We start from the raw sequence: 70699 nt of genomic DNA, 5'->3' as shown, positions 1-70699 counted from the left end.
ATACTCAAACATTTATTCGAACACATATTTCATTTCAATTTACTAACTATACTACATATTACAACATAGATAATCTACCCTGTTTGGACAGCCTTTTTACATCAATTTGGACAGCATTCATATACCAAACTAGACAGCATTTTCACACCAAAAATTGGACAGTATATATACAAAAATTTGGGCAGCATATATACATCAAATTGGACAGCATTTTAGCATAAAAATTTGACAGCATATGTGCAACAATTTGGGCAGCATATATATAGGGCCTGCGAGACCCGATACATACTCATGCAATTTAATGCTTCATTTCCATTTCATTCAATTCGCAATTTCTCATGCTCATAATTTAAATCATATCACTAGAAATTTCCATTTAATTCACGTACAATTCAATGACATCAAATTCAAAACTAATACGTATTTACCATTTAACTCAATGTTTATTGATTATACCATTCAATAACACATTTATGAAATTCTCAATTTAGCAATGAAAATATCACTTTAGTTTGAATAACAACATCGTCCTGATATAAATACACTACCGCTTATCCATTTACTTTAATTCTTTTGGGCAAATTGAGTAGCATTTTTACATCAAAATTAGACAGCATATATAAAACAATTTGGGCAGCATAAACACAACAAATTGGACAGCATTTAAGCATAAAGATTACATGAACATATACCACATTTTGGACCATTAAAGCATATGCATTAATACCGAATTCAAACCAAAAAGGATAAGCCATTTTCGCATGGCTTTTAAATACATATACACATTGGTTCCAAAATCAATATTTTAACTATGCTATACATGCCATAAATTTGAGAACGATTTAGCAAAATACCAAAAGAAATTATCGATAATGTGATGAACTTAACTGACGATCCCCGAACACGTAGCAATCACCAAAATCTATACATCAAAACAATAATCCAACACATTGTAAGCTAATTTAGCTTAGTAAGTTATAAGCAAATAAACTCTACTATTTAAACCAATATCTCAAATAATATTCAACCAATTCATACTACTAAATCATCTTACCTTTAACTTACCATAACATAAGATAATTATTCACTTATTACTATGATTTAACTAAAATCAATATAATTACACAACCATAAACATTTCTTCAAATTTAAACACAAGACCATATACATTATGCATTTCCTCATCATGTAATATAAAGAATCATATTATATATATATGATTCCAAATATAATCACCACATAGGTTTAATATCTACAAAGCTTAACCTTAAATACAACCATAATGGTTATTACTCAAGAATTCCAAGTATTTACTCATTTTAATAATCATGATTTCTCAATAAGACAAATACTCAATATTAATAGTTATTCGAAAATATTTAATAAGTTCGCACACTTAGTGCTCAATAATCAAACTCGCACACTTAGTGCTTTTCCATTAAACTCGCACACTTAGTGCTTTACAATTAAACTCGCACACTTAGTGCTTTACAATTAAATTCGCACACGTAGTGTCGAAAATCAACAACTCAATACATCATATTTCAATAATTTTATCACTACATGTATATATATATATATACCATTCAATTCAGCATATTTACTTAGATACTAAGCTGATTTTAAAACGATACAATTATATATATGCTTAATAACTTACCTCGGATGTCGTCGACTAATAGATCAGCTACTAAACTACTTTCGATTTCCCCCGATCTAAATCCGATTTCTTGGTTTCTTGATCTAAACATATTCAAATAAATCTCATTTAAATATATTTTCATTCAATTTAGTCTAAGAACATATAAATGGGAAAATTACAATTTTGCCCCTAACATTTCACACTTTTTACAATTTAATTCTTTTTGCTCAAAACACAAAATACACAAATTTTGACTACACTCCTTAAGGGCCGAATATTCCTAGTGTCTATACAAGCTCATGCATTTTATTTATTTCACATTATAGTTCTTAAAAAATTTATTTTCTCAATTGAGCCCTAATTACTCAAATTCACCAAAAATTCAAAGACAAAACATGTTAATCTAACACTTATATTTCATATTTCATCAACTAACATCATGAAACTCAAACATTCATCAATGGCACATTTCAAAATCATCAACAATTCACAAAATTAAGACATGGGTTTTGAAGTATTCAGAGCAACGATCTCAAAAACGTAAAAATTATCAAAAAAAAACCGAACAAAACACATACCGAAATCAAAGGACAAAATGGCCGAACCTAGCTTTCTTCTTTTCTTACTTTTTCTTTTGATGTTTCGGCTATGGATGAAAATAATGCATGATTCATTTATTTTATGTTTTGTTTTATTAGCATTATATTATAATAATATTATTTTACTTTTACATTTAATATATATAAAAACTATATATATATATAAACATCATGCCGTCCACTACATTTACTATTGGCTAAATTACAACATAAAACCTCCAAATTATAAAGACAACAAAAATTAGACACTTTCATATTTAACCATCAAATTTTTATTTTACGCGATTAAGCCATTTTCTCAAATTAAGCACACAAACTATAAAATTATTTCATGAAACTTTCACACATGTAAATTCACACATCATAAACACACAAAGTAATATAAAAATATTTTTTTATAGACTCGGATTTGTGGTCCCGAAACCACTATTCCGATTAGGGTCAAAATTGGGTTGTTACATATAATACATCCAAAATACTAAAAATATCAAAATAAATATTTCCCAACAAATTGAAAATAAATTTTCAAAAATATGTATACTTAAATAACACTAAGATAGATACAACTTAATAAGCAAATGTCTCTAAAACAATAACAAAATTAACAAATGTTTTTAAAATAATAACAAAATTCACAATAAAATAAGTTTTATACAATATCCAAAAATAACAACAAAATAATAGCAACATAATAGTAAAATGGCAGCAAAATATAGAGAAAATAATATTTAAAAAATCAAAAAAATTTGTCCTTTAGTGAATTTGGGTTGGGCCGGGTACAGGGCCAAAATGCCTTACCCAAGGCCTAGCCTATTTTTTCAACGGGCCTTATATTTTTTTGTCCAAACTTATTTTTTGGGCCTATATTTTTATCTAAACCTCTCACATTTTGCGCAGGCCTTCGGGCCGGGCCGAGTAGCCCGACTCATGCTCACCTCTACTCTGACCTCTAAAAATAGAATAATTATGTTTTAAAACATAAAAAGAAATTATAATTCAACTCCAAAATGATATTTAAATATTATAAAAATATATGCCAAACAAATTATATAACCCAAAAAAAAATCTTTTACTAGCTTCCTCTCCTTTCATTTTGTTCATTATGTTTCTTGTCCAAATGCTACCCAAATGATTCACTCCTCTTTGCTCCCTGCATTCAACTGTACACATCCCATATATTAGTGGGATTCTTGTCTTTTACATTTCCATGACACCTACCCACGTATCTTCACTTAAATCATATTTTGGACACAGGGTGAGTTTGTATGGGCGATTAAGTATAGTGCAGTGCAGTGCAGTGCAGTGCAGTGCATTTAGCTTACTTTTTGTCTCACGCTATAGTGTTACTATAGTATCTAATCTCACCGCCAACGCTATTTTTACACTAACCACAAGTAAACGCACCGCCCATCCAAACGTATCTTTACCCAACATCTATCTATTTATCGTTGAGTGTTTTTTTTTAGTCTTTTAGATGGTGATATTTATTTATTTATATTGTTCAGTGATCGAGTAGGAAGTTGGCAGGGGCTTTGGCCACCCTAAAATAGAAAACTTTTCATACAAACTTTTTATAATTTATAAAATTTTAAATTAGTAATGATAAAACTGTACTTTGATCCCAAAAATTTATAAAAATTTAATTTAATCATTTAAAAATTAAAAAGAAATAAACTATTAAAATAGTGAAATTTAATTTTTATTTTTGTAAAAATATACAATTCTGACCCCTCAGAAATAATTTTTTGGCTCCGCAATTGATACTATTCATTACTATGATATATTAGGTAGATTCCATACACAGACACGTATCATATTCTAAACATAAAACATGTTTATGCGGTCCCAATGCACGATCTCACATGTGACTTTGTAGGAAACTATATATATCTTTCTGTGAACATCTATCATCATGCAAGCTTGGTCCGTGAACTCATCTTGCAAGCTCAATATAATCCGACCTGAACCTATTTGAATTTTGGGCCGGTGATAACAACTATAATAACCACCTAAATAGTTTTTTTTACCACTAACAATAATCATCCCATCATTGGTTCCCTTCCACAAATCAACCATGAGGTTTAATTGTCATTCCTTCTTTAAAACAAATCCCTTAAACTAATAATACATTTGTACTTTAAATCTTTCTAAATTGATGCCCGAAGCAAAGTAGTAATTTTCAACTCGCCCTGCTCTAATTTCCATACAAGTCTTTGTACCATATGCAATTATTTGTTTGATAATTACCACATTAGTCCCTCAACTATGTCCATTAAATACTACATCCATTCAAGACACTCAATTTCTGCATATTATTTCGGACTTCACCAAACATCTCAAAATTTACTATCCATGCATCGGAATTGTACCATTACAGACAGACTTTGACGATACACTAAAACACTATATTTTCACAAAGATTTGTTTACATAACAATTCAATTACAGCCAAGTTTATGTAAAATTATCTGTGCACCATGCTGTGGACGAAGAGTTGCCATGTTGTAAGGAGAGTAAGCATAGGAAGGTGAAAGCTCGAACCAGAAGCGTTGGAGAATCATAGCCATCGCCATTTTGGCTTCCATCATGGCAAAGTTTTGGCCAATACAGATCCTAGGACCCCATCCGAATGGCAGAAACGTCTCTTGCTTTACTTTGCCAATCGGGATACCTTGCTAATAAAACCATAGTCCACACCAGCAAGACCGAAGTGATCTTTTAGTCAGCAAAGTAAAACAGCTTGCATTCCTCAATCACATCCTTAATGCTCATCCCCATATTCTTTGCTTCCATTTCTCTGATATTGGATTCCACAAGTATGTCCAACAAGTCCTCATTGCTCTCTTCCCCTGATTTAATTGCCTTCTCCCTTCTCTTTATCGTTTCCCTAAGCGACTCTTTTATGTCTCTGTGTTTCATCTTCATCTCCCTGGTTGTCTTTGTTGGCAAAAACCTTCAAGAAAACAAACACGAATTTAGCCAATTCCAACATTTGCAACCATTTTCAAGTAAGTTGAGGGTTACCTCCATCCTGGAATGTAAACAGTTTGTATTAATTTGATTGTGAGAACGAGTTGGTCCTCTAGTAATTGGAAAATTCGTTTGCCTTCTTCGAAGCTGCTTCCAAAAGCAGATTAGGAAATCACATCTCTTGTCAAATCTACGAGATAAGGCCACACATCTAACTCACTGTATCCTTCTGTACGCACCACCTTCTCCCATTTGCTTAACATGTCACTACAACTTTGATAAAATGCTGGCAACATATTCTGCATCCAATTATTTCTAAATTAGAAAAGCATAGATTTAAGTATGATGTTTTCTGTAAATTAAGTCTAAGTACCCATCACTATTCTATACCTTCAACTTATCTTGATGAAATGCAAGGGGTATGATTTTTCTATGCTTGCTCCATCGGTCTCCTTCGAGGTTAACAAGGCAGCTTACAAGCAAATTAAGCAGTGGATTGGTACGTACCTTCTGGAAGTCATTAAATTTGTTAAGTATTTCTCTTATTTTTCAGGGTCTGTAATGTTCACCCTTGATCTTGGACCAATCTACGTAAATGAATTCTTTCCAGCATTTCCTCCCAATAAATTCCTTACATAAATAACAAAGAATTATCATAAATTGCAGATTAAATAAAAAAACATACCATACTGGTTGACGGTTTGATGTTGAAAAGGAGCAACATAAGGCCCAATATCATCACTAAGAGGCATAGGTTTGGCTCTTGTTTGTATGCTTATAGTGAAGAGCTCTTTTATGTCGCCAGAAACGAACCTGTAAGAATTCCCTGCAAAACCCTGTTGTCTCAAGTAGAGGTGATCATTGGTTGGGCTACCCAGTCCGGCCCGACGGCTCACCCAAAAAATAGTAAGGTTCGGGTAAAAATATAGGCCTAAAATATATATTTTGGCAAAAAAACGAAGTCTGTTTAGAAAACGGACCAGCCCCGAGTAAAACTTTTTTGACCTGAGCTCGGTCCGGCCCGAATTATATATTAAATATATTTTTTTATTTTTAATTAAATATACTTTTTAATCAAATATATATATTAAATATATAACTTTTTTGGTGTTATAAAATTTAATATCGGCTGGGTCTGGGCTTAACAATTTTCTTTCGGATCGAACTTAGACAAATTTTTAAACCCATATTTCGAGCCGGGCCGAGTCCAGGCCTAAAAATTGGGCCCAAAATTTTGTCTGGACCCGGCCTAACCCGGCCCTTGATCACCTTTAGTCTCAAGCACCTTTCGAGCCTCTTTGGGGCCAGCCATACCCAGTTTAAAGCTCTCCATCCCCGTATCATTAATAACCCAACAATGAGCCCAAATCTCTAATTACAAGGTAAACGTCCATGTCGTTTTTAGTATGAGAGAACTGTGTCTTCAAATTAAGGTGTTTGTGGAATGTTGAAGCTCAAGTTTACTCACTAACGTCCAAAGAATTGAAGGAGCTTGTCCAAAGAATTGAAGGAGCTTGAGAAAGTAAAGTTTAATCTTATTATCATTTACCAACAAAATAATGATAAAAACATTTGTTACAAATTTATCATAAACAATAACTCACTGGAAAAGAGGGGATAGTGATGTTATGATATTCATTATTATCTATCCGTTATTTAATTACTCAATTGGGTCTATTGTTCGTACTTTGTGTTCGCACGATATGTGTTTGTATATTTCATGAGACCGCATGATGGATTCATACTATTATATAGGTGAATCCATATCTAAAAAATACATATTAACCCTAGAGTAGGATACATATTGACATGCATAAAAACTTATCTACAATATTATGTTTATAAACAATAATCATATTATATAAATATATAATTTAACCCTTTTAAAGACGACACACTCTAAAACCCTAACAATATATTCCATGCATCCCACTTAAAAATTTTGTAATTGTAACAAGGGGCCTGCACCATCACCATCACCACCATCTTTAAAACATGGTTGTTTAAAAATATTAAAATATTAATAATAAATATTATAACATAATATTATTAAACATACATATTTAATTATTTATGATATGTTTGTTTCACTAAAAATAATTCTAAGAAAATTATTTAAATTTTTTTTTCAAACAACAAATAAAATTTTAACACAATAAAATGTCATCTATTTTGAAAATTCAATCCATTTTTCAAGATTAACTTTTTGAAAGTTTGTTCTGAGTGAAACAAACAAAACCTTAGTTTTGAAGTTCACAGCAAATTAAACATAAGATAAAAAGTAAGTTTGGCAGCTTGATTTACCCAAACTAGTTTCTGTATTTTCTTCGATCAAAGGTTCATTTGGTGTCCTTGGAGCTGAATTTTTTATTGTATCTAGTAGACTCGAAAAATTTAATGTTTATGGTTTGATTTCGTTTGAGATATTATAACTTCGGGTTTTCAATACTTTATGTTGTAATCTTGTAGCAATGGTTTTTTTTTTTAGTGAAACTTTTGGTAGACTTTTAAGTCCAATGATTTTTTTTTTTCACGTAAAGCATAGAGTATAAAGTTCATGAAACTTGAAAATCCACCTAAAGTTCCACTACGTAAAAAAAAGCATATAACTCCAACAAAAGCTATCACCAAGTTGCATTATTTCTTTCCGTGCATTCATTGAGTGACTTTGCAGTTTGCCCAAGACTCAAAAATTTAATATTCAGGTCCAATTTTATTATATTAAATTAAGATAAATTTTAATTTAAATCTTGATTTGTTGTTGGTATCATTAACTAAAATTAGAATTTTATTCAGCTCGGGTTTAAAATTAATTTTTTATTATATTAAAAAAAATATTTTTTATATTTCAAGATTTGTGATAATGTTTTTAGTAACGTGGTTTTTAAAGTTTAAACATGTTTTCTCTTCTTGAAAATATAATAGTATATGATGATTACATTTAATGCTTGTTGATACTAGAGGTGCTCATGGGCCGGGATGAATTCGGGAAAAAATTTTGGCCCGCGTCCTAGGCTCGGGCTCGGCCTGAAATATGGGCTTGAAATTTTGTCCAGGTCTGGCCCGAGAAAAAAATTTCTCCTATTTTTTTAATAAACACCAAAAATTTATTTTGAAAATAAAAAATTAAAAAGTATTTTAAAATTAAAAAAATAAAATATATATTTATTATATTCGGGCCGGGCCAGGCCCGTGCCAAAAAAGTAGTGCCCGAGGCTCGGCCCGTTTTCTAAACGGGCCTCATTTTTTACCCAAACCCATATTTCGGGCCTATATTTTTACCCGAACCCTCTCATATTTCGGGCGGGCCGTCGGGCCAGGCCGGGCCGCCCGACCATGAGCACCTCTAGTTGATACTATATTAATAAAAAAATTATTTTAATATTAGAATTACATTTAAATAATTATGCAAACCTTGATTGATAGCTTAGCTTGCTTCACCAAATCTTTCTACTCAACCCTCAATTGAGTGGGCAATCAACAGTAGATAAGGCTGAATCTCAAATAAATGCAAAACGAGGATAGCTCTGACATAAAGGTAATCATGGGCCAGGCTGGGTTTAGGCCGGGCCCATATAAAATTTTAGGTCCATTTTCTAGGCTAGGACTCAATTCAAAATATGGGCTTAAAAATTTATCTAAGTCTGGCCCAAAAGAAAATTACTAGGCCTGAGCCCGGCCTGACCCAACCCATATTAATTTTTTTTAGCTTATTTCATTAAATAAAAAATTTTAAAACAAATATTAAAACAAAAAACAAATAAAAAATAAAAAAATGAGACTAAAACAATTCTTAAAATAATACACAAATTGAAAATATAATAAAAAGTGGTTATATTAAAATTGAAACAAATTAGAACTAAAATAATAACCAAATTAATAATAAAACAAAAGTATATTTGATTAAAAATAAAAAAACATATATATTTAATATATAATTCAGGTCAGGCCTGGGCCCAAAAAGTTTTACCCGATGCCCGGCCCATTTTCTAAACAGCCTCTTTTTTTGCTCAAATTCATATTCGAGCCTATATTTTCACTCAAACCCTCCTATTTTTCGGGTGGATCGTCAGGCCGTGCCGAATAGCCCAACCCATAATCACCTCTACTTTGACCATCTGAAAATAGAATAATTTTGTTTTAACTCCTTAAAATTTATAAAATTTTAAGATAATATATAAAAAAATTATAATTCAAGTACAAAATGATATTTAAAAATTATAAAAATATATGCCAAACAAATTATATGACCCAAAAAACTTCTTTTACTAACTTCCTCTCCTTCCATTTTGTTCATTATGTCTCTTGTCCAAATGTTACCAAAATGATTCACTCCTCTTTTTGCTCCCAACATTCAACTGTACACATCCCATACATTAGTGGGATTCTTGTCTTCACATTTCCGTGACACCTACCCCATGTATCTTCACTTAAATCATATTTTGGACACTTATCCAAAATCTATCTATTTATCCTTTGTTGAGTGTTTTTCTTTGAGTCTTTTAGATGGTGGTATTTATTTATATGATATGGGTATTGTTTAGTGGCTGAGCTGGAAATTAATAGGGGTTCTGGTCCCTCTAAAATAGAATTTTTTTTATTTAAATATTTTATTATGTAAATTTGGTCCGTGAACTCATCTTACAAGCTTGACATAATCTGACTTAAACCCATTCAAATTTTAAACCGATGATAACAAGTATAATAACCTCCAAAATAGTTTTTTTTACCACTAAGAATAATCATCCCATCATCGGTTCCCTTCCACAAATCAACCATGAGGTTTAATTGTCATTCCCTCTTTAAAACAAATCCCTTAACTAATAACACATTTGTACTTTAAATCTTTCTAAATTGAAGCCCAAAGCAGAGTAGTCATTTTCAACTCCCCCTGCTTTAATTTCCATATACGTCTTTGTACCGAATTATTTGATTGATAATTACCTCATTAGTCCCTCAACTATGTCCACCATAGACACTCAATTTCTGCATATTATTTCGGACTTCACCAAACATCTCAAAATTTACTATTCATGCATCGAATCTGTACCATTACAGTCAACGGACTTTGACGATACACTAAAACGCTATGTTTTCACAAAGATTTGTTTACATAACAATTCAATTACAGCCAAGTTTATGTAAAATTATCTGTGCACCATGCTGTGGACGAAGAGTTGCCCTGCTGTAAGGAGAGTGAGCATAGGAAGGGGAAAGCTCGAACCAGAAGCGTTGGAGAATCATAGCCATCGCCATTTTGGCTTCCATCATAGCAAAATTTTGGCCAACACAGATCCTAGGACCCCATCCGAATGGCAGAAACGTGACTTGACTCTTTGTCGCTTTGGAAACCCCTTCCGCGAACCGCTCTGGCTTAAATTCCCGTGCGTCGACACCCCAAAGATCCTTGTCATGGTGGATCTGCAGGATCGGAACCGAAACTTCTGTTCCTACTGGTAACAACAAATTCCCCAGTTTTATTTCTTTTGGAACGGAACGTCCTAGCTCAACCACCGGTGGGTACAGCCTTAGAACCTCGTACAATATCATTGTTACCTGTATAATTAGCGAAAAAAGAAACCAAGTTTTTGAGTTGTCGACCTCATTGATTGGACCTTCAAAAGACATGCTAGGGACTTACAACTTTGAGACGATTAAGGCCATCAGCATCAGGTTTACTGTCACCCAAAACATGCAAAACCTCCTCTCTTGCTTTACTTTGCCAATCGGGATACCTTGCTAATAAAACCATAGTCCACACCAGTAAGACCGAAGTGGTCTCTTGGCCAGCAAAGTAAAAAAGCTTGCATTCCTCAATCACATCCTCAATGCTCATCCCCATATTCTTTGCTTCCATTTCTCTGATATTGGATTCCACAAGTATGTCCAACAAGTCCTCATTGCTCTCTTCCCCTGCTTTAATTGCCTTCTCCCTTCTCTTTATCATTTCCCTAAGCGACTCTTTTATGTCTCTGTGTTTCATCTTCATCTCCCTGTTTGTCTTTGTTGGCAAAAACCTTCAAGAAAACAAACATGAATTTAGCCAATTCCAACATTTGTAACCTTTTTCAAGTAACTTAAGTTGATGGTTACCTCCATCCTGGAATGTAAACAGTTTGTATTAATTTGATTGTGAGAACGAGTTGGTCCTCTAGTAATTGGAAAATTCGTTTGCCTTCTTCGAAGCTGCTTCCAAAAGCAGATCGGGAAATCACATCTCTTGTCAAATCTACGAGATAAGGCCACACATCTAACTCACTGTATCCTTCTGTACACACCATCTTCTCCCATTTGCTTAACATGTCACTACAACTTTGATAAAATGCTGGCAACATATTCTGCATCCAATTATTTCTAAATCAGAAAAGCATAGGTTTAAGTATGATGTTTTCTGTAAAGTCTGATTACCCATCACTATTCTATACCTTCAACTTATCTTGATGAAATGCAGGGTTTATGATTTTTCTACGCCTGCTCCATCGGTCTCCTTCGAGGTTAACAAGGCCGCTTACAAGCAAATTAAGCAGTGGATTGGTACGTACCTTCTGGAAGTCATTAAATTTGTTAAGTATTTCTCTTATTTTTTCGGGGTCCGTAATGTTCACCCTTGGTCTTGGACCAAACCACGTAAATGAATTCTTTCCTGCATTTCCTCCCAATAAATTCCATACATAAATAACAAAGAATTATCATAAATTGCAGATTAAATAAAAAAAACATACCATACTGGTTAGCAGTTTGATGTTGAAAAGGAACAACATAAGGCCCAATATCATCACTAAGAGGCATAGGTTTCGCTCTTGTTTGTCTGCTCATAGTGAAGAGCTCTTTTATGTCACCAGAAAGGAACCTGTAAGGATTCCCTGCAAAGCCCTGTTGTCTCAAGCACCTTTCGAGCCTTTTTGGGGCCAGCCATACCCAGTTTAAAGTTCTCCATCCCCATATCATTAATAACCCAACAACAAGCAATGAAACCAAATCTCTAATTACAAGGTAAACTTCCATGTCTTTTTTAGTATGAGAGAACTGTGTCTTCAAATTAAGGTGTTTGTGGAAAGCTGAAGCTCAAGTTTACTCAGCTCTATCTCTTTTATAAGCACCATTCTAAAGGACAGATTCTGGTAAGAATAAAATTGAATCATTGATATTACTATTAACCAATTTATTTGTTTTTTTTTAGAAATAATAGTAAGTTGACTATCAATGAACTTAACCAGAGGAAGTTTGAAGATATATTTTTAGGCAGTTCTGGAATACAGTAAAAATAAAAATCTGAATCGATGATAAATACAGGCGATGAGAGTCTAGTTTGTGGTGTCGAAGCATGAGGCGTGGTGACCTCACCTTTTTTTCTCTATGATGATAAATAGCTAAAAATATTTTTTTTAAAAGTTAAAAATTTAATTTTTAGTAAGTTTGATGTTGGTGCTAATAAATATAATTAATAACAACATTGCTAATGAAAAATAGTTTAAATGTTAATTTAAATATAAAATATAATGAGGAAAATAATAAGTTTGAATTAACCATTTATAAATATAAATAAATTGAAGTAAAATTTGAATTTTATATTTTTAGTTATAAATTTTAAGCGACATAAATTATATTAATACCATACAATGACTCAACTATAATAAAAAATCACCAACGTCCAAAGAATTGGAGCTTAAGAAAGTAAAATTTAATCTTATTATCATTCACCAACAAAACAATGACAAAAACATTTGTTGCAAATTATCATAAAATAAAATAAAAGGGGGGGAACATATACATATTATTTGGGAACCTATACATCTCTCAGTCAAAAGAGGTGTGCTTTATCACCCACCAACTTTAATTGTTGCACTTAGAATAATTGTAATTGTAGCAAGAAGGGCCTGCACAAGCACCATCACCAACATCGTTAAAACATGGCTGTTTTAAAGCTTAACTAAAATTTTCCTTTTCCTAATGGTGTTTAACAGTAGGGGCGGCAATCGAGTAAGACAGGATAGCTGTTCTTTTTTCTTTTTTTTGGCTTGCCATCAATTGACTCGATTGCCATAGAAAGGACAAAGAATACAAGGGATATCTACGTCAGATAATGACTTAAAGTAGAGGGAAGAAAAAAAAAACAGAAGCGAGATTGATGGAAGGGAAAAGTTCTTAGAAAGGACAAAGAATACAAGGGATGTTCCAACTAGACTTTGTGGACAGTATCTAAGCAGGGTTTATAACCATTGAGTGATTCCGAATATTAACAAAAAAATGTGTAATCTTGATAAGGAAATTATAAATTGACACTTCAATAGTACATATCGTAACCCAATTGAACACGATTTCTAAACATGAAACATATAGACAAGACATCGACCCGATTGTGCATGTAGTAGATAACATATGCAAGCACTGGCCTTGGTTTTCTATCATTCTTACAAAATCAAAATTTTCAATTTTTTTTTAACATTTTAAACTTTTTTTAACAATCCAATCTTTGTAGTTTAACTTATATTTGCATTGAAGCTAAAGCATGGAACAAATACATAAGATATATATATATAATGGTTAAGTTGATGATCCATACAAGGCAGGAAGGATGGCTTTCATAAAATTGGAAAAGAAAAAATACTGATAGAAAAGATACTCACGGCAATTGTGCAAGCAATATATCCTGCTTTCTCTCTGTCGTCTATCCTTGCACAGAGTAAAACAAAGAATCCAATATACCAGGGAAGGCCCCCAATGAAGAAACCAATGATGAACCTTCAAAGCAGCATACTTATTAAACAAGAAAGTTCAAAATTCATAAAAATATATTAATGGAAGCTGCGAGTACAGAAAATAACGACCAATATAATAATAAAATATCATGCAAACTTGTAGAAAATCATGCATGGGAAAGTAGTATACATCCAAAACAATTTCCGTACTTTGGGGTTGTACCAGTCTTTACTTAACAATACCGTCATGGAAATGGGAACTTTAAGGTGACATGAAGACATAAACATTTCACCTGTGTATTACACGAGGCTGCTAAGTAGAATGGCACTAAATCCCAGCCATTTCACGTATGAATGTGAAAGTGGTATAGTTTAACAAGTAGCAACGTGAAATACCATCTAAGTATGACAGCCAGCTCAACAATCTAATTATGATATAAAGTAAACCCAATATGAACTCACAGGTTTCTTATAACATTTCATCCAATATGATTGGATATCTCCATCGAAATAGTGCATTATATTAACTTCCATTTGTCCAAACTGTAAACCACAAAACTCCCTCTTTTTCTTTTAAAGAAATGGAAATTAGAGATAAAGGAAAATGATTTGCTTAAGTTAAAGCATAATGACATATACATCAAGTTGCTACTTGTTTTACTTCATATGTAAAAAACTCTTTAAAAACAAAGAAAACTATGTACACTTACAAGAACCATCCGAATCCAATGCCACAGCACGGTAGCTTATCTCTTACAGGTGTTCCTTCAGCAACATCATAACCTTGACATCAAAGATATCACGGAAGAAACCTCAACATGAATTAAAAATTTTGATCAACATAATGCAGGCTTTGTTAAATTGGTTGAACATTCATTTTAACTCATGTAACATTGTTTCGATACAATTATATACAAGAAACCAAACTTGACACAATATACCACTCTTACACTGTTCTAGTTATTCAGATCCATGAAGCACACCATTCTAACTCTTCACATAAATTTTAGAAACCTAAGGTTTTCTTCAAGTTGGAGGTTACCGGATTGTCAAAACACCATGATTAACCCCTGACACTTTTACATATTTTATATATTTGGTTTATGAATTAATGACATATCGTATATATAAATGCTTTTAGTTCTCATCTTCCTTTGAAACCGACTTCCATTCTTCTTAAACCATTAAAATATATATATATCTGCTATAATAGAAAGAACTTTGAATCTTCCCACACTTTAAAAAATTCTTCAATACATTAGACAACCAAATCCAAATAATATTGCTAATGTATCTCTATGCATTTACTTATCTTCTTTCTCTGCTAAAAAACTCCTAATATTGAAACACCTTTTCTTCTAAAACATTAAAAAACTTGTATCTTTCATCTAAAAAATATCATTAACCATCCATCTAACAAAAACCCAAATCTCAAAATCCTTCATTTCGATAAGCTAATAAAAAGAGAAGAAGGTTTTTTCATATTTGTAGAATACCCGGCACGGTCTGGTAGGCTTGGGGGTAATACTGAGGAGGAGCGATAGAGGCAGGTGGAGGAAACCCAATAGTTGGCCCATGGTGCTGGTGCTGGTGCTGGTGCTGGTGCGGATGCGGGTTGTGGTGGTGGGGACGTGGAGGACGTGGAGGAGGGTAGTTGGCAACTCCTTGGAATGTTCCATATTGGTTATGCTGCAATTTATCTACAGCTACACCTCTGTTTCTATCTTCATTACTCATTTCTCCTCCCAGGGAGATTCTAGATTGGGAAATGGGATCTGGTTATAGTGATCAACTATAGAAAATTGAGCGTTAGGATCGGGTTCAGGAAGCTGCCTACTGCCTATCATACCCAGTTTGGCAATTTTAACTTATTATTACATATTAATTTGGGCTATAAATGACACATCTTGTGAATCTAAATTATTCCTTATTCGCTTCGGTGAATCGATCTAAATTATTCCTTATTCGCTTCGGTGAATCGAGTCAGTTTAAGTTAATGATTCTAATATAATATTTATTTTGAAAAAAGAATTCACGAGTTAATTTTTAATGAAATTTTTTAATATTAATTTGAATTCAAATTATAACATTGAAATTCAAATCAAAGTTAATCCAACAAGTTTGTACAATTCGTTATATATCTTGAAATCAAATTCAAATAATAGCTTATACCTACTAATAAGTTCTACTTGATCGAATTCAGAAATGTAAAGGATATGGCTGAATATGGTTGGTCCAATAATAAAGGATATATGATATATCATGGTGTTGTCTTGTTTAGATAGTTCGGTAACTTAGGAGGGTATGTATGAAGAACACAAGTTGATGCAGATAGAAGGACGACAATATTACATGATTACAATATGATATAGTATATATAATTTATGGATTCCTTGCAATCACGTGGCTTCTCTAGCCATTTTATTTAGCATATCCAGTGATATTAAGATCCAGAATTATAATACAACTAAAATCTGTGCACACTTATGGATGATCCAGCAAAGCCTCAGTTGGCTTTAGGTTCCAAATCTTGCAACCCACAAACCATATTTGCTGGCACTGCAACATCAATCATCTTAGGATATGCCAAGTTAAGATCTGTTGCACCAACAAAAACAGAGGAGAAATTAGAACCGGCAACCCGAAAAAACCCGAGGATGCTTTTTTTTTTTAATAATCTTTATAGACTGGATATATTGAGCATCAACTTACTTTCCATGATGTTTCTGAAAGTCTCCTGCAAAAAGGGTATTCAACAAATAATATAATCAGACATATTGATGGGACAAATTGAAACTAGTATTCAATGACCATAATAAAGAGTAATCTTCAACCAAATGCGTGAAGGTATTGAGATGTCATGCTTTTTCATGATTTCCTGTTTTACCATGGCGATGTTCATTGGAATAGTCCCGTCCAAGAGAATCAAACCAATGCTCAGCAAGAAATGTTCAATGCATATGTAATTTTAATTACAGAAGTTATATGCAGCTTATACAAGTTAGATCATAAAAGACTTCATGGACAAAAGGAAACCCTTTCTTATCACTGAAATGAAAACAGGCATTCTATTGTCAAAAGTAGCAAGCCATTTTCCAAAGAAAAATGAAGATGGATGGTTCCAGAAAGAATACCTCATCCTTTGTCAAGCGTGGATTATATAGCATTTCCTCTCCCACAGTGGTTACCTATAATCAATGAGGTTTATAAAATCAAGCAATCATTTATATATGTAAGAAATGATAGGAATAAAGTTTTATATCTTACTGAGAATCCTTTGTAGTCATGAGCTGGATATAGCAATGTCTCTTTCAGTAATGTAAAAATCTGGATCCATGAAACAAATAAGTCCATAATTTTTATTCAAAATTTGACAATTAATAAAATTTTGAGAACTCAAAGAATGGGACCATAAAAAGTCCCCTGTCCTTACCTGTGAATGCACTGACTTGTAGAGTTGCTGTGAACTTCCACCCTGCAAAATGCGTTAATCAGTGCTAGTCAATGGCTACTGAATGTGGGAGCATTAGAGAAAATTATCTTAAAAACTTAAAGTATAACAAAAATCCTGGAAGACAAAGAAATATCCATGACAATGACATCCAGATGGAAAGAAATTGCCAGCATATAAGACCAGCATTTATGTACTCACGACTGAAAATCCGTTGCAAAAAGTATAGCCCTGATAGTTCAAACTTTTACTTCAAGGATGATTTAATTACTGATTAGTTTACCATGAGGCATGTGAATGACAAACACTTTATGTGCAACCACAGTAACAAGGTAAGCACCGATAAGTAGAAGACTACACAAATAGGTAACCAAGAGTTAGACACCTACGCATCGGTCCTATTGTTTGAAATACAAATAGGGCATGCAAATTAAATGCAAAAACAATCAATTATTGGTTCAAGAATCCCTTCCTGGGACAAATATCAGTGGATAAATATACATTCCTAATCCAAACATCACATGGGGACATACAAAAATTTTAAAATGCATAAGAAAAGCCAAGATTGGTTTACATGCTTAACATTTTAATTTAGACTGCTTCTTTAGTATTAATGACATTAATATTAATTCGTTCCATTTTTTTTGCGATTAGCTGCAATAACATTTTCAAGACATTATACCTGAAAATCTGTCCTCCCACATCCCCTTATCAACAGAGCATCTCCTGTGAAAGCCATCCTTGGCTGAGGTTGATCAGGTCCATCTCCCGTGACATAGGTAACACAACCCATTGTATGACCAGGAGTAGCACGAACCTGCAATTATTACCATATTGTAGAAGATAGTACTGCAGAAGACCTAATGGTCATCATTCAATAATGCCCGTTAAACCACATTGGAAGTTAGGGTGTAATCAAAACAACAAACCAAATTACCAATTAAATAACAAAACCATTAGAATGCTGGTCATGGTTACCTACACAGTATACTCACATCTCTAACTCTATTTTCTTTTTCATCTTTTAGAATTCATAACGAGCTTTTCTTCAAAAAAAAAGAAAAAAAACAAAGAATTCATAATGAGCCAGCAATACGTAAACCACCGCAACATCATAGCTATATTCTCCCGAATTGTTTAAAAAGATCCATACAACGAAACTGACAGAACAAGTAGTTTTGCGTACACGGGCCTACCTCAAGAAAGAGATCCCCAAAAGAGATCTTGTCACCAGGTTCAACAAAAACATCAGCCTTGGAACCACTGGCCTTTGAAATAACGGATTTGACACCAGGCACCTTGCCCTAAAAGGAACAATCACATTCATATACATCAATCTAAGAGCCAATAACATCCCCTGAATGATTAGAACCTGAATTATCCAGTTCAACAGTCTCAAGTCTTAAGTAACAAAATTGACTGATAGTAGACTTTATTTCTCTAATAACCCCAAAAATATAGAGAACAGGGTAGAGTAAAAGTGAGAAAGGGAAAACCTTGATGAGGCCAGTTCCAGTAACATGATCAGCATGTACATGAGTGTTCATAGCATAAATAAGCTTCAACCCCAATTCTTTAACCAAATTTAAATCTCTATCAACAGTCCTGTCTACAGGGTCAATCAACTGCACACACCCATTTTCACCATATATCAAATACTAATAAATAAAAAAAACCCAAAAGCAAACAAAACCCAGATTTTATTTTCATTAAGAAAAAAAAACACTTACAAGCGCTGGTTTATCAGGGTGGGAACAATCAGCAAGGAGGTAAGTATAAGTAGATGATTCTTTCTCGAACAACTGACGAAACAATAGCTTTGGAGGCGATTGAGATAACGTAGTAAAAGACGCCATTTGTGATGATTGTAGAGCAAAAGAGACGGTTTGCTTTGGAGAGAAACTGAAACAAAACGAAGAAGGAGAAGAATGGGTTATAATGAAAGGAGAAAATCGAGTAGCTGATCTTATGAAAGTACCCACGTTAAGCAGCATTGTCAATTCCGCTGAATGGGGTGGTTTGGGTTTGAGACTAATTTTAAAAATATAAAATGAGATCGAGGAAACGATCAAATCAAAGCTTTAATAAGCAAAATCTAGAAGATATCTTTCTAAGTGTTCATTTTTAATGTTATCCTTTGTTTGGTTTGCTGGTTTGGTGACTGGTGAGTGTATTGTCATTCTCTCGGCCGTTTGTCTATAAACATCACTCTCGCTATCTGCTCTTTCGCGGTTTGTTGAAGAAAAACGGTGGGCTCGTATCAGGCCCATGAACCGGTTTGGTTGAATTTAAATTCGGTTTATTTTATATTTAAAATTTAATAATATTTATATATAGTTATTTAAAACGGATTAATTAAAATTTAAAACCCCCACTAAGGAGACATATTTTTTATTATATTAATTATTTTAAATATTTTTTATAGGAAAATATTTTTGATCATATACTATAACATGTCATGTTGGTGGATTTTTAATAATTAACTAAATAATTCCTTTTATAACTATCAAAACTTTAAGATTTTTATTTTGAAATAACACACTTAAAATAATTATGTGACGGGATATATTTTTATTTGTTAGTTAATTGTTCATAGACCAAACTATTCGATTCAATCGATTCAATTTAAAATTAAAAAGTTAAACTAATTGTTTTTAACCTTTTTAAACTCGAGTAAATAAAATTTTTGTTCTTACAATGGAAATTTTGTGTTAAGTGAGCGAAGGAGATAGATTGGTGGAGTGTGATGCTCTTCAAGACTTATATGGGAAGGATCTCAGGGAAATGGTACATCATTGTTCAGTTTCACATTGTTTTTGATGGATTGGTGGATGGATTTGTTTATTAACACTTTAAATATTTAATGATAAAGGACTGGCATTTCTTTTTTGATTCCTCGTTGGTTAACCTTTTACTTGAGGAATTGGATAAACATAATTTGATGTTGAAAAGTAATGCTTATGGATTGGTGATGTTGAATATAAAAAAGACTGTACCCTGTAGCACAAAAGGTTTTTTTTTTTTGTTAATTATTAGAAGTTGGAGGTGCTCAAATATATTTCCGGATGTTCCAATAGTTTCTTGATATAATTTCAGTGAATTACTATAAAACAAATAAAACCCACTTCCACAAACATAAAATGTTACCCACAGAGAGGAGAGCTTCCAAGAGTTTGGGCATTGGGAAGTTGATCGGCAAAAGGTTCTCATTTTGACAAGGCCGACGGGAACCTGAAGGCTTTTTACCTACTATGACAAGGTCGTTTCACATGCTTGGGAAGAGACATTACAATCTTCTCTAGGAACTCATTATGGGGCACAGATGGGAGGAAAACCAATGTGTTCCTTGCCCATCACCAAATGGATTACTCGGTTGGAGCCGGAATTGTCAACCAAAGGAGTTAACCATTTCATCAACCAGTACAATGAAGAGCAAGGGATGAAGGAGAAAGATTGTGGGGTACTTTTACCGCACAGGGAAGCATTCACATAAACGAGTAGATACCGAACAGAAAAGGAACTCTGTAGTGTTCAAAGTAGTGGGGAAAACTCAATTTGAAATCAATGCCTGTAAAAGTAAGATGACAAAGTTTAATGTTATAAAAAAGTATAATAAAATATATTACCTTCAAAACAAAGCATAAATATAAAGCACCCACAGTAATCTGCGTCTCCATTTGTGATTTCTGTTATAATGTGAAAGATTAGGGAAGCTACTGCTGAGAGCTGCTAAAACCTAGAAAACGATCAACAATTTTGGCAACAGAACCGGCCAAGCTGTCTGCAGCTTCTTGGGTGGAGGCTTCTGCATAAACACGAATGACATCCTCTGTACCTGATGGTCGTATGAAACACCGGCCTTTAGGGTACTTCGCTGCATTTTGTATGAGTTTTCAGAAATAGTTAATATACACGAAGCCTCGAAAGAGATTTAAGAGAAAAATATTCCCCCATAAAATAAGCCTAAGCATAAGCACCAAAACATGCATTGAGAAGAGATCAATGACAAAAATGTTACCAGTTTCAGCATCAATGGCTTCTTGAATGCCAGGGGGACTAATAGCTACAGTTTCGGCATTTGCTGTTGCAACGGCTGTTCTGTCTACAACTTTGACCTAGCACAAGCAATGGAAACATTAAATAGTTTGAGCATTGCTAATGTAAGACTACACAATAGCAGAGTTTACAAGAAAAACATTATAAAGAGGATGCAGCATGCGGAAATCAGTTGTATCAAAGATTTCCCCTTTTTTCTCATTCTCATGTAGTAAATCTAATATTATTAAGCTAATGTTGCATGCTTATACTAGCCAAACTCTAGTAGTTTTGGTTAGAAGCCCTCAAACTCAGCCTCTCTATTGAGGACGATATGAATCCTTTTCAATTTCAACAGACGTGAAGCATACTTTCTCCTTCATATAGAAAATCAAACGGTCCATCTCTTCAACGAGTTTTAAGATGTCTTAGGTGTAACGTACAAAAGAAAAGGTCTTAGTCAAAATATGGAAAACTAGCAAGAAAAGGTAGATATGATCCCTTCTATAGATGAGAAAGACTACCCTTGTTTCTTTTCCAAGAGTGATAAAGAAAACTGACCTTAAGTTGTCGACTAGGTAAATCCTGGTAAAGTTCATTCCATTTATGTATGGACCAACCCTTATGTTGCAAAATAACCTCAACCAAAAGCAAGCAACTCAAAGCATCTCCAACAGCTTGGTTGATCAATTTACTGACAGAGAGTAGTCTTAGAGCAGCTTTCTGTTGTTCGGATCCTGAGAAAAAAATGACAATAATACTCGATAAACTATAATAGATAATTCTTCTATAGAAAAGGACTTTATTCATAAATTACCTTCAGACGCCAAACCTAGTTCATTGTTCCTGGCCTCTAACCAAGACAACCAGGATTCAGAGAACAAGATAGTGCCATGACCATTGGCTTCGAAATAGATTCCAATATCAAACTGAGCAGCTTTCTCATGCAAGTGTTTTACCCCTGTAGGAGTAAAAATGACTTCCAAACCCGATTCTTTGAGATAATCAGTGGATGCTCCATTAGCATAAGCTGTCTGTATAACACCAAGTCGAGCATGATAACTATTATCAAGTTTTTCAGTGCCCTCCTTGGTCAGAATACTTAGTTGCTCCTTGATGAACAATGCAAACAAGGATAATATTTTGTCCCCGTCAACAAGATCAATTTTTCTGCTACTGCTAGTTGGGAGAGAAAAATATACAAGGCGATCAGCATCACCATCCAAACTTGCACACCTGAGAAACAATAGTTAAGAGCACAACCAGATTTCAAAACATACACTAGAAACATTATCATGGTAAAAATGCTGTCAAATACCATCATGAATCAATTATCCAAACTAGTTGTTGTACTAGTTAATGAATGATCAAGTGTCTGGTTAGTAATCACTTCCTGAAGCATTGCTAACTAGACAGTTACCAAACCATCGAAAAATTGTTAATTATACACACTAGTTACAAAAAGAAAAGAATATCACAAATTTGTTACATGTTTAATGTGCCTTTAACCTTTGATCAACAATTCAGTGAGATGCAAGAATAATTAGCTTATAAACAGTTGATAACAGTAATTTACTCCCAAATCTGAAGAGATAGCACACCTTAATCCAACATCATTGGAACAAAATCCACGTGGAACAACCTTCTCTTTCTGTACATAATCGGCACCAACCCCATCATTCAATAGACCCCCACCTTTACCAGTATTACGAACCTCGATAACTAAACTGGTTAACATACTTTTCAAAACTTCAAGTTTCTCTCCACCCACACCATCAGCCCCATCAACCACAACTGTGTTATCCATCTTGCTGCTTTTGGTTTCATTTGGGATCAAATCTACCAAGCACCTAAACAATAGTACATTACTGTAAGTAGTATAATTTCAAGCTAAAAAATGGCTACAAAAAACCCTGAAGCTTCAACTAACCTGAAGGAGCTTGAAATCTGTTCAAAATAGGCAGGTTCTGTCGCTTTCATGCCTTTATTCCTAGCACGAACCATCCAATGCAGCTGTGGGGTTGTTAAAATTCCTAAATCAAGAGCAATAGCTCCAAGAATTGAACTTATTCCCTAAAAAATGGACAGATATTAGCAAATGATAGATGCATTTAACATCACAATGAAAATTATCAAAGTTTCAGCAATCCCCTGTTGATTGAAAAAAGTGTACCTGCTTTGCAGCTTCAAGGAGGGATTCTCCGCTAGGCCGGGTGTCTCTTCCTAACAATATCTCTGCAGATTGCACTCCATCTAATGGAATTTTTTCCTTCTCTACAAATTCTGTTATGAGCTGTTGTATGAACAAACAATTGATAAGTATAATATGCATTTCTAGTCACATTTAACATAGAATTTAAATCCGCTCTTCAAACTCACCATCCCTTTCCTAAAAATCCCTCTCCATTTATATCAAATACACAACAACACTAAAATTTAGCATACTTTTTGAGCTTAAACAAAACTATTACACCTTCAGTTCACTACTGCTCATCAAACAAACATAAACTATAGTATCAAAACAATTGTTGCTTTCTCAACTGACCTTGTCTCAGTGTTAAGGTGACGATCCTAAAACCATTAGGTCTCAACTGTAAGTCTCACCTTACACAAACTACTCTAACTTCATATTGGAATTTTTTTTCAACTACTAGTGGGCTCTTTAGACTATATTAGTTGGCTTACTTTTTCTGTTAATTATATGCATAATACATTGTATTCTCATCAAGGGGAAAGAAAGCTATTGTTTCTTATACTACACCTTAACATTAATCATCAAGAAAATTTGGAAATATATTTAAAAATGCATCAGTTCCCATCATCTTTCAGCAACAATTTCACTGAATTACCATAAAGCAAATAAAACGCGCATCCAAAAACATAAAGAAGAGGCTACTCACTGAGAGGAAGGCTTCAGGAGTTTGGGCACTGGCAAGTTGATCAGCAAAAGGTTCCCATTCTTGAGTGAGCATTCCACCACTTGGATCAACAATTTTGACTCCATTGTCAGTAACTTTATTGTGTGAAGCTGTGATCATCAATCCAACAACTGATTGGGTTTTGAGTGATCTTAAAGCAGCCAATATCCCAACTCTGTGAACTGTTGATTTAAGGATCGATGCATCTGCCCTGAACCCTGCTGTCCCATATGATAGCTTCACTCCTATAAAAAACCAAAAAAGTAATATAAAAAAGTTAATTGTTTTTGTTAGCAACAAAATTGAAAAGAAGTATCTTTTGGTTTTTGAAGGAAAGGAAAGACCTTGAGGAGGAAAGAAGAGTGAGGATGAGTGGAGAAGAAGTAAGCGTTGTTCCTCTTTCATGGTGTCAATGTATCAAACTCCTGGGGTTGATCAAATTTATACCAGAAAAACAAAATTAATTCACCATTAAGTTGAAGTGTATATGAGAGCAAGCAATCAAATCTTTAAGGGAAAAAGAAAAAACAATGAACTCTTTTATTTACCAGGAGAAGAAACCCAGAAATTTTTAACTTTTTTTCAGCTCATAACATTTAAACCGAAAAACGATAGCAAACAATATTCAACAAGAATTTCAAATTTTAAATTAAAAAGCAGAGTACTCACCTGGTTCACTGAGGAGACGCTGAGTTTCCTGTTTAGATCAAAGATTAAGAAGAAAGAATTAAGCAATAAACATTTAGAAAATTCACGCAAACAAACTAACAAGACTGAAACTAATTTGCAGAAGTTTTGGATTCATTAAAACCCAAACCAATTCAGTCACCAAATCAAACTCCAGAAACCCAGAAAGAAGAAGACACAAAATTAAACCAAAAAAAATATCTTCTAAGAAGAAACCGAAAAGGATCAAAGTGAGATCGAAAGGGACCTGAATGTTTTTTTCGAACGAGACTACTAGTATATATATATATATATTTTTTTATATTTATACATAAACATTATGTTAAGTAATTTCCTTTTAATATTATTTTTAACGCATTAAATAATTTCCTTTTTATTTTACTTTTTCTCGCGTGGTGGGCATAGTACTAATATATACACAAAAGATTCTTATTTTCTTTTTCTCTCAATTTCTAAATCCCAAAAACCCTCTTCTTCTTTTTTCTTGCAATCGATCTCGCCAATGGCCAACAGTAATCTCCCTCGAAGAATCATAAAGGTTCCTTTTTCGGTCTCACTCTGATCCTTCTCGGTTTCTTCATGAGAAGCCTCATAATTTTTGTGTTCTTTTTTCTGGGTTTCTAGAGTTTGATCTGGTAGCTGAATTGTTTTGGGTTTTAATGAATCAAAAGCTTCAGCAAATTATTTTAAGTGTTCTTAGTTTGTTTCTGTGAATTTTGTAAATGTTTCATGCTTAATTTTTGTTTCTTAATCTTTGATCTAAACAGGAAACTCAGCGTCTCCTCAGTGAACCAGGTAAATGCTGTGCTCTCTTTTTTTCTTGTTGAATTTTCTGGGTTTCTTTTCCTGGTAAATAAAAGAGTTTATTGTTTTTTTTCCCCTTAAATACAGCGCCTGGAATTAATGCCTCACCATCAGAGGATAATATGCGATATTTTAATGTGATGATCCTTGGTCCAACACAATCTCCATATGAAGGTAGTTGATTTTCTTTTTAATCTGATGGTTGCTGATACTTTTCATTGTGTTAGAGCTGTAAAATTTTAGAAGCTATTGTATAATAGTTCGGTCTCAGCTGATTTAATACATAAAGATTGACACCATAGCCAATTTTTAGTCATTAAAATAACCTCCATATGCTTAAAGTTTGCTTCTTTTTTTCTTTTCTTTTGAGAAAATGATTATGCAGCGTTTATATTACTTCATTTCCATCTTTTAAAGATAAAGAAAGGGACCCGTGTTTTCTGTGTTGAAATTTAAGGCCAATTAGCATGCTTTGTAATATCTCATCACCTTTTTATCATTTTCCATTATGTATGGAATTATGATGAATTTTCTTGTTTGGGTTATTTGTTTAGGAGGGGTTTTCAAGTTGGAACTATTTTTGCCCGAAGAATATCCCATGGCGGCTCCCAAGGTAATCAACATTGACTTATTCTTCAAGTATGACCTTCATGTTTTTTGCATATGTTGGGATATGCTCGATTGATGTTCCTTTGATATACAATATTGATCGACTCCATCTGAAAATGTTATATATTGGATTTTAATTTGAATTAGGGATGCACTAGTTTGCATGTAGAGAACGTTGTTTTATCGGTTCCAGTAGTTTCAGGTTCAACAGAATTTCTCTTTTACTTTATTGTTATGGCAAATATGTATGATTCTCCTTTCAACATGGTGAAGTTTTGGTTCTATATCATTATTTGCTTTTAATGACATTTGAGAGGAAAATATTAATTGGAAATGAACATTTAATAGTATGTTATATGCTCTGGCTTTTCAAACTGCTTGTTCTTACGTTTACTAGTATGGTGATTGACTTGTTTGTTTCTCAGAATTTTTTCATCTTCCATTAGTTTTGCCCTTTTTGGTATGTTCTGTATTTTTATCCACCTGAACAAATTTGGTATAACAGGTCCGGTTTCTTACAAAGATATATCATCCTAACATCGATAAGGTCAGCTCTACCTGTTCCTTCTTTTGTCCTTGCTTTATGGTGTTAAAGATGTATTTTGTTGGCTTCTAAGGATTGAGCTTTCTTGCAGCTTGGAAGAATATGCCTCGATATTCTTAAAGACAAATGGAGTCCGGCTCTCCAGATTCGAACTGTACTTTTGAGGTATTATAAGTTTTTGTGCAACATAACCCTATTTATGTAGCTTCGGTTCTGCATGAAAGACTTCACTGCTTTTTCGTATGTACATATTAATACTTGGAAAGAGGTTTCATTAATGTCTGGGTTGAAGATATTATTTAAGTTATTGCGGTATCTTGATCAAGTTTTAAGTTAATACTGAAATTATTATCGTTATTGCTAGCATTCAAGCACTCTTGAGTGCTCCTAATCCTGATGATCCACTCTCGGAAAACATTGCTAAGCACTGGAAAACAAACGAGGCCGAAGCCGTCGAGACAGGTGAAACCCTGTGGTTGCAATCTTAGATGACTACTAGAATCAAAGATGATATGCCATGCTTCTTACTATTGATGTTCTTGGTTTCCTTAACTATTTGCAGCTAAGGAATGGACCCGTTTGTATGCGAACGGTGCATAATACGATTGGTGGAAATGTTAGCTCTCTTGAAATAACATTTTTATGCAACATAATGCGGAAATTCAGAAGAATTAATGTTTGAAGGAGTCTGATAGTAGCAAAGCTTCCGGTTGCAACCTGTTATAAATCATTTCGGTTTCGAGCTGGGAGGCAAGTACTGTCTCATCTCTGAGCTTGTAAGATAATATATACATTGTTCTCCAAAACTCTGAAACGCTCAAACTAAGGGATTATTCTCAAATGTAGCAAAATGTTTAAACGACTTAATTAAATCTAATTGTTATTTCATTAAATTTTGATGACTAAAGTAGGTGATTAATTTTATTTTAATTTATCTCGTTGGAATATTCGGAAACCTCTGTGTTAGAGACAATATTTGGCAAGTTTTACCAACTTTTATTTTAATTTATCTTGTATTTTGGATGTAAAAATATGCAGTCATCCTTGCTTAAAATCAAAATCAGTTATTAACGCCCAATTTTGACATATGATTGACAATTAAATTATGAATTTTAAATTAAAAATAAATAAATAAAATAACTTGAATAGAAGTTTTAAAAACCATCAAGTTGTACAAACTGTTTTCATTTTGGAACTCTACAAAGATGATGTGCTGTATATAACAAATATGAGAAATCAAACAAAGGAGATTTTTACAGGGAACACGTATAAATGTATTATGTATTGCTTATCCATCTAAAACTCTATATTGCTGGACCAACCCACTGTTCTTCAAAACTCTTTCAAAGTCTTCTATTATGGATGCACATACAAACACTGAACCTAAACTTTGGTATCTGTTTGAGGAGTGTCTTCTACCTTTTTCCCACTCTCCGAAGGATTTGGTTTCAAGGGTGGTTCATTCGTTCCATTACTGAGCTTAATGGGATTGTTCACATCTTCGTCATCTATGTTGCTCGTTCCATTACCGAGCTTAATGGGATTGTTCACATCTTCGTCATCTATGCTGTTGTGTCCTTCAACGCTTGTTTTCTCTACTTGTTCCTTAACATTTGTTTCAGGGTTCAACTGGTAGTTTGAATCTGTCAAAATGACATGCTCCTGAGTATCGTCGTTGCCGATGGAGCTGGGCATGTGATTCGAAAGAATTGGTATTCCCTTGACTCCGGGGGATGACGAAGATTCATCATCATCGGAGGAGTCGTCAGATTCTATTGGAAACTCTTGTTCTTCCACAGATGATAGATTGCGTGATTTTTTCGACCCTTTACGAGAAAGAACATGTTTTATGCTACGAGCAGATTTCTCGGCATGTTTTAGAATACTCTTCGCCATGTCTTTCATCTTTCCAGGGCTTTCTGCTCCAGGACTCGAGCTTCCTTCGTTTGAGACCTTATCAGCCGAAAGATTGTCATCGACTACAAACTTCACCAAAATCTCCTTGTCATTAACTGCTCTGAGGTTTTCATGTGGAGATGGAACTTCTCCGAGGTTGCCTGAGTGACCCTCGTTCTTGGGACTCCTATGAAATACAGAACCGATCTTCCGTAAACCCTGCTTAACTCTGTTGACTCGATTCTTAGGATTATGGTTTTCCTCGGCGCTGCTGTCATCACTTTTAGAGGATCCAGATGCAGCTGAGATGCTGCTGCCAAATGAACTATTGGGCACTTTATGAACCTGTGTCTCAAGGCTTCTACCCTTCCCTTTCCTAGGTTCCCAAGTTTGTGACATTTCACTTCCGGGGTGGTGGACCCATATCCCAGTTTCTTCTTGTCCTTCAACATCTATCGGTTCTAAATGATCCGGCAGGGTTGGAGATTTCTTTGAAGACGTAGGCGAGAATAAACCATTATTCACATCTATATTTGCAAATGAGTTTTGTATATCTTCCTTGTTTAAGGCTTCCTCGTCAAAAGCATCAACTGCAGCAGCATCACTTACCTGCGTAAACTGTCCACACATCCTTTTTAAGTTTCTCGGCACATTTTAACTCATAATCATAATTTGCACGCAAGGTTACAATTTAAAACTTTCCAAGTTTATTGTGGATCATAGAATAAATTACCTTAGCGTTCTCTTCGAGAACAGTTATTGCGAGATGCAGTCTTCCCATTTTAATATTTTGAAGAGGCAACCACATGTCATGTCTCTGGCCACCCCGAAGTTCAGTAATATTTACCGAGCACTTACCGTAAACACAGCAAATCAGTACACCATTTGAGAGTCTTAAACAAGTCATAAGGAATTTGAAAAACAAATAGTGGTGTCATATATCACGGATCAAAAACATCTAAAAGGGCACTATTTCTAAGATGAGCTAATGCATATTGGAAAGGGTTGTCAACATAGTGCACAAACTGCAAATGCAGTGGCGCTCAAAAAGAAAAATAGGCATAAACGAAAAGAAATTTTGTTTGAAGGATTCAAACATGATCATGCAATATGGTTATTTTAGAGATTCAGAGACAAACCCAAGGCTATCATCATATAAATGGTCTTTGTCACGAACTTCAATAATCAGTACGTTAGGTGCCTCCCAGGAGCAGACGGGAATCATAAATTCCTCGTGCCATTTCGGAGACAGTTTTCTTGTGCGTCTTAGTCCTGAATCTATACGGGCCAAGTGTCCCTTTCACATATGGATCAGCCAATCCTGAAAATTTTATATCCAATCAATGACCATAAAACCATGCATTTTACATGATGGAAAAAGTAAGATAATGGATTTAAAACTGACCATTTAAATCTGAAGGTTTCATGTCAGATCCTTCAATAACTTCAACCTTGGCATGAGCAATAGGTTGCTTCTCATCGACAGAAAACCAGTTTTCTGTCGGACAGAACCAACAAAAAGGTGAATGAGAAAAATTGAATCGTGGAAACAGCTGAACTGGTAATGAGTTAATGACCCGAAACGAGCTATAAGTAAAATATAAGAGCAACAAAATACTGGAAAATAATGAAAAAATCACCTGGAATGGGTGAAGCAAACTTCTCAACATCCACAACCAGCATATTGGGCTGCAAAATAAACAAATATTTGGAGCTAAAGTTCGATAGAGAAGCAAGTTGCCAGTAACTTAAACCTGTAAGTGCATTCTAAAACTACGATATGCATTTGTGGAATATAAGATGGAATTTATGCCATGGTATGGCAAACAGAGTTAAGGAAAACTAACCTCAACAAGTGTCTGCTCAAATGCTATCGAGAGAAGCTTGTCCTACGCAAGCAAAAGAGGATACACAATAAGATTGAGAGGAAGGAAAAGAAGATAAAATATAAGTTGAATATTTATTTCAGGAAAAAGAGTTATTACAAGCCATCCAGCAATCCCTGGAAGTTCCGTAACATCAAGTCCGTGAGTAAAGACAGGTTTCACAGTCATCTGGAAATATGGAGGCTCAGCAAAGCATACTCGCAGACGACCAATGAAAGGCCACTTCCGGATAAACTTCACCCCAACCAAAACCTGAAACACGGAGTAAATGCCAGTTAATTACAGTAAGTCAATAAAGTTGAGAATTTGCAGGGGGCAGGATGGGGCCCGAACTATGCGATGCCATGCAAATTCCTCCGATTAACAACTGCTTAGGACTGACTATAAACTCTTTTAATGTGCAAATTGAATATAGCTAATACCATTCCATTTTTATTAATACCTTTCCTTCAACATGCATGCCTGTTACATGCAACTTTGCCCACATCCCAAATCCCAGTCTTTTCCGTAGTTTCACAGCAAGAATCGCACTCATGTCGAAAGCAGTGAGAAAATTCTTTCCCAACTCCAGTACCTGCAACGAGAAATTGAAAGTTCTATCATCCGCAAAATTGAAACAAGCAATCATAGCCAACAGAGAGGAGTTAGGGAGAAGGTATACCAAGTGGTCATCATCAGAGCATTCACGAAGAACTCTCACCTCCGTGATCAAAGGTGGATTTCTTCCCAAATATAAATGCTGAACCACAACTTTCTTCTGCAGGTATAGCAGCATTTCAGTCAAACACACCCAAAATGGATCAAAAAATAATCATCTGATGGTCATTGAAAGTAACTTCATAGGAGCTAATGCAAGTCTTGAAAAAGTACAAATTGTTCATAATTCTTGCACTAAATTGAACATTTTACTAAGGCAGAATCTTTATGTACTAATTTTCCAGAGATAGCAAATAAAACAGTAGTACTAAGAGAAGCAAAATTCATACAGCAGTCCAAGGTTTGTACTTAGCCAAGAACCAAGGTATGATGGGAAGCAGAATCTTCTGTGATGCAATCTGTTCCATACAAATAGGCCATATTTTTTCAACAGCATGGTTTAGCCACCGAACAGATTCGGAATCCGAAAGTACCTAATGAAAAAGGCCAACAAAGCATTAAAGGTACAGACTTTACAAGATCAGAATTCAAAATTAAGATTCTAAAACTTCAATCTGCCTATATATACTACACAAAGAGAATAAAACAACATAAAAAGCTGCAAAGCATATGCTTTTTCTTGTTTTCATAAAAAGGTTGATTCTAAACATTTCTCTCAAACATCCAAAAGACTAAAATTGACCGCAAAAAAAGTAACCATTTGAACCAAATAAAGAAAGCTAAAACATCCATTAAAGAAGAAAAAAGATCTGGTACAGTAGAACACAAGAAAAACTATAAGTATCAGAATTAAAATTACCCAGAAGGAAAAATACATCCAAAATGATTGATAAATAATACAACAACAATCAGCATAAATCAATATTTTTTATTAACTTAAAAGTAAAGCACAAAAAAAAAGAATTTGGAGAATCACCCTTCTCCTAAATTGTTGCCGTTTTTCCTCGAACTCCAATTTCTTCCTCAATCTCGCCACATACCTTTCATGAACCTTTGATGAACAAAGAAATAAAAGGAATTTTTGTAACAAAGCAATGAAAAAAGTTCAATCCAAGTTCAAAAATAAAGAAAAAAAGATTCATTTTTATTCTCAGAAGAAGATGAATGAATTACCAAATAGAGGTAGATGAGAGACACGAAATAGGCAACTGGATGGCAAAGATTGAATTGAGAAAGCGTCCAAAGCAGGAACAAAACTAATCCAACATGAAGCATTATTGAAATCTCCATCAAACCCATTTCTAAAACTATTAAAAGAGAAGAAAAAAACCCCCACTTCAACAAAAATCACAACTTTTCACTCCTTTTCTCCATAACCCAAAATCACTATCGTTAAGGAATTAAAAAAGGAACTTTCATAGAGATTTTCTTCAAAAAAAAAAAGAAAGAAAAAAGAATCTGAACCAAAGACTTGAATTTCAAAAGGGTCTGCTATGTCTGAAATGAATGCGTAAATCTTGAATGACAGTTAGATTACACTAAGCAAAACTTTCTTCGTATATACAATTGATCAGAGTTGTTTTTCTTTTTAATTTAATTAAATATTAAGTAATTATATTTAATTAAAAAAATCGTTTTGAGTATGGTGATGGAGTTTGACTGATTTCCTTATAGGAAAACGCTACCGTGTTACCGAAGCAAACTAAACTAACTGCATTTTTGGTTGGGAAATGTAAAAAGTATTTGGGGAAACGTAATCTTTTATTTTTATTTTACTTTTGTGGGATAAAATGTTGGGAGCTAATATTTTATTTTTTTTACTTTAGAATAATTAAATATTTGCAAATTTTGGAATCAATATTTTAACTTAATAGTTGATTTCTCGATTGATTTTAGTATTGTTATCAATATAGGAAGATATAAGTTCAAGTGCGTTAATTAATGTCAGTTGAAATTTATATGTAAATTGAATAATTTTATTTTTTTAAAATTATTTGGAAAAGAAAATAAGTGAGGTTGGATTATCAAAATATAAAAAAAAAGATAAATTTACGTTGTAATACATTTAATTTGAGCATTGTAAGAAATTATTGACCATTTTAGCTACAAATAAATTTTCAGTTCCACTTTCATTTATGTATAAGACGACTCTTCAACTATATCTAGTGAAGGCTAAGACTCTAGAGTACTTATTCTTAATGGGATGTCATTAACTATATTACAATTTACAATTAAAAATATTTAATAAGTATAACTTTTTTGAGTGGTTGTTCATAATTTTATGTGTTGAAATATTACACTTTTTAAATAAAAAATAAAACAATAAATATATAAACACATAAAAATTATTTACACAGTAAATACACCAATTATTGTTGTGATTCATTACATCAAAGTCATATTATTCTTGCCATATTTGATTAAGTCGTCATGAACAAGAGACAAGACACGAATAGTTGTAGGAAACTATAAATACATATCTCCAAACCAAGAATTTGTTTAGTCAATGCATCTGTAACTCTGTTACCTTCCTTGTTAATATGTTGAACCTTAATTTTCCATTGTTTATGAATCAACATTTTCACATCACGAGCCATTACAAATTGAGATGTATTAGACATAAGTTTCTCTATTAGTTGAATTTCCTTCAAATTGTCCATTTCAAAAATTCACTCTATATAACCTAATTTTCAATACAAATATAGTCTGTATATTTGTTACTATTAAATCTTCAAATAGAAAATTATTATTATTATTATTATTATTATTATAAGAAGATAAAATTACCAACATAATCACAACTCCTATGGTGTACACAAATACTTGTACCACTCAACATAACAATGTGTAACACCTACAATATTCTAACAAAATTCAACATAGCACTTAATTGGTGACATCAGTCGTGCTTCATAAATTTATATTAGTAATTTCATGCTATATACCTTATTTATACCCAAATTAAGTAATTCTGTCAGTCACTATAATACAGTGATAGATTGAAATGATTTTTTTATTGAAAGTGAATAAAAGTTTGCAAGATATAAGGTTAAGACACATAAAAGGATAAAGATAAGCTTAAAGGCAGAATTTAAATAGAGTATATGGAATATGTGAGCTCATACCTTAAAATGCATATTTTTGAATTTTTTTAATAAAAATATTATCAGATTTTGGGTTGTCTAAGTACATAACGACACGAAGATTAACCATTTTTACTCGTTTCTAATTAATACTAGATTTGTTAGTAGTACTTATGGTCTTAAATCTTAACTTTTAAGACATTTAAGGTATGTTTGATTCAATAGAATACCTTATTGCAAGTGTATTCTATTTTGGATCTTTACAGGAAAATTAGTTGATTTCCATTTCGGATCTATATAAAAAAATTAATTAAATTTTATTTCATTTTCTCTCCACCGATTATTAATTCGGTGCTTTAAGTAATCTACTTTACCCTCATCAATGTTGAGAGCATTTTTAAGGTATGACTAAAAAGATTAGTGAAGGTATAATTGGTTGGAATTGGATTAGGTATTTTTGTTGTTTTGACTAAGAATTGGTAAATTCTTAATATAATAAAATAACACATTCATAAGACATACTTTTACTTGAAAATAAAAAATTATATTTTACACACCAATGATACACGGTTTTGTGACTATTTTTTCAAGTGGATGCCATTGTGTTATTGTAATGTCCCTTTTTCGACGACTTCTCGTCATTTGGACTGGCAGCTTTGATGGTTGGATGCCACGTTTCTATCACGTGTAGGTTACGCGTTGCTACATTTGTTACGTATGGATAAGATTTGGGGACATTTATTAAATATCGGAGGCTTGTGGGATCCGTATCTTCTGACGTCAACATGGGGATCCACGTGGAATGACTTCAACATCTCCTCCTGTCATTGGTTTTGTTGATGTAACAGAATCAGTTGCACTGGATATTTTCTCTCAGGGGAACATAAAGTCGGAAAATGACTGTCGGCTCCCTTTAATTATGTCGGCCCCCATAATCATCAATTTTATTTTTCTTTTTCTAAAGAGTAATATGTATTTTCAATTTGGATACAATTTAAAAAAAATTATAAGAGAATATAATAATGTTTTTTAAAGTGTAACAAAAATATAAAAGTAATAATTAACATGACGGATTAGAAGAATTTGTTCTCACATGGGGATCACGTTGGGGAAGTTGACATTCTTGTATTTTGTTGTATCTAACTCTTCCTTAAACATCATGTGCAAACATGCCATTATTTCTTTCGTGTTTAATTAAGCTTGGGTGATGATGGAAAAAAAAACAAGTTTGAGTGAAAATGATGTTGTATTTTTAATTTACAATATTTATGGATCAAACTGTTAACTAAGTTTGTTTTTATATTAAAATCATAAATAATATTTGAATCTATAATTAAATCAATGATTGAACCAATAATTTGGGAATAAAAAACGTGTATTTGTTGCTAATTAAACTATATTTTTTTTTCAATGTTTTAAGATATTTTTAGAAACAGAGATTCGAGTATATATATATAAAAAGAACCATAAAATATTGATCAAACCCATACTTTTTTTTTCCTTTTTGACTTTTATTAGGAGCTCCACCAAATAAAAAATTATGGTGGAAGAAATAATTGCTATCAAAATTTCTGAATTTAAGAATATGTTTCACTGTAAAGTTGATCAAGTGGAGTAGAAGATTTCATCGTTTCTTACTTTATATTTCAACTCTTTCATTTTTTATCTCAAATTTACAATGGAGAAAAATATAGCTAATAAATCCGGAAAATTAAATAAAATTTAATTAATTTCAAAAACTATAAACTATAATAAAAAATATTTTACTCCTAAAATACTATAAAAATTAAATTAAAATAATTCTAAACATGAGAATTATCAACTCTTTCAAGTTGTGATCGAAGAAATTAAGTTTTGTGCATTTCTTTGTATGATGTAGTTACGTTGACCTTTAATTCCAGATTTGAGACTTTGGATATCTCTTTGGTGGGTTTTGGTTGGGTCGTTATTTAATATTTTGATTAGATCTTGTATCTATTATTTTTTAACCGTTCTTTAAAATGGTGTTAAGAACTTTGCGTCATACAAATTAAAGTGAAGATTAATTGTCTTCTTATTTTTAAGTAGCTTAGAGTCATCAATCACTTAATATTAAGATTGAAATATTTAATTTACAAAATTACATCTCATTATATCTTTAAATTGATTGATTATCAAATTTACAAATTTGAAATCAAACAATCAATCCGCTTAGTTGCTTTGATATATTAGATTTGATTGTACAGTCTTCTTATACCGATTTATGATTATGTACAAATAACTTGTTTTATGAAGAATTAAATAGGCACTTTTTTTAACAAGTCGCCTTTTCAAAAAAAAAAAACATTGAAACATTTAAATTAATAGAAGTCAAATATCTAAAATTAATTAAAAATTAAAACATACAAAGTAATATTTTTTATGGATTATTAATTAATCAATAAGCGAGACTGAAAATTTTTCATATATCCTATTTTTTTAAATACAACTTAAAATATATATCAAACTTTCAAATCTATTTATGAAATTAAAAATTTTACCATCAGCAATACCAAATAATCATTCATTTTGTCATAAATTACAATCATAAATGATCTAAAAGAAAATTTAAACATTATATGAAGATGGTGTTTGTAAACGATGAATTATGTCATAACTTTTTATTACAATTTTACATAAATAAACTTACGTACCGACAAGCAAACTAAACCATACAGTCTTAACATGTTTGAATGGACAAAATTAAGGAAAAATTAAAATATTAAGTTTTTAAGTGAAAAGAAAAATTTTGATTTTGCCTCTCACAAAAAAGTATGATGGCTAAACCCTATTTATAAACCATATTGACACAAATATTTTCATGTTCTGGTGTGAATTCAACCTGACTCATGATTTCATCTAATCATCTGTTTTATTATTCCCTTTATTATAAATTATTAAGAATAATTTTATATTTTACGTTCAAATGTTCAATTTCATATTATTTAAATATTAAATAACGGAAGACTTACAATATTAATGCTCTATTTGATGTTTAATTAATAACACAAAAAAAAGTTTATTTAATATATATGTTTTAAAATAATTAGACTTAAAATAAAAATAATTAATATAAATTATATATACAATTAGAAAAAAGAATAAAATCTTTTTAAAATAAACGAAAAATTTTCCTTTGATATTCTAATCAAATGTAACCTAACTCCTTCACATACCGTGGTATTATTATTCATTTATAATGCTTGAGGCTCATGTTCTAATGGTATATGTACAGACCAATTTTTGCTCGGCCCACCAGAAAAAACAAAACAAATAAAAAATAAATTACAAGCCCAAAAATTAAAAAAAAACCTAGTGGCCCAAGCGGCCCACAACTTAAACTCAGTTTTAGTAAAACTGAAACCCTAATTAACCCTAGCCGCATGCCATGTCGGCACCTCTCTCTGCAGCCTCTGTCACCGCAGCCGCACTTTGCCTCCTCGTCTGCCACACCTAGCCACACGCTACTGTCACCATAGCCTCCTCCACGCGCACTGTTACCTGCAAAGAAAATAAAGAACAACAAATGGCAAACAACAAAATAGAAAAAGTAGTTTTGTATTTCGACTATAAAGCCAAAAAGCTGGTGTTTTGTAGTTCTCTTTCCGATTTTTAGGAACACAAATATTGAAATAAAAAAACAAAAAACAAAAAAACCAATCCTATCTTCCTGTACTGGCAGTGAAGCGGATCTAAAACCACAGATCTTATCTCCCTAAGCAGTAGTGGAGCAGATCACATCAAGTCTTATCTCCCTAAGCAGTAGTGGAGCAGACGAAAAAAAACAATCCTATTTTCCTGTACTGGCAGTGAAGCGGATCGAAAATCACAGATCTTATCTCTCTGAAGTTGTAGTAGAGCAGATCGCATCCAATCTTATCTCCCTAAGCAGTAGTGGAGCAGACGAAAGAAATCAATCCTATCTCCCTGAAGTTGCAGTGGAACGGACTAAAACTACAAATCTCATTCTCATAAAGTTGCAGCAGAGTAGATGGAAGTCATATCTCTCTGAAAGTGCCATGAAGTGGATCAAGGCAACAAGGCACGGTGGACTTAAATAAAGCTACTTGAAGAAGAGAGGCACCAAGAAGTCAAGACTCGACGAGACCGGGCAAAATTGGTCTTTCTTAGTCTTTGCTCTATTCTTGTTACACGATAATAAGCAATGAGGGGCAGCTGTACAGACCCATTTTTGCCCGGCCCACCAGAAAAAACAAAACAAAAAAAATTACAAGCCCAAAAATAAAAAAATCTAGTGGCCCACAACTTAAACTCAATTTTAGTAAAACTGAAACCCTAATCTAACCCTAGCCGCATGCCATGTCGGCACCCCTCTCTGCAGCCTCTGTCGCCAGCCGCACTTTGCCTCCTCGTTTGCCACACCTAGCCACACGCTACTGTCACCGTAGCCTCCTCCATGCGCATTGTTACCTGCAAGGAAAATAAAGAACAAGAAGACACCGGCAAGAAACAAATGGCAAACGACAAAATAGAAAAAGTAGTTTTGTATTTTAGCTATACAGCCAAAAATCTGGTGTTTTGTAGTTCTCCTTCCGATTTTTAGGAACACAGATATTGAAATAAAAAAAAAAAACAGAAAACAAAAAGGGTCGATTTTGAACTTCTCTCTCTTTATTTTTATTTTTGTTTTTATGTACATATTTATTCTTATTCTTATTTTTACTTTTTACTTTTTTTTCTCCATGAATCGATTCTAAAAAACAATAGAAACGTGAACGAAAAAAACTACCTGGATCGGCCCTTAGGCCCGCCGTTGATGGCACTCCACCGTCGCCGAACGTGGGTTTAGAGGGGAGCCAAAGCTTTTCTGTTTCCCTGCGTTTCCCTCTTCCACGGTCTCGACCTATGAACGCGTTTCAATGCGCCGATGGAGGTGACCGTCGCTTGGCTCCGGCCACCGGGCAATGGGGAAGCTTGACGGCGGCAGGGTTCTAAGGTAAATCTTGGAACCCTAGCACAAAAAAGAGAACCCCCATTTTTATTTTTTTGAGATTCTTTGCAAAAGAAAAATGAAACTGCAGGAGGCAGTTTTTTTTAAGCTTTTATTGATTAAAACGGCGCCGTTTGAGGGAGGGTGACCAGCCCATTATTGCCCTAATGGGTAATTTCGCCTTTGGTCCCTCTAATTTTGCGGTGCATTCAATGTTGCCTTTTGTTTTATTTTAATTTTGGCCACATATTTTTCGCTGGTTCCAATCCAGTCCAGCGCAAAATGATGCGCATAAGGACGGGGGAATATTGCGCGGCCAGTACCCCACATCCTCAGTGCATTTCATTTCGATCACTGGCAATCCTTTCTTTATTTATTTACAGTTTCGACCCTAGAATTTAGTTTGTTTTCCAATTTAATCCCATATGTGTTATTAGAGTTATTTTATCATTAAATTAATTATTTTAATATTATTATTACTATTATATTACATTATTATTATTATTGTTATGATTTACTTATTTATGTCATTTTAATTTCAAATTTTGTTGTATATATGTACATACATACATACATTTTGTTATATAAATATATACATACGTACATATTTTTAATTTATTTATATATATATACATACTTATGTATTATTTATATACTTTATATATATATATATGTGTGTGTTCACTTATGTACATACGCTTTTATAATACATGTATATACATGCATGTATATTTTATAACTCATACATATACATACATATAAATGTTTTTTTTTTATATTTTATAATTTCAAGGCATACATATATATACTCATATATTTACATATTTTAATTCATATACCTACACATGTATGTACATACTTATTTTATTTTATTTTTATAATATACATATTTATATCCTTTTTTGTCTTTATATAATATATATACACACATGTGTATTTTATAATTATGTTTTCATATTTTATAATTCTTATACATATACATATATATACGTTTAGACATACATATTTTCATTATATATATACCTACATAGTTTTTTGTATTTTAAATTTTTTTAAAATTCATACATACATTTTTAAAATTTTATTCATTTCTTTATTATCATTGTTGTTTTACTTTATGTTTATTTATTTATGTGTCCATTATTATTTCAAAAAATGTTTTAGTTTTTATTTTGTTTATTTACTTGTCATTGTATATAATTGATTTGTTTTTTTTATATATATTTATTTTTGTTATTTTTGCTCGTATTATTTTTACTCGCATTATCATAATTGTTGTTCCGTCACATAATTTCTACCCAAATTCATAAAAAAGAGAAATTTTAAGAATAAAGGCACTACTCGGTATTTGGGATTTTCGAGAATATTGAGCCCTGACGTATTGGGTTCCAATTTTCTTCGTTAAATCTAAATAATCGAGAATTCTCTTTAATATAAAAAAATATAAATAAAAAGCTCATTATCGATAATGCAATACGTTGTGTCCTAACGAATTGGATATGATACGTTGTTTTCTCGAGACGAGGATTTTTTTTTAAAAAATAATAAAGGCAATATTCCGTATTTAGAAATTCGAGAAGTCGTGCCCTAACTTACTGGGTTTCAATTTTTCTCGCGTTAAACCTAAATAAGCGAATATCCTTTTAAAATTGAAATAAATGAGGTTTAAATAAAAAATAAAAGGCAAGCTTACTCTCAAAAAGACGATGTGTTGTGTCCTAACTTACTGGACGTGACATCTTGTTACTTCGAGATAAGGAAGCATTTTCCATTTTTATGTATTCGAGTAATTTTAAAATAACAAAATATAAAGAGGGATCGTATTTTTAAATTCTTTTTAAGTTTTTGAATTTTCAACACCAAGACATTAAGTAATGGACTAGGTACCAATTTTGGGTGTATCGAGGGTGCTAACCCTTCCTCGTGCGTAATTGACTCCCGAACCCGTTTTTGGATTTCGTAGACCAAACTCGTTGTTTTAATAAAATCGATTCGTCTATTAAAAACAACTATTTTCTTCGGTGACCCGATCACACCTCATCAAAAAAGATTGGTGGTGACTCCCATTTTCATTTTTATTTTTAAATCCAAGTCGACCCCGTTTCATCAAAAAAATGGTGTCAGCAGTATATATATCAACCAATTTTCTGTAAGGGAAATGATGAATGGGTTGAAATGTATAAAAATTTTAACGAAGATATAAATTTGCATGTTTCGAAATGTAAAAAAATTAATTTGTCAATTTTTTCAATAAAAAGGATTGAAATGCAATCCATCGCTAAGTACATGAACTTTCCTAATACTTTACCAAATATATAAAGTTTTGAACAGAAAATTTTAGAGAATCTCTAGAAAAAGTAGTTTAAAAAGTATTTTAGAAAAAAAGAAATTCAATGAAATAATTGGTTATAATGCAAGAATTGATGTTGGATTGAAGCAGAAAAAAATATTATTTAGAAAATCAGGAAAGTATTGAAAAATAAAATACAATTTTATCTCCAAATCAAATTTAAACTTTCATCTTTTGCGAACAGATAGAAATATATTAAAGAAAAACCTAATACAGGATTATAAGAGGCAAATATCGAAGATAAAGTATCCCATATAAACACAAATACTCAAAATAGAACCTTCACCCAAAATGAATCAATGATGAATAGCAAAATAACATCACAACTCCTCACACTAATACAAAAAAAATACCATTACAATACAAAGAACTCGCAAGCCAAAAGCATGAAACATTATCCTAATAATATGAACCAAGTCTCTAAGGAACTCAATTCCAATCTATGAGGAATTGACTAAAAAACAAAGGTCAGGGGGTTTTAAGAGATGGAGAAAACAAGAAAGACAGGTTTCAATACTACTTTCAAGTTGGATCCATTTTGGTATCTGAGTTTGACAATTAGATCCATTTTGGTTCCTTAAATTTAGATTCTATCAAGATTTAATAATATCACCAATGTTATTGGAATAGTAGTGGATTGGTTGGTTGGATTGATTGGACTAAGAACCAACCGGTATAATGGTTTGAACTAAGGGCGAAATCAAAAAAAAAAATTAGGGGTTGAAATTAAATTGTAATTTTTACAATAGCAAAAACAATTTCACCATTTTAATAGGCTATACCTTGAAAATTTTTAAAGGATTAAATCAAATTTTTATATTTTCAGGGGCTAAAGTGCAATTTATCTTTATTAATTTAAAATTTTAAAAATTTTACACTTAAATGGAAACTTTTCCATTTTAAAAGGGTCGAGGCCCTTGCCATCACCCTAGTTTTGTCCTAATTTGAACAAAATGGTTGAATCGATTAAATTAAAAAAATTATTTGAAATTAATAAAAATAAAAAACAAAGAAAAAAACTTGGCTATTGAACATGTGTAATCGATTTAATATTCTTTTTAGATTTTTATGGATGTTGAATCATTCAATTAATTATTGTTAGTTGGGTAATTGAACCGATCAAATGAGTTGAATCGGGAACTAATGATGGAACCGGTCGAATAATTGAACTGGTTTAATTAATAATTTAATAAGTGTTTTTAGACTTTTATGAATGTTTAATTCCTGGATACGGAAAGTGAAGTGGCCCAAAATTCATAAAAGAATGGGCTTCTCACACATATTAGTAAAAAATTAAATTCATAAATGAAATCCAAATAATTCAGCCCAAATAAGTATTTAGTATGTACCCTAAGCACACATATATCCCAATCTAATTATTCAACTTTACTTACCTGTGCTAAAGTAGACCTATGATGACCCGGTAGCCTGCCGGGCCCAACTCAATTTGGGTCAGATTTGGATAAATATTTTTACATTTTATTTTGATTTAATCCGAGTTGAATTTAAATAATAAAAAATATTTTCTAAATTTAAATTTAATTACAAAAATATATAAAATATTAATTAAAAATATTTATATATATTTAATTTTTAAGTGATGATGTAATACAATCTCAGAGAGTTGCATCATAAAACTTTCATAATTTTCAAGTTTAGGAATCAAAATATACCTAATTGTGAAGTTCAGTGTCAAAGTAGAACAAAAAAGATATATGTATTAAAGTGCACCTAACTATCAAGATTAGGGGTCAAAAATTATATTATCCCTAAATAATAATATGGAATGCATGTAGAATTAAAATAAAATTCAGTGGGCTGCTCACTGCCTGTTTAGGCTTCTTCTTTCCCTTTTTTTTTTTCCATTCCTGTGATGATCGGATCGCCCACCCGGCCTAACTCAATTTGGGTCAAGCTTGAATAAATATTTTTATATTTTAATTTAGATAATAAAAAATTTTAAAATTAAAATTTAATTATAGAAATATGTAAAATATCAATTAAAAACATTTTTAATATTTTCGAATAAAAAACAAGCTTTTGGGTGAGTTGGATCAAAAACAGGTTAGGACTTGGAAATTTTTTGAAATTGAACCTCGGTTCGACTTGACCTGATCCATAGACACTTCTATGCTAAACTGATTTCATTTAAAATAAAACAGAATTCGAAGTCTCTTTATGTATTTTTAAATTTAAGTGGATTGTTTTGGATAATTAAAATTTAGAAATAGAATTTAGTTTTGAATTTAAACTTAAATAAATAGAATTTATATCTTATATTTAATTTGTTTTATTTTAAATTCATGTAATTATTTGAAAAATAATTAAGTATTCGTGGATAATTACTATTAACTTACTTTTTTAGAAAGATGCAACAAATAGTTGTCTTACATAACACAAAAGGACCAAAGCAATAACAGTTGTTGCTGTCAGCCACTTCAATGTTTCTGTGTTTCAAAGTAGACTTAAGACTTGCATTGTCTTGGTCCTCCTCATTGTAATTGGAATTTATTAAGGTGATAAAGGTTGACCTACAAGTATATGGTCCCAATTTATTTAATTTTTTTGAATAATATTAAAATTTATTTTTTTTGCTTGTGATTTGATTGAGGTGTTTCCCAGAAAAAAGATAAAAGAATAAAAGGTGATAACAATTTATTGAAAATAAAATATTCGTCCCAATTAAAGCTGAAGACTAGTCAAAGTCTTCTGTCCCCATTAATGCTTCTTCTCCCACTGAAGCTTTCTTATATATTTCCCTGGTTTAGTTAGAAACTTAATCATTAACCCCCCATTACTGTTCTTCTTCCTTACCCAAAATTTTAGCATGCCAAAATTAAAAGCAAAACTGCCATTGTTGGGTCACCTAATGCCCTCTGTTGCTTTATTTGTAATTCTATTTCCTGCTGTTTGTTTTGCTAGGAGTCTTATTAACCAAGACTGCGGCTCTACTTTCTGTGGGAATTTGAATATCAGTTTTCCATTCCGATTAAAAAACCAACCTCCCCACTGTGGTCATTATGGCTTTGAATTTGAGTGTGAGAACAATAATCGCACCACTTTGGTTGGGAGAGGAGGGAAATTCTCTGTCCAACAAATCATTTACGAAAATTATACAATACGAATGGTCGATGCGAGCTTGGACACGGATGATTGCAACTCCCTTCCTCTTACTTCTGTATATCCTGATTATTATGATACTTATCCTTATTTTAAACCATATTTTTACCTTTTTTCTAATTATCATTATTATTTTTCTTATAATTTTAACATTATTTATGTTATGAATTGCACGAAACCTATAAAATCATCACTTTTTATTGAGGCTTCTTGTTGTACGATTAAATCTAATACCTCCTCTTCCCTTCCAACTTTCTATTTCTATTTTTTAAATGGAAACACCCACCCATCTGATATCAATCAAGCTTGCACTATCAAAGCGGAGGTTCCAATTATGATTGATAATATAATAGGCATGTCTACGCTGGATATATACAAAAAATTATTGGAGGGTTTTTGGGTCAAATGGAGTAGATGCCGTTACCAGAGTTGTACTAGAAACAAAGTTTTGTTTAAAGATATGTAAGTTTCTTTAATAATTTAAGTTTGCATTTTGAGTGTGCATCATTCTGGAATTTTTAGGTACAACATCTACTTTTTGTTTTGTTTCATTTTATGTTACTTTTTGGCAATTAAATTTAATGATGGTAATTAAGTATGATGATTTTGCATCTAAAATTGATCAACATCTAACAATCAAATGAACTAAAAGCATTTCTAATTTAGTATCTGCCTCTGCTTTCTCTGCTGTTTTGTCTTCTTTTTGGACAATTATATTTGATTATGTCTATCTTTTTATTTTCTTTTTATTTTTGATGTCTATTCAATTTAGTTGGTAGTACGTAAATATTCCACCATTGTGGATGAGTTTATTTTTTTTGGCAAAAACTCTATTAATGCAATAATATATACTTTTTGGATTAATTAATTTGAATAAATTTTGTTTCACCTTTCATTATATTAAATCATATTAGTTACCTAAAAACTCTTATACTGTAACACATGTTGCATACTTTTTACAAGCAAACATATGTAAAGAATTGTTGTATTTCTTTTTTGAGTATATACCACAAAACATAATATAATTTTTTAAATTACCTTCCATTGATTTTTTTATACAAATTTGGAATTTTTCTTTACACCCCTTTATTAATTTTACTTTGATTTGTTGAATATATAATCCAGATTCTTCGGAGCTTATCGTCTCTGTTTGCTAATAACAGGTATATTTAATTTTAGATTTGCAGATTTGCATTTGCACTAGTTGAGAACAAATATTAGCTATATTCTGGGGGAAAAAAAGAATAAGGAGCCTATCATATTATACAAGTTTATATTTAATTTCACTACAAAACTAAGAAAGTTATGACACTCTTTACGGAGTTTGAATGCAGAATACAATCTTCTTCTATATGAAAGAAATTTTTTGTCAAGTTAAGAAAGATGTTAGAGTTTTAGTTAAGCTTGTTTTCATAATGGTATTGTTTAGAACTTTCACAGGTTATAAGTTTGGTGGATATTCATTTTGCTAAAACATTCAACAAAGTTAGCTCTTGAATTTATCAAATCTGTTTTTTGGGGGGTTCTCTTGCATCTTTTGGTGGTTCTAGATTTTGTTTCATTTATGAAATTTGAAGGTTATTATATTTTTAATTTGTCCTTCTTCAAGTTTATTTGGCATGAATAGAAACATCAGTTGAGTATCCTTCATGGTTAAGAATCATGTTCTTTCTTTAGAATTTGCTAATTGGATGGGGTTACGAATGTGTTAATTTGGGTGAATGTCATGACCCTATCAAATCTATTGAAATGTGTGAGGTTAGAATAATTGGCATCCACTTTGCATGATTTACTCCTTTTGTGTTTCAAATTCTGAATTTTAATTTGTTGAGATATACCTGCTAATGACAAAAACAATGCATATAATTCAGACTACTCTCGGTTAAGTCCATATACTAGTGAAATATGCCACTCTCTCAAATACTAGTTAACATAAAACTATCACACTATATCCTTTTTCTGAGAATGTAAGTTATATATTATGTGATTAATTTCAACATGTTACATTGTATTTCTTTAAAGGTGGAGTTATCTTGAGGTCATTTCCTGGGATCATTTGTTTGCTTGCTTTTGTCACGTACAAATGGAGAAGAAGACATTTATCCATGGATGATATGATCGAAGAGTTCCTTAAAAGCCAAAATAATCTAGTGCCATTAAGGTATTCTTTTAAAGAAATTAAAAAAATGACTAAAAATTTTAAAGATAAATTAGGTGAAGGGGGTTATGGCTCAGTGTTTAAAGGAAAGCTTCGTAGCGGCCATCATGTGGCAATAAAATTGTTGGGCAAATCAAAAGGTAATGGCCAAGATTTCATAAACGAAGTTGCTTCCATTGGGACAATTCATCATGCTAATGTGGCAAAACTTATCGGATTTTGTGTGGAGGGATCAAAGCAAGCTCTAGTATATGACTTCATGTCTAATGGATCTTTAGATAAAATCATATTTACAGAAGAAAATAAGAACACTTTGGGCTGGAAAAAAATGTTTGATATTGTACTTGGGGTGGCTCAAGGAATTCACTACTTACATCAAGGATGTGACATGCAAATTCTACATTTTGATATCAAGCCACACAATATTCTTCTTGATGAGAATTTTAATCCAAAAGTTTCGGATTTTGGTCTTGCTAAATTGTATTCAGTAGATAATAGCATTGTCTCTCTCACTGCGGCACGAGGAACGATAGGATATATTGCTCCTGAATTGGTTTACAAAAATCTTGGAGGCATCTCATACAAAGCCGATGTTTATAGTTTTGGAATGTTACTGATGGAAATAGTTGGAAGGAGAAAGAATGTGAATGCATTTGCTGACCACACTAGTCAAATATATTTTCCATCTTGGATTTATGACCGATTAGATCAAGGAGATGACTTGGAGTTGGGAGATGTTTCTGACGATGAAAAAGCAATGGTAAAGAAAATGGTAATAACAGCCTTTTGGTGTATACAATTACTGCCTTCTGATCGTCCTTCAATGAGTAAAGTTTTGAAGATGCTTGAATCTGATGTTGAACTCCTTGAAATGGCTCCTAAGCCATTCCATCAACTGCCGCTTGAAACATCAATGGAGGTTCATAGGTGTGAGAACTCTAATGATGAGCCAAGTACATCATTGGATACTGTTACTATAACAAGTTCAAATATTGCATAAGGTTAGAAACATTTCACTTCATTATCTAACCGTTTAACTTTATAATATTTTGCCTTATATATATTAGCATCTTATTATGTGTGTCACATATGTACATAGATAACTATGGTTAAAAATAAATTGAGTAAATTTGACAATGACATTGTCTTTAAATTTTAATTTTTAAGCTTCATTATTTTCATATACAATTAATAACGTACTATTGCTAATAATATTATTAAGTAAAAAAAATACTTTTACCTATGTGTTAAGTTATGTTCATAATTACAAATTTTTTCATAAATATGGCTATTTGTTCAATATTAAGTATTTAAAATTTTTGTTAAAAAATATTTAAATTTAAACCATAATTGAAATTAGATATAAATTAAAAGTAAACTATATAGATAGGTTGAGGTTGGGTTGAATTGAATTGAGTTGGTTAGATTTTTCATGTTTGGATAAACCCTTTCCCTTAGATTAAGACTTGATGCATCTAAAAGTTAATTTTGGAATATTTATAAGAGTTGCTATCACAATAACCTCTTTTTGTTTTATTGCATTGCAAACGCTGTTGGCGGGTCAGAGGAGAATCTATTGTGATGAGGATGTTGGATGTCTTGTTTCCTTTTTCGTTGTTACAATGATTGAATTCAAGTATTTCTACGCTCTAGGTGCGATGCGCTTACTTTTGTTTTTAGAACAAATTTGTTGCCGTATTTGAGAATGTTGGCATTATTGTTTTGTTGTTGGCCTATCTAGTTTCTTTGTGCTTTAAATGTTGGATGTGTCATCGACTTTATGAAGTTGTATAATGATTCTCATTTGGTTCTTTTTAAATAAATGTCGTTTAAAAATAAATTGTTGGATGAGCCAAATACATTATTAGATGTTGTTTAAAAATAAATGTGGTTTTGATTTTAAATAAATAATATTGAGTGGAATGAATTTGTTAAGAATGAAAAAGTTTTTGCACATGCCTTTATGAAAATATTTCAAAGACATAACTAAGATTTTATGTAGCTTTATACCATTGAAGTGATACCTTGCCTCATATTTCGATTAAATTTGAGAGGTAATCTTTCAGCTAAACTCTATTTATTTATTTTAGTTAAACATTGATTAGTTTATATTATTTTATTATTATTTGGGCTACAAATTTTGCATGTAAATAGGCTATTGTAAAACCTTAAAAATTATACCCATTAAAAGGTTAGAACTCATAATACTTTTGGGGAATTTTGTGTTTACGTTGACCTTTAATTCCAAATTTGAGACTTTGGATATCTCTTTGGTGGGTTTTGGTTGGGTCGTTACATGATGTTTTGATTAGATCTTGTATCTATTATTTCTTAACGGTTCTTAGAAATGGTTTTAAAAACTTTGCGTCATACAAATTAAAGTGAAGATTGATTGTCTTCTTGTTTTTAAGTAGCTTAGAGTCATCAATCACTTAATATTAAGATTGAGATGTACAAACGAGCTGCTCTAATCTTGTTCTCAATTATATTATTTCTTTATAATTAATTTAACTTGTTCAAAACTATTAAAAACATATATTATATAAATATGTGGTTTCTAACTAGGAAGCTCTCAAATTTTCAATTGCAATTTCATTGAGCAAATTGAATAAAAATTGCATCCAGAATGGCAAAAATGTCATCAATCTCCAAAGTCTAGTTTGCAACTAATTACTTCATATCTGTTCGGGAAATTTTTCTTATAGAAAGAAAACACTTCAAACCATCTTAAATTGGTAATATGGGGAAAAGACTATTAGATAGACAAATGTCAGACACAGGAAAGACTCAAATGAAGTCAATTTCATAATATAAGATTCTAGGAAGAGGGAAGAGTGAATTGCATTTCATTAAAAGGTTCAGCTAAAATCTTTAAACAGAATCAGACCTATAGTAATAAAACTAGTACATACCATGATGTAATAAAGTACAAGAGAAACAGAAGAGCAAATTTCAGTCCACTCAGATGTTGAACATATTTTGAATAGACCAACAAAATCAGCTATCCACTGTAACATACTTGAGAACTCTATACGGAGTTGATACACATAAAGCATGAAAATGCTGAAGCCTGCATAAAACTGGAGAGCCTTCCACAACCTTGACAAAAAAGAAACAGAACATAAGCTACTAAAAACATTAACCAATGATAAAACCAAATTCATTGACAAAGAAAATGAAATAGAACAATGTACAAAGAGTCAAGAAGCAATCACCTGAATAGTCCTAGAAAATTGCTAGTCAAAGACCAATCCACTAGCCTAATACAGCTTCCAATGAAAAATGTCAGAGAAATCCACCAGGGATGGCTAATTCCCACAACCAGCTGAATAGCAGGTAGAAGCAAACAGGAAGCAACTTTAAGATGATGAAATAAACATTGGGTTAATAATCTGAGCAAGCATTAATACTTTGGGTTAAGAATCGTCAACAGCAAGCAACAGCTATATCCATTTTCTAAAACAAGGAACTCAAACATAAATATGGTCTGAGTTACACATGATATCACCTTTCAAGGTTCAAGCCATGCTTTCCAATCTCTTTGTCCCAATTAAGCACTTGGAAAACAATATCCCCTTCTCCTACATTTGGCAACCTACTTGACTGCTTCTTCAATACAAAGGAAAAAGTTGCATCCAAAAGGAAATATGTATATAGAGCAAAATACTCCAGTAAAAGTTTTGAAGCCATCTCACTAGCTTCAGCACCATTATGACCATCAAAAACTGCAACAACTCCGACTGAAACTTCCTTAACCCCAATTTTGCCTGCTCCAATGTATCAAAAATTTATGTATTAAAAATAAAACATAGGATGAGACGTTAGACAAAGTTATTAAATCAGTGATACGCACAAACTTCTTCAACCATCACAAAATAAGCAAAAATACCAAATCTTACATTGTTTAGAAAGATCCTTTTCAAACAAAATTGCCTCTATAAGAACACTAAGAAGTAAACTATTGAAGTTAGTAGTTCGGTTTAGCATAATATCTCTCCACTTTTATAACTAAACCTTCTTTAATATCATTGCTACATTGGTTACAGTCATTAGAAAAGAGCTAAGCATTTAATTAACCGATAAAACTTCATAAATTCAATCTTAAAAGAAGGATTTTTTTTTTCTTAAGCGAAGCGATGAAGTTTGTTAATAAAACAACCAAAAGCAAATTCATTCAATGAAAAACCCTAGAATCTCATTCTCAATCCATAGCATAAAAACTGTCATTAAATTGCAACATCAATTTATCCTTTTTACAAGAGAATATATTAATCGTAAGACTAATTCCCCTATGAACGCATTCTAATAAAACCACGAAGCCGCACAAAAAAAAAGATATGAAGAAAGAGAGATACTCGGGAAGGGAATGTGGAGATCGAGCATGCAGACAGTGAGACCTTCCATATGCTTCCTTCGACCCTGAAGCACAGCCGATTGACAGCGCCCCGTCGCGGGAGTGGGAGAGCGTTTGTGAGAGAAGACAGTTCCAAAGCACGTTTGTGGAAAAATTTGAGAAATCAAATTTCTGTTCTTTTCAGCCAAAAGCACGTTTGTGGGAGAAGACAGTTCCAAAGAACCAGCAGAGGAGGGGAAAGAAAGTTTGTGGGAGAAGACGATAGGTTAATTTGGTCAATTTTCAGCCAAAAGCACTTTAAGCTGAAAAAAAGAGAAATTTTAACTTTTCATCTGGAGAGAAGTCCTTTTCTGATGGTGAAATTTTCAGAAGAAAAGGAGGCTGTTCTTCATTCCTTTTAAAGGAAAAGGACTTTTTCAGCCAAAAGCACTTCTAAAACGTGCAGAAGAACGGGGCGTTAAAGGCTAGTTTTTTCGTTGCTACTTTTAAGAAGTGCTTTTAATAAATTTGATTGTTTGGTATTACTGTTAAAAAGTATTTTTGAAGAATAAAATATCAATTTTAGACATGAGATTATAAAGTAATAAATATATTTTTAAATAATGTTCAAATTAGTTAATATTATGATATTTTAGCAAAAATATAAAAAAATAATTTATTATAACTTATTGTTAATATTTTAATATATAATATTAATTTTAAATATTTCTAAGTAATTAATATTAATTATTTATAAAATTTAATTAGAATATATAAACTATATTTAAATATTTAAATATTTGTAATTAGATATTGACACGATTGTATTATTATAAAAATTATTTTTTATTTTTAATTAATGCTTTTAACACATTTGTATTATTTTATTTTAAAATGTATTTGAATATATAACTCATATTAGATATTAATATAACATAGAAAACATAAACTTAACAAATTAAAATATTAGATATATTTGGATTGAAGTTTTAAAAAGGGGATAATATTTATATATCAGATATAAATACTAAAAATTTTACAATAGCATTTACAATTTAAATTGAATTCATTAAACTAGAAACTATAGCATCTCTTGTTAATTCCATTTCAAAACCACTAAAAATGTTTGATTCACCATCATCATCACTATCATCGTCGTCGTCGTCGTCATCATCACTTTGTGGCCCATGCGCATTTTCTGAATCAATACTATTCTCATATGCCGAGTTAATATCTTCGTATTCCATAAAATCTACATCATTTTGACCAACATGTTTTCGGATAAAATTGTGTATCGTCATTGTAGCAACAACGATCACCGTTTGCTTTTCAAAACTATAACTTGGCATATCCCTTAAAATGACCCATTTTTTTTAAAACACCAAAAGTTCGTTAAATCACACTACGTAATGATGAATGTGAATGATTGAATATCTCTTCTTTACCAGAAATCGGTCTACCTCTTCGGAAGTCAGGTAAATGATATCGTTGACCTCTATATGGTCCAAGATAACCTTTCATTTAAGGATATCCAGAATCAACAAGATAATATTTTTCTACAAGTCATAATATAACAAACAATTAATTCAAGAATTTTTTTAATAAAAAAATCAATTAAAGAACTTACTTTATTATTTAAAAATCACATATAAATAAAATATCTAACCATTTGGAGGGTGCGGAAATTTGTATTTTAGATCTCGAATTGCATCAAGAAATATTCTAGTGTCATGTGTCGATCCTTCCCATCCAGCCATGACAAATGTGAAACACATATTCAAATCACATACTGCCATAACATTTTGAGTCGGGATACCTTTTCTTCCAATATAGGGAATTTGTTCATTTGGTGGAAGAATAGCCGCAACGTGAGTACCATCAATTGCACCTATGCAATCCTGAACAAATAATCATATTACTCTCGTGCATATTTTTAGTCGACCAAATATATTAAAATATAATAATATGAAATTAAATTTTAACCTTAAAATGCGGCATATATCTAGAATCATTATGTATTTGTTCGGGTATTGAGCTAAAAAAAGGATCTTCAGGTGCAATTAGATCAATGGCCATCCTTGAAACTTTCTCAAGCACAACTGCAAAGTATCGACTTATTGTTGATCCAGACCTTTGAAATCTTTCTCGACATTGGGAAACTTTTGCACCGGTGCCCAAGATGTATAAAAAAATTCCCAACATTTCAGTAGAAGATATGTTTCTTGAAGTTTGCAAGTTGTATCTTGTCTCCAAAACTCTCAACAAACTTGTGAATACCATTTTAGACATCTTAAAATTAATCATACAACGTGATTCATGACCGTCAAGGATCTCTCGGATCCATGTCTCACCTGACTGTTTTGAATCCATGCATGGTTGCCTCAATATATACTTCTCGTAATATAATTGCATGGAAGAAGATGCAACAACAAATATTCGGTTAAAACATTCCATGCGTTGTAACATCTCTTTCTTTTCCCTTTGATCATCACTTTCATCACCGCTATAATCCTCAACTATACTCATCACCTGTGAATAAATTTTATATCCAAAATCACATATAAACAACCATTAATAAAATTAATTTAATAAAAAATAAGTGGAACATAAATTCAATATCTAAAGACCAAACATAAACAACTATTAATAAAACATAATTGATTACACATAAATTCAATATCCAAAAGCATAATTCGCACATAAATTCAATATCCAAAAACTAAACATAAATAACTATTGATAAAAACATAATTCGCTTAAGCCATTATAACTAGAAGATTACACATAAATAGATATCTTTAAACCCTAGAAGATCAAAAAATTTTCAACTATCCTCCATTTCCGTCTTAAGCCACAAAGCTCTAATATTAGGATTAATTGATAAAAACATAATTCGCTTGTCCTTATTGAGCAATAATCTAAGTGCGAAAAAGTATAGCGGACTAGCTTCTGGAACTTCTTCCGACATGCTGTCAAGCATTTTGACTGCTTGTGGAATACCATATGGATCCATAACAGGAGTCAAACTAGATGTGGCTTGACTCATATTGTCAGCTGCATTGCATAGTTTTTCTATTTGACTGGACAATCTTGCAGCCCCTCCAATTTGCTTTGAGGATTTCTTTCTTCCAGTTTTAAAATGTAAACTTGACATCTCAGGATTTTTTCTTTTTTGACTGTTTCCATCAATTTGAACATCATTTGAAATGTGAACATCATTTCTCATATTTTATATTAAAATCATAAATAATATTTGAATCTCTAACTAAATCAACCGATTGGACCAATAATTTGAGAATAAAAAACGCGTATTTGTTGCTAATTAAACTATATATTTTTTCAATGTTTTAAGATATTTTTTAGAAACAGAGATTAGAGTAAATATATAAAAAATGAACCATAAAATATTGGTCAAACCCATACTTTTTTTTTTCTTTTTGACTTTTATTAGGAGCTCCACCAAATAAAAAATTATGGTAGAAGGAATAATTGCTATCAAAATTTCTGAATTTAAAAATATGTTCACTGTAAAGTTGATCAAGTGGAGTAGAAGATTTCATCCTTTCTTACTTTATATTTCAACTCTTTCATTTTTTTTATCTCAAATTTACAATGGAGAAAAATATAGCTAATAAATCCGGAAAATTAAATAAAATCTAATTAATTTCAAAAACTATAAACTATAATAAAAAAGATTTTACTCCTAAAATACTATAAAAACTAAATTAAAATAATTCTAAATATGAGAATTATCAACTCTTTCAAGTAGTGATCGAAGAAATCAGATTTTGTACATGTCCCGAAGTGGAGTGGTGGGAGCATTTCTTTGTATGATGTGGTTACGTTGACCTTTAATTCCAGATTTGAGACTTTGGATATCTCTTTGGTGGGTTTTGATTTGGCCGTTACTTGATGTTTTGATTAGATCTTGTATCTATAATTTCTGAACGGTTCTTTGAAATGGTGTTAAGAACTTTGGATCATATAAATTAAAGTGAAGATTGATTGTCTTCTTGTTTTTAAGTAGCTTAGAGTCTTCAATCATTTAATACTAAGATTGAGATATCTAATTTACAAAATTACATCTCATTGTATCTTTAAATTGATTGATTATCAAATTTAAACATTTGAAATCAAACAATCAATCCGCTATTAGTTGCTTTGATATATTAGGTTTGATCTTCTTATACCGATTTATGATTATTTACAAATAATTTGTTTTATGAAGAATTAAATACACACTTTTTTTAACAAGCCACCTTTTCAAAAAAAAACATTAAAACATTTAAATTAATAGAAGTCAAATATCTAAAATTAATTAAGAATTAAAACATACAAAGTAATATTTTTTTATGGATTATTAATTAACTCAATAAGCGAGATTGAAAAATTTTCATATATCCTATTTTTTTTAAATACAACTTAAAATATATATCAAACTTTCAAATCTATTTATGAAATTAAAAATTTACTACCAGCTATACCAAATAATCATCCATTATGTCATATGTGTTCAAGAATTATAATCATAAATTATCTAAAAGAAAATTTAAATATTATATGAAGATGGTGTTTGTAAACGATGAATTATGTCATAAATTTTTATTACAATTAAAATGAAAGTAATTATTAATGATAAATAAATATGCTATTGGAGGAAAATAGGATAGCATGCTTTTGCTTACCGTAAAAGATTCTACACTCGTTTGCCGACGACGCAGTCAGACTCTATTAAAAACTGACGTTTTACCTTATTGCTGTTCTTTTTAATTGATAAAAGGACACTTTTGCATGAATAAGCTTACGTACCAACAGGTAAATCAAACCATACAGTCTTAACATGTTTGAATGGACAAAATTGAGGAAAAATTAAAATATTAAGTTTTTAAGTGAAAAGAAAAATTTTGATTTTGCCTCTCACAGAAAAGTATCATGGCTAAACCCTGTTTATAAATCATATCGACACAAATATTTCCATGGTCAGGTGTGAATTTAACCTGATTCTTGATTCATCTAATCATCTGTTTTATTATTCCCTTTATTATAAATTATTAAGAATAATTTTATATTTTACGTTTAAATGTTCAATTTCATATTATTTAAATATTAAATAACGGAAGACTTACAATATTAATGCTGCATTTGATGTTTAATTAATAACACCAAAAAAAGTTATTTAATAAATATGTTTTAAAATAATTAAACTTAAAATAAAAAATAATTAATATCAATTATATATACAATTAGAAAATTGAATAAAATCTTTTTAAAATAAACGAAAAATTTTCCTTTGATATTCCATCAAATGTAACATAACTTCTTCATAGACCGAGGTATTATTATTCATTTATAATGTTTGAGGCTCATGTTCTAATGGTATATCAACTATTTTTCTGCAAAGGAAATGATGAATAGGTTAAAATGTAGAAAAATTTTAACGAAGCGACAAATTTGTATGTTTTGAAATGTATAAAAATTAATTTGTCAATTTTTTTCGATAAAAGGGTTGAAATGCAATCCATCACTAAGTACAGGAACTTCTTTAATCCTTTTACCAAATATATAAAGTTTTTAATAGAAAATTTTAGAGAATCTCTAGAAAAAAAACAGTTTAAAAAGTATTTTTAAAATAAAAAAGAAATTCAATGAAATAGTTGTTTATAATGCAAGTATTGTAGTTGGATTGAAGCAGAAAAAAATATTATTTAGAAAAATCAGGAAAGTACACAAAAATTAAAACACAATTTTATCTCCAAATCAAATCTAGACTTCCATCTTTTTCGAACCGATAGAAATATATTAAAGAAAAACCCAGAACTCGAAGATAAGGTATCCCATACAAACACAAAGGCTCAAAATAAAACCTTCACCCAAAACGAATCAATGGATAGCAAAATAACACCACAATACTCCTCACACTAATACAAAAAATACCATTACAATACAAAGAACTCGCAAGCCAAAAGCATGAAACAATATCCTAAAATATGAACCAAGTCTCTAAGGAACTCAAAGACTAAAAAAAAAAAAAACAAAGGTCAGGGGGTTTTAAGAGACGGAGAAAACAAGAAAGACATGTTTCAATATTGCTTTTAAGTTAGATCCATTTTGGTAGTTGAGTTTGACAATTAGATCTATTTTGGTCCTTTAAATTTGGATTCTATCAAGATTTGATGATATGACCAATTTTACTGAAATAGTAGTGGATTGGTTGGTTGGATTGATTGGACTAAGAACCAACCGGTATAATGGTTTGAATTAGGGGCGAAATCAAAAAAAAAAAAAAGGGAGTCGAAATTAAATTGTAATTTTTACGAAGTAAAAATATAATTTCACCATTTTAATAGCCTATATATTTATAATTTTTAAAAGATTAAATCAAATTTTTATATTTTTATGGGGCCAAAGTGTAATTTACTTTTATTAATTTAAAATTTTAAAAATTTTAAATGACTTAAATAAAAACTTTTCCATTTTAGGAGAGTCGAGACTTTTGCGAACAGTTTGAACAAAATGGTTGAATCAATTAAATTAAAAAAATTGTTTGAAATTAGTAAAAAAAAAAAACTTGGCTATTGAACATATGTAATCGATTTAATATTCTTTTTTAGATTTTTATGGATGTTGAATCATTCATTTAATTATTGTTAGTTGGGTAGTTGAACCGATCAAATGAGTTGAATCAAGAACTAGTGGTCAAACCGATTGAATAATCAACTGGTTTAATTAATAAATAATAATTTAATAAATTTTTTTAGATTTTTATGAATGTTTAATTCCTGAAGACGAAACCGAAGTGGCCCAAAATTCATAAAAGAATGGGCTTCTCACACATATTAGTAAAAAATTAAATTCATAATTGAAGTCCAAATAATTCAGCCCAAATAAGTATTTACCCGAAGCACACATATATCCCAATCTAATGATTCAACTTTACTTACCTGTGCTAAAGTAGACTTGAGATGACTGGGTAGCCTGCCCGGCCCAACTCAATTTGGGTCAGATTTGAATAAGTATTTTTACATTTTATTTTGATTTAACCTGAGTTGAATTTAAATAATAAAAAATATTTTTTAAATTTAAATTTAATTATAGAGATATATAAAATATTAATTAAAAATATTTATATATATTTTTAATTTTTAAGTGATGATGTAACACAATCTTACAGAGTTGCATCATAAAACTTTTATATTTTTCAAGTTTAGGAACCAAAATATTTGAAGTTCGAGTGTCAAAGTAGAACAAAAAAGATATATGTACTAAAGTCCACTTAACTATCAAGATTAGGGTCAAAAACTATATTATCCCTAAATAATAATATGGAATGTATGTAGAATTAAAATGAATTTACTGCCTGTTTAGGCTTCGTCTTTCTTGTTTCTCCTTTCCTGTCATGATCGGATCGCCCACCCGGCCTAATTCGATTTGGGTCAGATTTGGATAAATATTTTTATAGTTTAATTTAAATAATAATTTTTATTAAAATTTAAATTTAATTATAAAAATATGTAAAATATCAATTAAAAATATTTTTAATATTTTCAAATAGAAAACGAGCTTTTGGGTGAGTTGGATCAAAAATAGGCTCTAGGACTTGGAATTTTTTGAAACTGAACTTCGATTCGGCTTGACTTGATCCATAGTCACCTCTTTACTAAACCGATTTCATTTAAAATAAAACGGAATTTGAAGTCTCTTAATGTATTTTTAAATTTAAGTTTTTAAATTAATTTTGGATAATTAAAATTTAGAAATAGAATTTAGTTTTGAATTTAAACTTAAATAAATAGAAATTATATCTTATATTTAATTTGTTTTATTTTAAATTCATGTAATTATTTGAAAAGTAGTGAAGTATTCGTGGAATAAAATAAAAAGAATCTATACAATTGGGCATTGAGTCGCCTTGCTTGACACTTCTAACTATTAACTTACTTTTTAGAATGATGCAACAAATAGTTACAAAAGATGCAACAAATGTTTTTGTGTTTCAAAGAAGACTAAAGACTTGCATTGTCTTGGTCCTCCTCATTGTAATTGGAATTTATTAAGGTCATAAACGTTGATCTACGACTACAAGCATATGGTTCAAAAATTTTTTTTTTTGAATAATATTAAAATTCCTTTTTCTTTTGCTTGTGATAACCATGGCTCTTCCCAGAAAAAAGATAAAAGAATAAAAGGTGTAAACAATTTATTGAAAATAAAATATTCATCCCAAATAAAGCTGAAGACTAGTCAAAGTCTTCTGTCCTCATTAATGCTTCTTCTTCCACTCAAGTTTTCTTATATATTTCCCTGATTTAGTTAGAAACTTAATCATTAACCCCCATTATTGTTCTTCTTCCTCACCCAAAATTTTAGCATGCCAAAATTAAAAGCAAAACTGCCATTGTTCCGTCACCTAATGCTCTCTTTTGCTTTATTTGTAATTCTATTTCCTGCTGTTTGTTTTGCTAGGAGTCTTATTAACCAAGACTGCGGCTCTACTTTCTGTGGGAATTTGAATATCAGTTTTCCATTCCGATTAAAAAACCAACCTCCCCACTGTGGTCATTATGGCTTTGAATTTGAGTGTGAGAACAATAATCGCACCACTTTGGTTGGGAGAGGAGGGAAATTCTCTGTCCAACAAATCATTTACGAAAATTATACAATACGAATGGTCGATGCGAGCTTGGACACGGATGATTGCAACTCCCTTCCTCTTACTTCTGTATATCCTGATTATTATGATACTTATCCTTATTTTAAACCATATTTTTACCTTTTTTCTAATTATCATTATTATTTTTCTTATAATTTTAACATTATTTATGTTATGAATTGCACGAAACCTATAAAATCATCACTTTTTATTGAGGCTTCTTGTTGTACGATTAAATCTAATACCTCCTCTTCCCTTCCAACTTTCTATTTCTATTTTTTAAATGGAAACACCCACCCATCTGATATCAATCAAGCTTGCACTATCAAAGCGGAGGTTCCAATTATTGTAGACACCATTTTTTGATGAAAACGGGGTCGACTTGGATTTTGAAAAATGAAACGGGAGTCGCCACCAATCCTTTTCTATGAGGTGTGATTGGATCACCTCGAAAAGTAGTTATTTTTAATAAACGGTTTGATTTTATTAAAACAACAGGTTTGATCCACGAAATTCAGAAAAATGGGTTCGGGAGTCGGTTACGCACGAGGAAGGATTAGCACCCTCGATATGCCCAAAATTGGTACCTTAGTTGATTACTTAATGTCTTAATGTCGAAAAGTTGAAAACTTTAAAGAAATTTAAAAATACGTTCCTTGTATTAAAAAGTTGAAAATTTTGGGAAAATGGGACACATTCCGCGTTAATCGAGAAAAAAAAGTATCATATCCAGTAAGTTAGGACACAATGTCTCGAATTTCCGATACGCGAATGAATGCCAAAATTTTATTTATTTAAAAAGATATTTTATTATCTCGGGTTTAGGAAAGGGATCATGCCCAGTAAGTTAGGACACAATCTTTTCTTAACTCCCGATATCATTTAAAACTTGAGTTTAAAAGAATCGTGTAATAAAGTTTAAAAGAATATTCAATTGTTTAAAATCAAGTGAAGAAATCGCAACCCAATACGTTAGGGCACAATTTCTTAAAATATTAAACATTGAATATTGCATTTATTTCGAAAAATCCTCGTCTCGAGAAAACAACGTGTCACATCCAATGCGTTAGGACACAACGTATTGAATTCTTGATAACGAACTTTATATCATTTTTAAAAGAGTAATCTCGATTATTTAAATTCAACGAAGAAAATCGGAACCCAATACGTTAGGGCTCGATTCTCTCGAAGATCTAAAATACCGAGTGTTACTTTTATTTTAGATTTTTTTGTTTTTGATAAATCCGAGTAAAAATGAATGCAAAATAATAATAATGATGACAATGTAAATAAAATGATACAAGCAAAATAATAAACAATAAAAACAATTATACGGGCGAAATAACAAACGATAAAAAACTAAAGTAAGAAAATAAACAATAATAAACATGTAAATAAATAAATGAACAAAATCAACAAAATCATATAATTATAAAGATACATAAACACGTATACATATAAGCATGAAAATATGAAAAGCATGCGCAAGTACACCTTATTTAAAACTATTGGACTTGAAAATACATAAGCATATATGCACGTACATGTATACGTGTAAAACCATCATCAAATATATATAAATACATATGTAATTATATATATAAATCACAAAGTACAAAAAATATAAACAATATATTTTGAAAATATAATGAATATGTAAGAGCATATATATATAAATATACACATATGAAAAAAAGTATTTTTGTATATAAAAAACATACATATACATATACCTATATACATATATAAGCAATTATATAATAATAATATAATATGAAGCATATATATAAAATTTACATAATAAGTATAAACAAAATATGAGGATAATAATAATAACAGTAAATAACATAATAGGTTTAATAATAAAATAAAAGTAAAAAAAATTTAGAAAAGGACTAGAATAATAAAAGAGCAACATTTGGGGCGAAATCGAAAATAAATAAATAAAGAAAGGGACCCAATTGTGATGGACGCGAAAAGTAGAAGGGCCAAATGGGAAATATTCCCATGTTAACCAAATGGTGCCGTTCTGCCAAGGCCCAGGCGCATGGTTCTTGGACCAAATTGAAAACCATCGCAAAAGAGGGAGGACCGCGTGCGCAAATTACCCATGCGCTAGAAAACACGCGGATCCTAGGCGGTTGGGTCGGGTCAACGCGCGGATCCTCCCCACCAAAACGACGTCGTTTCATGTTTAGTATAAATAATAAGAAAAACCAAAAAAAAAACAAATCAGTTTCATCTTTAAAAAAAAAACAGAGAGAGAGAGCTCTCTCCTTCTCTCTCAGGCCCAAGTCCGGCCATGGGTTCCGGCGATCTTCCGCCATTGACGGCGTCGCGCCGGCCACCGTAAAAAGGTATATATTTTTTACGCTTTTCTCTTTATATTATATATGTATATAAGTAAATAAACAAAAAGAAAAAAAATATATATCTAAGAAGAAATCGAAAATAAAAGAGAACCCTGCTTATCACCTTTAAACTTTTTGCTTTTTATTTCTGTAAATGCTACCAAAAGGAAAAGAAAAGCCCACTGTTCCCGAAAAAAAAAACCCCTCTTTTCTCTTTATGTTCGGCTTTTATAGCGAAAGAACAAAAAGAAAGAAAAAGATTTAATATTTTTTTGTTTTGTGTTGTCTGCTTCTTTTTTCCCCTTGTTGCGTGTTTGTTTCTCTCCTTGCAGGTGATTGACTTGGAGCAGGTGGCGCAGTGGAGTGGGTGGTGACGGCTGTGAACAGAGGGCAGGTGAGGCGGCCAGGAGCAGGTGCGGCACAACAGGGGGCTAGGGTTTCTGCCCTAGTCTGACTGGGTTTGGGGCTGGTTGGGCTTATTGGGCCGATTGGGTTAGGCTAGTGGGCTGTCTTGTAATGGGTTTGGGAAGGGTTCAGATTGGGCTTGTACAATTATGATTGATAATATAATAGGCATGTCTACGCTGGATATATACAAAAAATTATTGGAGGGTTTTTGGGTCAAATGGAGTAGATGCCGTTACCAGAGTTGTACTAGAAACAAAGTTTTGTTTAAAGATATGTAAGTTTCTTTAATAATTTAAGTTTGCATTTTGAGTGTGCATCATTCTGGAATTTTTAGGTACAACATCTACTTTTTGTTTTGTTTCATTTTATGTTACTTTTTGGCAATTAAATTTAATGATGGTAATTAAGTATGATGATTTTGCATCTAAAATTGATCAACATCTAACAATCAAATGAACTAAAAGCATTTCTAATTTAGTATCTGCCTCTGCTTTCTCTGCTGTTTTGTCTTCTTTTTGGACAATTATATTTGATTATGTCTATCTTTTTATTTTCTTTTTATTTTTGATGTCTATTCAATTTAGTTGGTAGTACGTAAATATTCCACCATTGTGGATGAGTTTATTTTTTTGGCAAAAACTCTATTAATGCAATAATATATACTTTTTGGATTAATTAATTTGAATAAATTTTGTCTCACCTTTCATTATATTAAATCATATTAGTTACCTAAAAACTCTTATACTGTAACACATGTTGCATACTTTTTACAAGCAAACATATGTAAAGAATTGTTGTATTTCTTTTTTGAGTATATACCACAAAACATAATATAATTTTTTAAATTACCTTCCATTGATTTTTTTATACAAATTTGGAATTTTTCTTTACACCCCTTTATTAATTTTACTTTGATTTGTTGAATATATAATCCAGATTCTTCGGAGCTTATCGTCTCTGTTTGCTAATAACAGGTATATTTAATTTTAGATTTGCAGATTTGCATTTGCACTAGTTGAGAACAAATATTAGCTATATTCTGGGGGAAAAAAAGAATAAGGAGCCTATCATATTATACAAGTTTATATTTAATTTCACTACAAAACTAAGAAAGCTATGACACTCTTTACGGAGTTTGAATGCAGAATACAATCTTCTTCTATATGAAAGAAATTTTTTGTCAAGTTAAGAAAGATGTTAGAGTTTTAGTTAAGCTTGTTTCCATAATGGTATTGTTTAGAACTTTCACAGGTTATAAGTTTGGTGGATATTCATTTTGCTAAAACATTCAACAAAGTTAGCTCTTGAATTTATCAAATCTGTTTTTTGGGGGGTTCTCTTGCATCTTTTGGTGGTTCTAGATTTTGTTTCATTTATGAAATTTGAAGGTTATTATATTTTTAATTTGTCCTTCTTCAAGTTTATTTGGCATGAATAGAAACAACAGTTGAGTATCCTTCATGGTTAAGAATCATGTTCTTTCTTTAGAATTTGCTAATTGGATGGGGTTACGAATGTGTTAATTTGGGTGAATGTCATGACCCTGTCAAATCTATTGGAATGTGTGAGGTTAGAATAATTGGCATCCACTTTGCATGATTTACTCCTTTTGTGTTTCAAATTCTGAATTTTAATTTGTTGAGATATACCTGCTAATGACAAAAACAATGCATATAATTCAGACTACTCTCGGTTAAGTCCATAGACTAGTGAAATATGCCACTCTCTCAAATACTAGTTAACATAAAACTATCACACTATATCCTTTTTTCTGAGAATGTAAGTTATATATTATGTGATTAATTTCAACATGTTACATTGTATTTCTTTAAAGGTGGAGTTATCTTGAGGTCATTTCCTGGGATCATTTGTTTGCTTGCTTTTGTCACGTACAAATGGAGAAGAAGACATTTATCCATGGATGATATGATCGAAGAGTTCCTTAAAAGCCAAAATAATCTAGTGCCATTAAGGTATTCTTTTAAAGAAATTAAAAAAAATGACTAAAAATTTTAAAGATAAATTAGGTGAAGGGGGTTATGGCTCAGTGTTTAAAGGAAAGCTTCGTAGCGGCCATCATGTGGCAATAAAATTGTTGGGCAAATCAAAAGGTAATGGCCAAGATTTCATAAACGAAGTTGCTTCCATTGGGACAATTCATCATGCTAATGTGGCAAAACTTATCGGATTTTGTGTGGAGGGATCAAAGCAAGCTCTAGTATATGACTTCATGTCTAATGGATCTTTAGATAAAATCATATTTACAGAAGAAAATAAGAACACTTTGGGCTGGAAAAAAATGTTTGATATTGTACTTGGGGTGGCTCAAGGAATTCACTACTTACATCAAGGATGTGACATGCAAATTCTACATTTTGATATCAAGCCACACAATATTCTTCTTGATGAGAATTTTAATCCAAAAGTTTCCGATTTTGGTCTTGCTAAATTGTATTCAGTAGACGATAGCATTGTCTCTCTCACTGCGGCACGAGGAACGATAGGATATATTGCTCCAGAATTGGTTTACAAAAATCTTGGAGGCATCTCATACAAAGCTGATGTTTATAGTTTTGGAATGTTACTGATGGAAATGGTTGGAAGGAGAAAGAATGTGAATGCATTTGCTGACCACACTAGTCAGATCTATTTTCCATCTTGGATTTATGACCGATTAGATCAAGGAGAGGACTTGGAGTTGGGAGATGTTTCTGACGATGAAAAAGCAATGGTAAAGAAAATGGTAATAACAGCCTTTTGGTGTATACAATTACTGCCTTTTGATCGTCCTTCAATGAGTAAAGTTTTGAAGATGCTTGAATCTGATGTTGAACTCCTTGATATGCCTCCTAAGCCATTCCATCAACTTCCGCTTGAAACATCAATGGAGATTCATAGCTGTGAGAACTCTAATGATGAGCTAAGTACATCATTGGATACTGTTACTATAACAAGTTCAAATATTGCATAAGGTTAGAAACATTTCACTTTATTATCTCACCATTTAACTTTATAATATTTTGCCTTATATATATTAGCATCTTATTATGTGTGTCACATATGTCCATAGATAACTATAGTTAAAAATAAATTTTGAGTAAATTTGACAATGGCATTGTCTTTAAATTTTAATTTTTAAGCTTCATTATTTTCATATACAATTAATAACGTACTATTGCTAATAATATTATTAAGTAAAAAAAAACACTTTTACCTATGTGTTAAGTTATTGATCATAATTACAAATTTTCATTAATATGACTATTTGTTCAATATTAAGTATTTAAAATTTTTGTTAAAAAATATTTAAATTTAAATCATAATAGAAATTATATATAAATTAAAAGTAAACTATATAGATAGGTTGAGGTTAGGTTGAATTGAATTGAGTTGGTTAGATTTTTCATGTTTGGATAAACCCTTTACCTTAGATTTAAGACCTGATGCATCTAAAAGTTAATTTTGGAATATTTATAAGAGTTGCTACCACAATAGCCTCTTCTTGTTTTATTGCATTGCAGACGTTGTTGGCGGGTGAGAGGTGAATCCATTGTGATGAGGATGTTGGATGTCTTGTTTCCTTTTTCGTTGTTACAATGATTGAATTCAAGTATTTCTACGCTCTAAGTGCGATGCGCTATCTTTTGTTTTTAGAACAAATTTGTTGCGGTATTTGAGAATGTTGGCATTATTGTTTTGTTGTTGGCCAATCTAGTTTCTTTGTGCTTTAAATGTTGGATGTGTCATCGACTTTATAAAGTTGTATAATAATTCTCATTTGGTTCTTTTTAAATAAATGCCATTTAAAAATAAATTGTTGGATGAGCCAAATACATTGTTGGATTTTGTTTAAAAATAAATGTGGATTTGATTTTAAATAAGTAATATTGAGACAATGAATTTGCTTAGAATCAAAAAGTTTTGCACATGCCTTTGTGAAAATATTTCAAAGACATAACTAAGAATTTATGTAGCTTTATACCTTTGAATTGATACCCTTATTATTGAGTATGTTTCATATTTCAGTTAAATTTGAAAGGTAATTTTCCAGTTAAACTCTCTTTATTTATTTTAGTTGAATTTGAGAGGTAATTTCTCAACTAAACCCCAATTTTTTTTTTAAATTTATGTCTGCTATTTATATTATTGGATAATTTAAAATTTGAATTTGAATTTGAATTTGAATTTAATTAAATAGAACTTATATCTTATATTAATTATATTTAATTTGTAATATTTTAAATTCATATAAAATAGATGAAAATACATGTAATTATATTAAAAATCATTTAAAAATATACTTATGTAGTTGTTGAATAAAATTAAAAATGTATACAATGAGACATTGAGTCTCGTCTAACGTTATGCATGGGTTGGGGTGGAATGTGCGTTGCTCAAGGGTTCTAACTATTAACTTACGTTTTAGAAATTTCCAACAATCGTTCTCTACAATTGACTTACATAACACAAAAGGACAAAAGGGATCAGGCTTGCTGCTCCCAACCACTTGAATGCTTTTGCGTTTCAAACAGGACTTGAGACTTGCATTGTCTTGGTCGTTCTCACTGAAGTTGGAATAGATTAATGGTAAAGGTTTGTCTGGTCCAGATTTATTTAAAAACTTTGAACCATATTAAATTCTTCTTTTTCTTTTGTTTTTCATTGTAATATAATAAAATTAATCGTATTAAATTGTAAAAGTTATCACCTATAAATCATTTCAATGGAATTGAAAATAACCCGTTAGAATATAACAAACCCTAAATTTAATAACTCAACTTAATACTCTCTCTAATGCATATGGGATTATTACTTATTAAATAAAGATATATTAGATTATTTAAAAAATGATATAAAAGCTAAATGTGGCTTTGTTTGGTATGGTAAAATTTAGGTAATAAGGATTGTTGACACCATTTTTTTGGATGGAAAACGGGGTCGACTTGGGTTTTGAAAAATGAGAACGAAAACGGGAGTCGCCACCGATCCTTTTTGATGAGGTGTGATCGGATCACCTCAAAAAGTGGTTGTTTTTAATAAACGATTTGATTTTATTAAAACAACAAGTTTGGTCCACGAAATTCAGAAAAACGGGTTCGGGAGTCGATTACGCACGAGGAAGGATTAGCACCCTCGATACGCCCAAAATTGGTACCTAGTTGATTACTTAATGTCTTAGTGTCGAAAAACTAAAAACTTCAAAGAAATTTAAAATACGATCCTAAAAACTCGAATGGCATGAATTTAAATTCAAGAGGATGTTTAGCTATTTGGTTGAACGAGAAAAATCGACACCCAGCACCTTAGGGCATGTTTTTTCGAATTTCCAAACGTAAAACATTGCCTTATTTTAAAAATTTTAAAAGGATATTAAGCCATTTGGTTGAACGAGAAAAATCAACACCCAGCACCTTAGGGCATATTTTCTCGAATTTCCAAACGCAAAACATTGCCTTATTTTAAAAATTTAAAAGGATATTAAGCTATTTGGTTGAACGAGAAAAATCGACACCCAACACTTTAGGGCATGTTTTCTCGACCTTCCAAACGCAAAACATTGCCTCATTTAGAAATATTTTTCCTTTTGAAATATGATATTTATATGCATAATGGAATATTGAACATGATTGTGTGAATAAAAAAAAAACAAAACAAATAATAAACTAAATTAATTGTGCATATATCATAACAAATAAAAAAAAAACTAAAACATAAAAAAATAGACATATAAAAAATAAACAAATACACATGAAAATTACAATAACAATAAAGGAAAATAGATGAAAATCATAAAATATGAAAATATGAAAATATATATATATATATATATATTATGAGGCATAAAATATAAGTATTTACATGTATATGTGTACATATAACTATCACGAAATATAAAAATATATGTATAGATATATATAAACATGTAAACAAATTATAATAGGTACATAAAGCACATAACTATGTATACGTACATATAATTGAAACATAGATGTTTGTATATATACAAGTGTATAAAAATATAGAGTATAAAAATATTTAATAAATAAAAGTATGTACGCATTACTATTATAAGTTATATATATGTATATAATTATGTATGCATATATATATAAAAATATTCATAGGTATATGTACATATATTATAAAAAGAAAGCTATAATAATAATGAAACAAGTTAACATACTAATCAAAGCAGTGACGAATAGGTTTAAGGAAAATAAAACTAGCAATAATTAATAATAATAATAATACTACTAAAAAAGGGACTAAATCGAAGTAAAAATAAAAATACTGAGCGAATTTCAAATAAAAAAGACTGAAAAGACTAAATTGTGACACACGCGGAAAGAGGGGGACCAAAATGGAAATAATCCCCACCCTCCAAAACACTGCATTTCAAAGTGGACCAGATTCTGAATGAAAATAAAATATAGGGCGAATTTTAAAAAAAGGAAAGAACTTGATTGCAAAATTATTTAAAAGTGGAAGGCCTGAAAATGCAATTATCCCTTCCGTCGAAAACACGCGGATCCTTCAGGCGGGTCGGGTCGGTTTTCGGGCCGGCCTTAAAACGGCGCCGTTTTGGTACCTAAGAGGCTTGCCCAAAACGACGTCGTTTTGGGGGGCCTATAAAAGTCAAGGTTTCCCCCCAAAAAAATCATTTTCAGCTTTCATTAAAAAAAAAAACTCTTCTTCTCAAAAATATCCTCTCCCCCTCTCCAGCACTGCCCAGAATCCGACGAACTTGGCCACCACGTCGCCGCCGCTCCGTCGTCGCGACGGTGGCCGGAAAATTCAAAAAAGGTATTATTTTTTATTTTAAAATCTATATATTATATTTATATATATATATGTTTTTAGAAATAAAAGAAAAATAAAAATAAGAATAAAGAATCAAACAGTTTCGGATGGAAGAAAAATAAAGAGAAAAATATAAATAAAAGAAAATAGAGTTTATACCAAAAGAAAAATTTCTTGAATCCGTTTTCTTTGCCCTTTTTATTTCTTGAAATAGTGAAAGAGGGGCCGAACCCCTTACAATTCGTTTGAATGGCCTTTATATAGCCATTTTTACACAATTTATTTTATTATTGTTTCTACTGTTTTGTCCTTCTTTGCTTGCGTGTTCTCCTTTGTTTTGTAGGTGGAGCAGGTGGTGCAAGTGGGCGAAATAGTGGCGGTGGCAGAGGGTAGGTGATGGCGGCAGTAGTAGCAGAAAGATCAGAAGAGGCGGCTAGGGTTAGGGGGATTAGGGTTTCTGAAATGATTTTAAAATTTTGGGCCACTGGGCCTTGTAATTGGGTCTGCTGGTATGGGTTAGTGTTTAGGTGGGTTATTGGGTTTGTGGGTATTGGGTTCTTTTTGTTAGTGGGCCGGGCAGAAATTGGGTTTGTACAGCTGCCCCTCTTTGCTCATTGTCGTGTAACGATAACAGAGCAAAGACTAAGAAAGACCAATTTTTTGCCCGGTTTCGCCAAGTCTTGACTTCTCTTGACGCTTCTCTTCAAGTAGCTTCACTCCAGTCCACTGTACCTTGTTGCTTCTATCCATTCCGCCGCAACTTCAAAAAGACAAGACTTGTAGCTTCAATCCACTCTGTTGTACCTTCAGGGGGTGAGGTTTGGGATTTTAACTTACTCCACTGCAACTTCAGGGAGATCTGACTTGGACGTAATCTACTCTACTGCCAATTCAGAGAGATAAGATTCTTTATTTTAATCCGCTCCACTGTAACTTCAGGGAGATAGGATTATGTCTTTAATCTGCTCCGCTGTAACCTCAGGGAGATAAGATCTGCAATTCTTCGGTCTACTCCGCTGTAACCTCAGGGAAATAAGACCTGATGCGATCTACTCTACTGTAACTTCAGAGAGATAAGATCCTTTATTTTAATCCGCTCCACTGTAACTTCAGGGAGATAGGATTTTGTCTTTAATCTGC

At 31.6% G+C, this 70699-nt stretch overlaps 7 protein-coding genes and 3 pseudogenes across 13 annotated transcripts; 3 read left to right on the top strand and 7 right to left on the bottom strand.

The window, feature by feature from the left end:
• Positions 1–4838: 4838 nt before the first annotated feature.
• On the bottom strand, positions 4839–5515 carry LOC107956370 (cytochrome P450 716A67-like; annotated as a pseudogene).
• Positions 5516–10214: 4699 nt separating this feature from the next.
• Positions 10215–12552, bottom strand: LOC107955611 (cytochrome P450 72A15). Of its 2 annotated transcripts, none has more exons than XM_016891407.2 (5): positions 11933–12552; positions 11636–11853; positions 11304–11548; positions 10852–11227; positions 10215–10766 (listed from the first exon to the last, which is right to left on the bottom strand). In XM_016891407.2, exons 1-5 carry the CDS (start codon positions 12213–12215, stop codon positions 10332–10334), a joined length of 1557 nt encoding a protein of 518 aa, XP_016746896.2. In that variant the 5' UTR covers positions 12216–12552; the 3' UTR covers positions 10215–10331. The 2 variants fall into 2 exon arrangements, with proteins under 2 accessions (XP_016746896.2, XP_016746897.2); XM_016891408.2 differs by having other exon boundaries at positions 11753–11853; positions 11933–12542.
• Positions 12553–12876: 324 nt separating this feature from the next.
• LOC107955613 (60S ribosomal protein L18a-like protein) lies at positions 12877–15774 on the bottom strand. The gene is made up of 4 exons (XM_016891410.2): positions 15406–15774; positions 14620–14692; positions 13838–13952; positions 12877–13087 (listed from the first exon to the last, which is right to left on the bottom strand). Exons 1-4 carry the CDS (start codon positions 15644–15646, stop codon positions 13031–13033), a joined length of 486 nt encoding a protein of 161 aa, XP_016746899.1. The 5' UTR covers positions 15647–15774; the 3' UTR covers positions 12877–13030.
• A 524-nt stretch (positions 15775–16298) lies between these two features.
• On the bottom strand, positions 16299–19577 carry LOC107955608 (persulfide dioxygenase ETHE1 homolog, mitochondrial). 4 transcript variants are annotated; one of them, XM_016891405.2, is made up of 10 exons: positions 19343–19577; positions 19091–19262; positions 18857–18985; positions 18557–18664; positions 18043–18177; positions 17343–17384; positions 17177–17236; positions 17044–17097; positions 16622–16646; positions 16299–16507 (listed from the first exon to the last, which is right to left on the bottom strand). In XM_016891405.2, exons 2-10 carry the CDS (start codon positions 19214–19216, stop codon positions 16416–16418), a joined length of 771 nt encoding a protein of 256 aa, XP_016746894.2. In that variant the 5' UTR covers positions 19217–19262; positions 19343–19577; the 3' UTR covers positions 16299–16415. The 4 variants fall into 4 exon arrangements, with proteins under 4 accessions (XP_016746894.2, XP_016746893.2, XP_040942749.1 ...); XM_016891404.2 differs by having other exon boundaries at positions 19091–19566; XM_041086815.1 differs by lacking the exon at positions 16622–16646 and having other exon boundaries at positions 19091–19562.
• Positions 19578–20426: 849 nt separating this feature from the next.
• Positions 20427–25307, bottom strand: LOC107955606 (phosphoacetylglucosamine mutase). Of its 2 annotated transcripts, XM_016891402.2 has the most exons (12): positions 25248–25307; positions 24983–25010; positions 24658–24738; positions 24296–24558; positions 23569–23688; positions 23326–23468; positions 22997–23245; positions 22213–22631; positions 21957–22132; positions 21379–21475; positions 21020–21234; positions 20427–20928 (listed from the first exon to the last, which is right to left on the bottom strand). In XM_016891402.2, the coding sequence occupies exons 3-11, from the start codon at positions 24716–24718 to the stop codon at positions 21074–21076; spliced, it is 1689 nt and encodes a 562-aa protein (XP_016746891.1). In that variant the 5' UTR covers positions 24719–24738; positions 24983–25010; positions 25248–25307; the 3' UTR covers positions 20427–20928; positions 21020–21073. The 2 variants fall into 2 exon arrangements, with proteins under 2 accessions (XP_016746891.1, XP_016746890.1); XM_016891401.2 differs by having other exon boundaries at positions 24983–25270.
• Positions 25308–25311: 4 nt separating this feature from the next.
• LOC107955607 (ubiquitin-conjugating enzyme E2 36) lies at positions 25312–27850 on the top strand. Its single transcript, XM_016891403.2, has 8 exons — positions 25312–25538; positions 25768–25795; positions 25892–25978; positions 26359–26417; positions 26919–26960; positions 27049–27122; positions 27322–27419; positions 27520–27850. The coding sequence occupies exons 1-8, from the start codon at positions 25503–25505 to the stop codon at positions 27555–27557; spliced, it is 462 nt and encodes a 153-aa protein (XP_016746892.1). The 5' UTR covers positions 25312–25502; the 3' UTR covers positions 27558–27850.
• A 231-nt stretch (positions 27851–28081) lies between these two features.
• Positions 28082–32914, bottom strand: LOC107955605 (C2 domain-containing protein At1g53590-like; annotated as a pseudogene).
• Positions 32915–44435: 11521 nt separating this feature from the next.
• Positions 44436–48856, top strand: LOC107955604 (rust resistance kinase Lr10). Its single transcript, XM_016891400.2, has 4 exons — positions 44436–45320; positions 45984–46021; positions 46881–48017; positions 48582–48856. The coding sequence occupies exons 1-3, from the start codon at positions 44566–44568 to the stop codon at positions 48014–48016; spliced, it is 1929 nt and encodes a 642-aa protein (XP_016746889.2). The 5' UTR covers positions 44436–44565; the 3' UTR covers position 48017; positions 48582–48856.
• A 984-nt stretch (positions 48857–49840) lies between these two features.
• LOC107955603 (probable protein phosphatase 2C 51) lies at positions 49841–51814 on the bottom strand. Of its 2 annotated transcripts, none has more exons than XM_016891399.2 (4): positions 51372–51814; positions 50525–50783; positions 50232–50341; positions 49841–50115 (listed from the first exon to the last, which is right to left on the bottom strand). In XM_016891399.2, the coding sequence occupies exons 1-3, from the start codon at positions 51418–51420 to the stop codon at positions 50302–50304; spliced, it is 348 nt and encodes a 115-aa protein (XP_016746888.2). In that variant the 5' UTR covers positions 51421–51814; the 3' UTR covers positions 49841–50115; positions 50232–50301. The 2 variants fall into 2 exon arrangements, with proteins under 2 accessions (XP_016746888.2, XP_016746887.2); XM_016891398.2 differs by having other exon boundaries at positions 50232–50373; positions 51372–51794.
• A 10847-nt stretch (positions 51815–62661) lies between these two features.
• Positions 62662–66548, top strand: LOC107956369 (rust resistance kinase Lr10-like; annotated as a pseudogene).
• Positions 66549–70699: the final 4151 nt, after the last annotated feature.

This window comes from Gossypium hirsutum, chromosome D01, assembly GCF_007990345.1.
Source record: "Gossypium hirsutum isolate 1008001.06 chromosome D01, Gossypium_hirsutum_v2.1, whole genome shotgun sequence".
In the NCBI taxonomy this organism is placed as follows: domain Eukaryota; kingdom Viridiplantae; phylum Streptophyta; class Magnoliopsida; order Malvales; family Malvaceae; genus Gossypium; species Gossypium hirsutum.
Note: the sequence above shows the minus strand (reverse complement) of the source record. Positions and strands in the feature narration are given on the sequence as shown.

Excerpts from the sequence above, each read along its gene's own strand:
- LOC107955611 (XM_016891407.2), bottom strand. The coding sequence starts at position 12,215 with ATGGAAGTTTACCTTGTAATTAGAGATTTGGTTTCATTGCTTGTTGTT. Across the intron at positions 11,549-11,635 it reads TTCATCAAGATAAGTTGAAG|AATATGTTGCCAGCATTTTA; the intron begins GTATAGAATAGT and ends AATTGGATGCAG. Across the intron at positions 11,228-11,303 it reads GTTTACATTCCAGGATGGAG|GTTTTTGCCAACAAAGACAA; the intron begins GTAACCATCAAC and ends GTTTTCTTGAAG.
- LOC107955613 (XM_016891410.2), bottom strand. The coding sequence starts at position 15,646 with ATGAGTAATGAAGATAGAAACAGAGGTGTAGCTGTAGATAAATTGCAG. Across the intron at positions 13,953-14,619 it reads ATTGGATTCGGATGGTTCTT|GTTCATCATTGGTTTCTTCA; the intron begins GTAAGTGTACAT and ends GCTGCTTTGAAG. Across the intron at positions 13,088-13,837 it reads ATATTGCTTGCACAATTGCC|GCCCTTCTTGCTACAATTAC; the intron begins GTGAGTATCTTT and ends GTGCTTGTGCAG.
- LOC107955608 (XM_016891404.2), bottom strand. The coding sequence starts at position 19,354 with ATGCTGCTTAACGTGGGTACTTTCATAAGATCAGCTACTCGATTTTCT. Across the intron at positions 18,986-19,090 it reads ACCCTGATAAACCAGCGCTT|TTGATTGACCCTGTAGACAG; the intron begins GTAAGTGTTTTT and ends GGGTGTGTGCAG. Across the intron at positions 17,385-18,042 it reads GTGGGAGGACAGATTTTCAG|GGTGGAAGTTCACAGCAACT; the intron begins GTATAATGTCTT and ends CGCATTTTGCAG.
- LOC107955606 (XM_016891402.2), bottom strand. The coding sequence starts at position 24,718 with ATGAAAGAGGAACAACGCTTACTTCTTCTCCACTCATCCTCACTCTTC. Across the intron at positions 23,469-23,568 it reads TCCTTGAAGCTGCAAAGCAG|GGAATAAGTTCAATTCTTGG; the intron begins GTACACTTTTTT and ends TCCATTTTTTAG. Across the intron at positions 23,246-23,325 it reads CAGATTTCAAGCTCCTTCAG|GTGCTTGGTAGATTTGATCC; the intron begins GTTAGTTGAAGC and ends ACTATTGTTTAG.
- LOC107955607 (XM_016891403.2), top strand. The coding sequence starts at position 25,503 with ATGGCCAACAGTAATCTCCCTCGAAGAATCATAAAG. Across the intron at positions 26,418-26,918 it reads ATCCCATGGCGGCTCCCAAG|GTCCGGTTTCTTACAAAGAT; the intron begins GTAATCAACATT and ends TTGGTATAACAG. Across the intron at positions 26,961-27,048 it reads ATCATCCTAACATCGATAAG|CTTGGAAGAATATGCCTCGA; the intron begins GTCAGCTCTACC and ends GCTTTCTTGCAG.
- LOC107955604 (XM_016891400.2), top strand. The coding sequence starts at position 44,566 with ATGCCAAAATTAAAAGCAAAACTGCCATTGTTGGGTCACCTAATGCCC. Across the intron at positions 45,321-45,983 it reads AAAGTTTTGTTTAAAGATAT|ATTCTTCGGAGCTTATCGTC; the intron begins GTAAGTTTCTTT and ends TATATAATCCAG. Across the intron at positions 46,022-46,880 it reads TCTCTGTTTGCTAATAACAG|GTGGAGTTATCTTGAGGTCA; the intron begins GTATATTTAATT and ends ATTTCTTTAAAG.
- LOC107955603 (XM_016891398.2), bottom strand. The coding sequence starts at position 51,420 with ATGGAAGGTCTCACTGTCTGCATGCTCGATCTCCACATTCCCTTCCCG. Across the intron at positions 50,784-51,371 it reads TCTCCACATTCCCTTCCCGA|GCAAAATTGGGGTTAAGGAA; the intron begins GTATCTCTCTTT and ends ACATTGGAGCAG. Across the intron at positions 50,374-50,524 it reads CATGGCTTGAACCTTGAAAG|TTGCTTCCTGTTTGCTTCTA; the intron begins GTGATATCATGT and ends ATCATCTTAAAG.